This window comes from Danio aesculapii, chromosome 10 (genome assembly GCF_903798145.1).
Source record: "Danio aesculapii chromosome 10, fDanAes4.1, whole genome shotgun sequence".
Taxonomy (NCBI): domain Eukaryota; kingdom Metazoa; phylum Chordata; class Actinopteri; order Cypriniformes; family Danionidae; genus Danio; species Danio aesculapii.
Genome location: NC_079444.1, coordinates 11,600,433 through 11,672,521, shown reverse-complemented (window position 1 = coordinate 11,672,521; position 72,089 = coordinate 11,600,433). Strand labels below are relative to the sequence as shown.

At 37.4% G+C, this 72,089-nt stretch overlaps 2 protein-coding genes across 2 annotated transcripts; both read right to left on the bottom strand.

Moving 5' to 3' along the window:
* Positions 1 to 35,590: 35,590 nt before the first annotated feature.
* On the bottom strand, positions 35,591 to 49,199 carry ambp (alpha-1-microglobulin/bikunin precursor). The gene is made up of 10 exons (XM_056467585.1): positions 49,002 to 49,199; positions 47,436 to 47,578; positions 43,038 to 43,114; positions 42,839 to 42,955; positions 41,906 to 42,007; positions 41,391 to 41,437; positions 38,979 to 39,054; positions 36,070 to 36,237; positions 35,804 to 35,980; positions 35,591 to 35,716 (listed from the first exon to the last, which is right to left on the bottom strand). Exons 1-10 carry the CDS (start codon positions 49,104 to 49,106, stop codon positions 35,688 to 35,690), a joined length of 1,041 nt encoding a protein of 346 aa, XP_056323560.1. The 5' UTR covers positions 49,107 to 49,199; the 3' UTR covers positions 35,591 to 35,687.
* An 8,876-nt stretch (positions 49,200 to 58,075) lies between these two features.
* ptgdsa (prostaglandin D2 synthase a) lies at positions 58,076 to 67,333 on the bottom strand. Its single transcript, XM_056467104.1, has 6 exons — positions 67,220 to 67,333; positions 62,330 to 62,469; positions 60,234 to 60,310; positions 60,039 to 60,149; positions 59,705 to 59,806; positions 58,076 to 58,276 (listed from the first exon to the last, which is right to left on the bottom strand). The coding sequence occupies exons 1-6, from the start codon at positions 67,301 to 67,303 to the stop codon at positions 58,248 to 58,250; spliced, it is 543 nt and encodes a 180-aa protein (XP_056323079.1). The 5' UTR covers positions 67,304 to 67,333; the 3' UTR covers positions 58,076 to 58,247.
* Between the last annotated feature and the right edge of the window lie 4,756 nt (positions 67,334 to 72,089).

Sequence of the window (72,089 nt, the reverse complement as noted above, 5' to 3'; positions counted from 1 at the left end):
ATTAATGTCTTATGATGTGTGCCTGCTGGGCAATAATTAATGCACTACAGAATGTTACGTTTAGACACAAACAAATTACATGTAAACGCATCAGCTTTTAACAGCGTAATACTCACTACTCACTACTGTTAAGTACTTTTGAAAGGTCTACTTGAATGGTCTTACTCATACTTTGAGTAATATTTACAATATTTACTCTGCTTGAACTACATTTTTAGGCAAGTAATGGCACTTTTCATTACTCTTTCCACCCCTGATTGTCGATGACCTGAAATAAACTTTTTGAATACCGGGTCAAAAGTCCACTTTGCACTAAGCCATGTGGATAGCCAAAACGACACTTTTTGGCAACCATAAGAAGAAGGAAGAACTCCACATGTAACAACCGGTAACAACAACGATGACAGATTACCGTGTTCAGCTTGTGCTGCAGATGCTGCTAAGTTTATTAGAACTATTACAACAAAACTGTATCAACTAGACGGCCAGATGCATTAAAAGTTAGCTGCATCAGCTATTTTTCAACATCTTCTTGTGTTTAATGTCTGTACTCTGCCCGCTAAAGGTCTTCATGCTCACTGCTACAATTTAAACCAGTTTTTTTGTTTCTATCTGTACGCAGACTAGTCTTTAAATAATTTGTGTATGAATGCAGACTTACAGAATCTGCAATAAGAACTAAAGCATGATAATTGCCGCATGGACATAGCCTTATTAAAATGAACTGCACTAACAAAGCAATTGGGTTCATTTCGATCAATCCAAACCTGCCAATTGTGAACACACCCTAAGTCACGAATGCTGCATTTCATGCTCTCGTGAAACAAGAGTTGTACAACAAGTGAAATTCAAGCACTGAGAGATGAATGGTATGCTGATTTTGTTCCTTTTCTGATTTACAACTGCAAAGTGTTGAAGGAAGTTCACAAAAAACTATCCGACATTGTGTGGAGGCCAGTTTATTCCAGCGGTAATCCGAACCGTGAGCAAACTGCTCTAATGCATGGTGCTTTCTGCAGGTAGACAGAGTTTACTGCATGCTTTTCTGAAGAAAACCCTCACTAGATGACTGTGACCTCAATGGCATCCTTCTCTGTTTCCACCCCCCTCCATTCCCCAGGCAGGATGTTATTGTTGAGCTGGATTTCCATTGTCCGGCGGCTGAGTTGGCCACCTTCCCAGAGTGCAATAGAGAGGCCCCCTAATAGATTCTTCATGTGCCTCAGTCCCGACACACATCATTGCAGGAATTTGGAAATGATTTTAACAGAGTCCCATCGCTCTAGCCTTCCCCCCACTGCCAGCTCGAGAGGGAGGGACGTGCAAACCCAACAATGTGAAAAAGAATTTTGTGAATGTACTTGAGAACGAGAAGGAAACATCTAGTGTGGAGAATGTGAAGTGGAGGCTTTGAGTTGGACTTTTTTTTTCCTCTTTTGTTTTGTAGTTAAGTGCACAGGAATGCTTCGTTTCCTACCGTACACCTTCAGAGCTCTGGAAATCCACCGCAAGTGTTCCAGAGATCAAAACGAGCTCTTCGCACGGACAGATTGTTGTCAGCAGTTTCACATACTTTCACATGTGATTCCGCAAAAAGGCCCCACAACATCGCTTGCCCTGGTTGCAAGTACACACATGCAGAGCAAAACATGTTTGTGGCCACGAAAATTGTTGCGAATTCTCAGCGGGAGATGAACATTATAGCCAGAGGGGAATGAAGATGAATGATTGTTGCAATGGCTTAGTCATGACCACAACTATTACCAGGAAAAGTTCCTTTCAAACACTGCACAATCCAATAAATGCACTCATCTGCTGGTGGGAAATGAGCTATGGTGTTAAAGATGTGATGGTTTGACATGTTTTTTTGGAGTTACATCAGAATTTCATAAAAAATACATGCAATAGTAAGGCTAAAACAATAAATAATTATAATGAATTAACACGAAACATATAATATGTTGTAACTAGCTTTGTTTTTCTTTTTCTCCACTGTCCTATCAAATAAAGTGACCCCCCCTCTCAGTATATAATTTATAATATACATTGTTATTGAGAGTTATTAAATTATTATTTAAAGCTAGCAATAAAATATATGTAAAATGTACTTTGTAATTTTAGTGAAAACCTCAGAAACTGTTGGTTGTGCACCTTTTTTACCAACCAAGTTTGTTGACGTCATTATTATGACACAGATCACTCTGCCTATTCATGCCAGATTCTTGCGGAAAAAGTGATTGACAGGTGGTAATTTGTGTGTAACTTATCTTTATTTATTTATGATTTGGTTTTGGGTAAAACGAAGACCATGCGGGTCAGGTAGTTGAAACGGTAGGCTACAAATAATAAATTCGTTATGGATTAAATAATTATTCATAAATCGTCCATCACGATGTTTCACATTAGACATCGTATGATGCCTAATTGGTCGACATCACCCAACCCTAGCATGCATGCTGTTTTGTTCTGATCGGCCAACAAGCTGGGTTCACACCAAACATGGAAGATGCAAATTTCGAATGTTTGCAGCAAACACATCACATATTTTGTGTCGTTCGCCTGCAGGGCGCTAATCTGCCTCTGTTCTTACATTTGCTGTGATTTGTATGCAAGTTACTTGTGCTAATACTTAAGCTGTTTCTCAATATGCGTTCTTGTGTCCTTTTGTTCTCATGTAACGTCATCATCAATTACCAAAGTTCAGTTCCAAAACTCAAGACCGCAAGAACGGAGGACGGGTGAAAGTTCCCGAATGCGTTCTTGATATTGAGGATGCTTCGATGCAGACTTGAGTGCAAAACTCGCTCGAGTAGTCCCAGAAGTCATTGCGGCTGACTAAAGGAGGTAGGAAATGCAGCATTTCATTTAGATTTATTATTATAGTCATTATAGTCACATCATTCAGTATAAGCACATCAAATCAATTTGGCCTGATTTTGTTCAAATGACGCTGCACCAGTTCCTCTTTTGATTTCACTTGAAGTGTATTTATGATTGCCTTTGTCGTTTAAAAAAATACAGAAATGTTGGTTTAAAACATCAGCAAATTCCTTGAAGCGCATCAAAAAATCATATGACAGTCATAAGTCCAAACAGATGATGTGATTCGATAAGTAGGCTAACCAGTGAAATGTCATCTTTTACCTTCTCAAATGTTCTTTGAAATGGATAGTTCACCCAGAAATGAAAATGGACTCATCTTCCTCTAAACCTGTTTGACTTACTTTCTTCTGTTGAACAAAAAGGATGAAATACTGAAGAATGCTGGACTTCCATGGAATTATTTTTTTCCAACTATCAAAGTAGTATCAATGTTTTGTTACCATGTATTAGGGTTTCACAGTTTACCAGTACTATCGTGATACTATGGCTCCAAAATACTGGCGGTTCCACTGTAGTTTGTAAACGGTAGTATCGTTATCAGTGGTTTGTCTACAATAGATGATGTTGCATGTGGAAAAGTCCCTAAAATGCTCACACGTTTGTGCAACAATCTCTTTAAAAGAATGACTCACAAAGTGAAATTTTGAATTACTTCAGATTGTTACCTGAGAAGACTGAAAAAAAGTGATGAAAAACCTAAAATAGCAACAGGAAACTATTTTTGACCACTTCATATGGCATAATTTTGTGAAAAAAAAATGCTCTTTTGAAGCAAATTTCATTTGGTATAATTTGTATCTTTATTTTAATGTATTTTTTTGTTGGTCAGTTATCTACAAAACAAAAAGAATGAATAAATTTTAAGTGAAGTGAAGTGCAAATAATACTTTTTGGCCTTAAGGAAATTATAAATTACATTCAAGTAGGCCAATTATAACATAAAAAATTGTAATTCTGACAATTTTCTATATAATTTGAGTTATGAATTACAGTATCGCAATACTACTTGGTATCGTTAAATACACCGTTAATTAATGGTACTGCGACAGTCCTACTATGGATGTCAATAGCTATGTTTCCATCCACCTATTTTTATACTCATTTTGGATATGCACATAAAAAACTGGTTGATGGAAACACCAAAATGAGCATAAATTTTGAAAATGTGCATAAAAAACTAGCTCATAACTGAGTCGGATAAACTTTTTATTGGATAAGCAAAGATGCGTATAAACTACGATAGAAACACTTTTACCGAACAAATTCCAGTATGTGCATTAAGAAAGGTCATGTGATTTTGTTATAAGATACCATATGATGATAAAAATGTGTGGAAATGGACAAACCAGCAGGCTGAGCACATTGTAAAACATCTGATATGTTGTTTTGGTCATTCTAAAACGGCAGAACAATTTTAGTATTAGTGTTATTATATTATTAATGACCTCCAGAATCAAGAACGTCTGTGCTCCACATCTCACGCCTTCAAACGATACAACGTATTCATCACTTATTCAATGTCAAGTCATTTATTAAATAAAGAAAAGATACACGCAGCTTCTCCTACCGTAATAAATGCCATTTTTACTTTAGATTTTTGGTGCCAGTTAAGCAGGATGTGATGATTTTGTTCTCTTTGACTCGTTAGATGGAAAAACTGCTTTATTTGCACGTCTTTTATGCAATAATCCTGTTTTGTGTCTAAATTTAATTTGCATCTTTGGATGCAAACATAACTACTGGCTGTTTTCCCCCCCAACATTTAACAGAAGAAAGTTCTGTTACGTTAAATTATTAAGTTTAGAACCTGTAAAAAATGTTGGGTTCCCCACAAACCCTTCATGTTGTTCCAACCCAAATTTTTAAGTTAACTTAATGCTTTTTTCAATTTTAAGTTGATTGAACACAAAACAATTAAGTTGTCCCCCGAAAAACTCAAGAAGTGTGTTGTTTCAGCTCATTTTAAATAAGTAGTTTGAACACATAGCAAAAATTGAGTGCAAGTGGTGAGGAACTTTTAATTTTTGTGTGCGCTGTCCTTTTAATAATTTTTCAAGCACCTGAGTCAATCCTCAAAATGATTTTGTATATAGGCAATTAATACTGCCTCCAAACTCAAGAAACAACTGATTTACTAGCACATGTTTTACGCAGTATTTCAATTTCATTTATTAATTTTTCTTTGGCTTAGTCCCTTTATTCATCAGAGGGCGCCACAGCGGAATGACCCGCTTACTTATCCAGCATATGTTTTACCAAAGTCCCTTTATTCTACAGTCTTTGGTTTTCCACAGCGGATGCCCTTCCAGCTGCAACCCAGAACTGGAAAACATCCAGATACACTCATACACTAGAGCCAATTTAGTTTATTCAATTCATCTGTAGCGCATGTCTTTGGACTGTGAGAGAAACCGGAGCACCTGAAGGAAACCTACACGAACACGAGGAGAACATGCAAACTCCACACAGAAATGCCAACTGACCCAGCTGGGACTCGAACCAGTGACGTTCTAGCTGTAAGGCGACAGTGCTAACCACTGAGCCACCATTTTCCCCTTTTTCAAATTTGCACCTATAAACGAATTCACATCTTTGGATGGAAACAGCTACTGCAAACACAATCTGTTCACTCCTGTTCAGTCTGAGCAGTGCGTGTTGTTCAACATGTAAAGCGGAGATGTGTCATAGTGAAAAGCGAGAGGAGAGATGTGGAGAGAATGAGACAGGTGGCTCTGCCTGTCCTTCCTTACCCTCCTCTCCTGTTTGAACTCTCTTTCATTCTTTCGCTCCGCTCTGCGCTTTTTTTTCAAGCACACAGTGACAAGCGCATTCATTCTCTCACTCTATTCTTGCGCTCTCCTCTTTTTTTTGTTCGGCCTGCTGGATTCTGCTTCATCGCTATTCAGCTCCCAGACGGACCACCATTGATTAGAGCCCCCTTGCTCACCCCCTCCAAAACACACACATGCACACACACCAGCCGTCTCCACCTCACACACACCCTGCACTCAGCAGCTGCTATGCTAATGAAGCCCACGAATAGAGAGATGGGGAAATGACAGGGAATCATCGAGAGATGACGATGTATCTTCATAAAAAACTGATATGGTGGAGCTGAGAGCATCAAACTAACATACCATAACATAAACATAAATCTCATATACAGCGGGGAAAAAAATTATTGAAAATGTCATGTTTTTTCTTGGGAGTAATATTTCTAAAGGAGCTGTTGACATGGAATTGAACCAGATTTTGGTAAAAACCCAAACAATACAAACATAAAAATAAAACAAAACAAAAAAATCTGAAAAATTAGTTGTGTAATAACAATGAAATGACACAAGTTGAAAGTACTGAACCACTGAAATGTGTTTAATACTTTATAAAAAAGACTTTTTTTGGTGATGGTTTAAAGACACCTCTCATATGGAGAACAAAGTTCAATTGCTTCAACAGAGTGTAAAAATCTTGATGGTTCTGTGGATCTCGTCTATCAAATCTGATCTTTATTTTGTATTTTTATTGGATTCAAGTCAGGTGATTGGCTGGGCCATTCTACAGCTTGATTTTCTTTCTATGAAAGCATTTGAGAGTTTCCTTGGATGTGTTTTGGATCATTGTCTTGCTGAAATGTCCACTCTGGTTTCATCTTCATCATCCTGATAATGTAGATGTTGGACTGAAGAAGCTAATATTAATTTACAATGACGAAGGGCAGAGGGAACTACCGAGAGATTTCAGCTGCTGTCTGGGCTTTCACTGCCTTTCTACACCTCCCTTTTTTCATGTGTTCAATACTTTTTCCCTGTGTCATTTTATTTTATTACACATAATTTGTAATCTAATAAGTTTAGTTTTCTTTACATATATGTATTTCTTTGGTTGTTACCAACATCCGGTGAACATTTCAAGTCAACGTCACCTTTAGAAATGGGTTTTCTGAGAAAAATGGTGACGCGTTCAATACTTATTTTCCCCACTGTATGTAGAATACAAAATGTTAAGAAATGTAACCATTAAGTTATTTACTTAACCATTTATTATGTTTGAATTCTGGATTTTATTGTCGCAGATCAAACTGACCCAAGTTGGATTTAATAGAATCCAAAAATTGCACTTTAAGGAATGTAGTAAAAACTTTTACCATTAATGTTTCTCGCACACTCAAAAATAACAAAACCATCTTGAGTAAATAACTGACTCTGTTCTGTTGAATTATGATAAAATAAGACACACCGAGGAGGTGATTTAACCATGACTAAAAGCATTGTGGCTTATATACAGTACTAACATTATATTGTACTATACCTTAGAACATTCATTCATTAATTCATTTGCAATCGCTTTTCTTAGGCCAGGTCATGGGGGCAGCAGTCTTAGGAGAGAACCCCAGACTTCCCTCACCCCAGACACTTCCTCCAGCTCTTCCAGGGGGATCCCGAGGCGTTCCCAGGCCAGCCGAGAGACATAGTCCCTCCAACGTGTCCTGGGTCTTCCCAGAGGCCTCCTCCCGGTGGGACATGCCTGGAACATCTCCCTAGGTAGGTGTCCAGGAGGCATCCAAAACAGATGCCCAAGCCACCTCAGCTGACTTGTCTCGATGTGGAGAAGCAGCGGCTCTACTCTGAGCTCCCCCGGGTGACAGAGCTCCTCACCCTATCCATAAGGGTGCGCCCTGCCACCCTGCGAAGGAAACTCATTTTGGCCGCTTGTCTCCGAGATCCAGTCCTTTCAGTCATGACCCAAAGCTCATGACCATAGGTGAGAGTAGGAATGTAGATTGACCGGTAAATCGAGAGCTTTGCCTTTCGGCTCAGCTCCTTCTTTACCACAACAGACCGGTACATCAACCACATTACTGCTGCCACTGCACCAATCCGCCTGTCAATCTCACGTTCCATTCTTCCCTCACTTGTGAACAAAACCACAAATACTTGAACTCCTCCACCTAGGGTAAGGACTTTCCTCCAACCAGATGGCAAACCACCTTTTTCTGGTGGAGCACCATGTCCTCGGACTTCGAGGTGCTGATTTTCATTCCAGCTGCGTCACACTCAGCAACAAACCGCCCCAGTGCATACTGAAGGTCCATGTTCGATGAAGCCAACAGAACAACATCGTCTGCAAATAACAGAGATAAAATCCTGTGGTCCCTGAACCTGACCTTCTCCAGCCCCTGGCTGCGCTTAAAAATTATGAATAGAATTGGTGACAAAGGGCAGCCCTGCCAGAGTCCAACATGCACTGGAATCAAGTCTGACTTATTGCCGGCAATGCGAACCAGACTCCTACTCCATTCATACCACTGACCCCATACCCCCAGAGCACCCTCCACAGAATGCCACAAGGGACACGGTCGAATGCCTTCTCCAAGTCCACAAAACACATGTGGATTGGTTGGGCATACTCCCATGAACCCTCAAGCACCCTGGTTAGGGTATGGAGATGGTCCAGTGTACCGCGGATTGTTTATCCTGGATCCCAGGTTCAACCTTAGAACATTTATCAGCCAATTAAAATCAAGCATTCGACCACATTTATATTATATAAAATGCTTGACATTGTTTATAAATGTAGTTAACTTAATCAACTTGTGTTCATTCATTCAGTCATTCATTTTTCTTTGGCTTAGTCCCTTTATTCATCAGGGGCAAACCCCAACCTATACAGCATGTTTCACACAGCTTTTTTAGCCACAACCCAGTACTGGGAAACATCCATTCACACATACACTACGGCCAATTTACTTTATTCACTTCACCTAAAGGTATAGAGCATGTCTTTGGATTGTGGGGGAAACCAAAGCACCAGGAGAAAACCCACGCGAACTCGCAGATAACATGCAGACTCCACTCAGAAATGCCAACTGATCCAGTCAGGACTTGAACCTGCGGTCTTCTTGCTGTGAGGCGACAGTGCTAACCACTGAGCCACCATGTCACCCACTTGTGATCATAATAACATAATAAATCTTTATATTAGTTGCAATAGTTATTGCTTTAGTTGTGTATATGCATATTATATGCATAATATAAGCATTTGCAGAGTCTTAATATGTTGGCCTTGAATTTTAGCACAGCTATTCCCCAGAAAACGAGTCTCTCCTTTTACTGTAACTAAAACAGGATTTCCCAATCCAAGGGCTGACTATCATCCAAGCCACATATTGATTCTGGCTAGAAACCACAGTTAATTATCCACTACTGTTCCTTAACTGTTTGCAGGGCTCTTTGTTGCATTAAAAAACAAGTGTACGCCCAATTAAAGTTGCTTTCAACCATTAACAATTGCAAAAGATTGCAGATAGACTTAATGTTGTGAAAATGTATAGATTCATTTATCTATCAGTGATTCCAGATCCTTCTGTGAAAAAGGAACAAGTGTGAAAACAAATGACTTTCAGCAGTATAAAACAAAATGTATATACGCTAACAGCTAACGATTTAAAGCATATTATTTCCTGTCGAAATTCTAGATTCTTATTGGCTGGAAGGTGTGCAATAGAATTGTTTAAACAGTAACCGGAGCCTTTCTTCCTATGAGTGATCTCGAGGACAGTGACGTGGGGAGTCACTAGCTCACAAATATGCTCAAAAATATTTGCAAAGAGATAGCTAACATGGGGGCAGCACAGTGCCTCAGTGGTTAGTACTGTCGTCTCACAGCAAAAAGGTTGAGTCCCGGCTGGGCAAGTTGCCATTCCTGTGTGGAGTTTGCATGTTCTCCCTGGGTTCGCGTGGGTTTCCTTTAGGTGCTCCGGTTTCCCCCACAGTCAAAAGACATACGGTACAGGTGCATTGGATTTACTAAATTGGCCTTAGTGTACAAGTGTGTGTGAATGCGAGAGTGTATGGGAGTTTCCTAGTACTGGGTTGCGACTGGAAAGACATCCGCTGCGTAAAACATATGTCGGAATAGTTGGTGGTTCATTCTGTTGTGGTGACCCCTGATATTCAGTCAAGGGAAAATGAATGAATGATGAATAAAGGTAGCTAACGCATGTTACTATGACCTAATGCAAATGTCATTTACAAGCACACAGACACACAAAAAAAACCTATTACAATCTCTTTTTTTATGTGAGCTCCATCTCTGTCAGCCTGCGACTGATTAAAAGCGGGTCTAGAAGATTCGACGTCCAACTGAAGAAAATTCAATCAAATATTGCACTGGAAAGAGCCAAATATAATGTATAACAGTAGGCAAATAACCTTGGAATAAGTGGGATAATCAACTGCTTGCCTTGCAATGAAGATTTTTAAATGTGTCTTACCTCTGTGTTGCAGATACCTGCCAGGCCTCTCGTTTTTCCCAGGATTCTTCTTATTTTACAATTCTATGCTTTACCACCCTGTAAAGGTATTTTCCCGTATTTCTCCCATATTTTTAATCTGTCTGTGAAGGGTGGCAATAAACATCACAGTCGATCTACTCTATACGCAAACCGTACTGCCGAACCACCAGGGGACGCCCCTTGCTCTTAATTGTGAATCTGTTCTGTGCTTTCATTTTTTTGTTTAGGCATGAAAACACTTTGAAATAAATATAAAAACGGCGGGATTCCCTTCCTTTCTGTTAGAGCCGCCGTTGCCCCTTCTATGCAATCCTTAAAACAATCAGTTCATGTAGCGGTGCATGACTTTCAGACGCGATCCATATTGATAGACGCTGTTTCCCAAATAGATTCTGTACACGCGATTTAAAGCGGAGCGAGTTTTAGATGCGTGTTTGAGCAGACATATACACACACAATAATAATAATGATAATAACATATAAACATGTCGATCTTGGTGGGTTTTCTTTTAAACACAACAATTTTTTTTCTTAAATGAGCATAAAATTTAGCAACACTGTTGGTATATTTATCAGATGTGTATAGACGAATTACCATATTTGTAAACATTCAGGATGCGCGTGCAGCGAGATTGAAGAAAAAACGGGAGCGCTAGCATTTACAGCGAGGGAATGACATCTGATGCAGTACAAAGTTTGTTGTTGTATTAGAGATAAGTTATATTGATTACATATTATATATATTATTTACATAATGCTTTCAGCATTTTATAACAGCTTGTCACTCAGTGATAAGCACAGTTATTCGGCAAAATTAGCGTTCGTATGACAGGTCTATTTGCGATAGCACCCTCCCAATAGATATTTGATAAGATGAAATGGCCAAGCATCCAGCCGAAACATACAACTATCTCATTGAAACTCTAAGTGTTTTTACAGGAGAGAAGTTAAAGTCCTACACGTCTTTGGATGACAACTATTTTGTTCTGTGTGTTCATGTGCAGGAAATAATGTTCCATGGTTACCAGATTCAAAACTTTGTAGTGCTAAAAACCGAGATTCTGCCTAGCCAAAGACGAGGAAAAAAGACGGAGCTATACAAGGCCTGGGTAATCATCAAGGAGCAAAACAACTGCATTCTGAGAGGGAACTGCACCTGTATGGCAGGGTATGTGAACTTACACTTTTACATTTCATTCTTAGCATTCACCATATTTAACTGTTTTTGCTGAAATCATTGCTGCAATCAAAAATGAGTAATGAGTATGATCCCTTTTAGCCAAAGATGTCTGCGGTTGGCAGTAAAAGCAGTGTGGTGTACGGTAAAAGTTAAGTTTTCGATTTTTTTCTATCGAATTTGGCATCCTACCGCACAACACATCTCTTTTTGCAACCTTTAACCCGTGTGACGTCACGTGTGACGTAGGTTGGTAATTTCTCTGCTCTTTGTGGAAACTGTTACACTTATTTGTCTATTCTTAGTTAGACTTATTTGTCCCTTATTTTTACATCCCAATGTTGACAGGTATGCTGCTGCATGGCAAGCCTTTTATTATCCACTTATTCAACATTTACAAACATTTGATATTCTATAATTCAATGTATTTTATTTTAATTTAGTCATATACTGCAAGTACTTGACAACATTACTTTTTCTCCTACTAATGTTATTTTCACACCAATCGCACTGCAAACAATCAGGGTCCATCTGTGCTTATGAAAATACTATTGGTTGGGTTTAGGGAAGGAGGAGGGTGGATCAGTCGATCGGTTAGTCAGTCAAACAATCAGTCGACAGCAGCCTCTGGTGGATTTGCGTGAGAACAGCAGGCAAAAATAACACTCGCGAAAGAAATTTGAGATCTGAAAAAACATACACAGTGGCCTCTGGTGGATTCGCGAAAACAAAAACTGCAAAAAAAATGTAGCTCCATTTGGCACTCTCCAGAAATGTGTATATAGGGCTACGTTTTCAGAATGAGCCTGGGTTGATTGTTCTATATATTGAAATGCTTAGTAGTAAGCACACAATTTTGTACACTAAACATGGTTAAAATACATTTAAAAATGTAATTTGAATGTAAGTTCTTATATTACTTTTTAAACCAGTGTTTTAGTCAGCATGTTAACATAAGTGTACTTCTTACATAATGTAAAACATAATGTTTTAAAACGTACATTTAAGTAAAATTTAATACCATTTTATTACTAATAGCATCTTGTTTAAGCACTAATGTGTGTTAAAAATAATCAAGTGTACACTTTAATGGTTATTATTGTTTCAAAACTGTTAAGATAAAAAGCCCTGACACATTTAATGCAATTAAGCACACTTTTTCAAAAGGGCATTCATCTTACAAAGCATTAATTTCTCAATGTTTTTAAGTCTCTTTATAAACCTTTTAAGAAACAAAACAGTCAGTGAACGGTCTGTTAATATGTTCTCAGAAAAAATGGAACGATGTTGTACCAAAAAAAAAATACAAACACTTGTCACTGGGGCAGTACATTTTTAGGGAACAGAATTGTACCTTAAGACAAAGAAACAAGTTTGTACCATTGCAGTTCGTACCTTTAAGGACATAATTTGTACCATGGAAAACCAAAATGTACCTTTGGTTTTTAAAACCTGCAGATACAATATTGTACCTTCATCAAAGCTACAAATCTGATCCATAAGGTACCACTACAGTGACAAGACACTTTGTGCATTATAAGTGTCAAATGTGTTTCTTTCAAGAACTCTTTAAAGGCATTTTGCTCTATACAAAACACATCAATTAATTTTCAGTAAATATTTAACATCAAATACATTTTTAAACAAGGTTTTTTTTTTAAAAAGTTTCTTTTTGTGTCAATGCACCTTTTCCATTTACAATAAAGAATAAAAAATACTTTGACATCAATCAAAAGATCTATTTTTTGCTAAACATTTCACACTTTTCACAGAAATGTTACAGAAACACATTCTCCCTTGTACAATATAAAAAAATGTTTCCTCAATTTTCACACAAAACCTTTGTAGTCATTCAAAAGTTACTTTAATTTAATTAATTTTAAAATAGAAATAGAATTAAGCAAAAGTATTGTGATGAGATGCACAATGTTTGATTAGTTTTACAATACTAAAATGTGTGCATGAACACTTCACATATGCAGGACTTTTGCCAGCTCACGTGCGCAGTGGAAAGCAAACACCAAAAGGTGCGAATATCAATAATGAAAATGAATTTTTAAGAAAATTCTTACCAAATGTTTATTAAAAATGCCTTAAATGTTTAGTTTACAATACATATAGTTTTGTTTTACCAGTTGTTTTGTATTATAGAACTTAATAACTTATGTGTATAAGTTTCTCTAAACTTATGCTTTTAAATTATGATTTAATATGGAAATTATTCATAAAATCACTTTGCCTTTCCAGTAATATTTATTTTCATAGATATTGTAATAAAGAAGGAGTTGTCCACAATTCTGTTCCTGTCTATGAGAACAATTGTATACCTTCATTTCAATTGTACCATAAAAGGTACCGAACAGTATCATAAGAGGTCTTTTCTGTACCATATAAGGTACAGGTTTTACAAAGGTACAAAGCTGTTCCTTAAGGAATATTATTTGTACCACCGTGTACCTTTTTCTCTGAGAGTGTAGAGTAAATCTCTCAGATTTAATTCAAGTGACCTTCATTAGCATCCTGAAGATAAACAAAACTCTTCTGTTTGTAGAATGGTGAGTAAATGAGCAGAATATTAATTTAGGTTAAACCAACCCTTTAACAAGCACTCATTACAGTATACGTCCAACAAATGATGCTCATTCTACAAGAAATGGAGAAACGTGCGCACGGTAACCACTAAAGGCTGAGCACACTGGGGCAGAAATCAGCGTGGAGAAGTAAACAAACAGGCCAAAAAAAAAGGAGCACTAACAAAAGCAGGAGGGGGGAACGCGGGTGCTTTTGGTGCATGAATATGGTTATGTGTGTATATGGAGCAGGCAGCTGGGGTGAGGCCCCGTCCTCCTCGCTCCTGCTCTGCTATTTAGACGTGTCCCAGAGCGCCGTGACCCAATGGCCTGCAGGGCGGGGCCACCCATGTGACATCTGCCTTTTTGGGCGAGGGAAGGCCCATATGGAGCATACGCGCATTAACACTCACGCGCACATGCATACGTACACACAGCCCTCGCCCTGTCACATCGCTGTACCCTCCTGCTGCCTGCACCTTTTGTTCTGCTATTGTGCGTCTCGTTCGCTGCTGTTTGCCTCATTCCTGAACAGACCATAAAGAGGGAGGGTGTGGGTGTGTGAGTGTGTGTTTAGGAGGGCATGTCTGGTCAGCGACGCATTCGTGCAACAGGCTTCAAGGGCAGGGTGCTTCACTACACACACACATAGAGAGAGAGTTGAGGTTAAGGAGTAGGGTGCGAGCAGAGGGGTCAGACTTTCTCCTCTCTACACATGTTCGGGTCTCTGAAACCAGAGGCCACTGACCTCACCCAGCTGGACGCTCTGATGTGACTGTCTGTGTGTTTGTAATGGTGAGGGGAAGATATTTAGATTTTACAAAAGTATGTTTCTTAGTGAATGAATTTGTAAGAAAAAAACTGGGTGAATTAGAATTGGTGTGATAATCAGACTGTTTAAACTTCCTGCACATTTGTTTGTTTGTTAGCTTTTCTGAGCAGTACAAATTACAGTTTTCATATGGGGAATGACAAAATGAGGAAAAATCCATCAACTACGCTACCTGACAAAAGTCTTAGGAAAAAAACAATAACTTGACTTCTGGTTGATCACTTGGCATCAGAAGCGGCTTATATGAAAGGCAAAGACCTCTAGATTACGCTTATTTTACCAATATTAAATATGATCATGTCTTGATTTTTTTAATTATTTAATTAGGACAGTAAGGTCTTTGCTGAGACAAAAGTCTCATCACTTAACAGAAATAATGTACAGTACAGAATGTAAAGTCATCATGCAGTGGAAAAAGAATTAATACTGTGTATGACTCCCATGAGCTTGGAGGACTGCATCCATACTCCTCTACAATGACTCAAATAACTTATTAATAAAGTCATCTGAAATGGCAATGCCTCCTTCTTTATCTTACCCCAGCCATGCTCAATAATGTTCATGTCCGGTTACTGGGCTGGCCAATCCTGAAGCACCTTGACCTGCTTTGCTTTCAGGAACTTTGATGTGGAGGCTGAAGTATGAGAAGGAGCGCTATCCTGCTGAAGAATTTGCCCTCTCCTGTTGTTTGTAATGTAATGGGCAGCACAAATGTCTTGATTCCTCAGGCTGTTGATGTTGCCATTCACTCTGCAGATCTCGTGCACGGCCCCATACTGAATGTTACCCCAAAACCATGATTTTTTCTTCCCCAAACTTGACTGATTTCTGTGAGAATCTTGGGTCCATGCTGGTTCCAATAGGTCTTCTGCAGTATCTGTGATGATTGGGATGCAGTTCAACAGATCATTCATCTGAAAAATCTATCTTCTGACACTTTTCCAAATGATCAACTAGAAGTCAAGTTATTATTTGTTGCTCTTACAACTGAGATCGACGACAAGACTTTTGTCAGGTAGTGTATAATAGATATGGAATAATTGACTTCGGTTCATTGAATTATTACAAAAATAATGCATTTTCCCCCTAATAATTCAACATACTGTAGTCGTTTATGTCATTCACCAGACCTAAACACAATGTTCAAATGTTCAAGACATTTATCAGATTTATGTCTTTAGACAGCTCCTGTATTTAATACACATTTCTACTTATCTCCTCCAGAGCCTTCTGTTTAAGTTTGATTAGATATTTTACAGTTGTAATTGTGAAATAACTCAAATGATTCCGCTTAGTGATTTGGAACACTAATGCAAGACAATAATTGCATGCCTTAAGCCGCGACCACATTGCACATTTCGGCCCATAGACTTCCATTCATACGGATGCGAATGCGGCAGACCGGAAATTCAAAATCATGTGAGAAGTATTGCATGTTGCAAAGTTCAAGCTTGGTGAACTCTGACCTGCAAAATCGCATCACGTGATTGCGTGAGACCAATCGAAAATCAAAGCATGACCTCTCTGGATAGAAATTTGAAATATGGACCAATCGCTAGCTTTTTGTTAATTCTGCCCCTTTTCGCCAGTGCCTATGTAATTTCGCATGCTCAAACTCTAGTGTCACAGTAGCATTAGAATGTTCATCAGCCAATTAGAATCAAGCATTCAACAGCACTGCATAGTATAAATACATTTGATTAATGGATGGTGTACCCCAAGTATATGTTCTAGGTCCTTTTTTTTTTGTTTGATTATTAGAAACAAAAGGTGTAATAAACATTTTTTGTCTCACTGAAATTGATTACAGAATCAGAAAAATATATGTTGGATGGAAACTTTGTTCATGCTTCGTTTGTTGATTGTATGGAGGCAGATCTTGCATTTGATTGTAAGGCAAGTTTAAAGGCGGTACTGTCTTAGCAGAATCATGGAAAATATGTTCATACCATTCTATCCCGATATCATCCCGTTTAAGTATTTTCCCATATTTCTCTCCCATTTTTAATCTTTCTATGAAAAGTGAAAGTAGCATCAAAAAGCGGCGATCTCAAAAGTGAAATATCTGCAAGAGCTGTTCAAGAGAGAGTTTGGTCACACTTTATTTTAATGGTCCGTTTGTTGAATTTAAGTTACATTGCATCTACATGCCAACTAATTTCCATTAGATTAGAAGTAGACTCTTAAATTGGGGTTAGGGTTAATTTGTTGACATGTACTTGCAAAGTTTCTTATAGTCAGTTAAATGTCTGTTGAAGTAGCAGTAGCAACATATATTAAGCAGACAGTCTACTCAAATACTCAAATACTAATACTCAAATGGACCATCAAAATAAAGTGTTACTGAGAATTTTGCTTTCCTTTATTTCGGCTTGAAAGCACGTTGAAATTAAAAAGGCCACATTCACTTCATTTGTATTAAAGCTGTGCATCGACCATCGACTGTCGCCCTTCCTATGCAATCTCTGAATCAGTCCAGTCATGTATCAATGTTATCTCCGTAGTGATAAAACATCTGTGCACGCGATTTGAAGAGGAGTGAAAGTGGACACTTTTGGATTTAGGTGTTTGTAAACAGACAATAAACTTATTAATATGTAACCATGGTGTGTTTTTATTTTTTTTTTTTAATTTCTTAAATGAGCACAAACAGTTACAAAATCAAATCGAATCGAATGCTTTCATTACAGATCTGTGGATCCCTAAGGTAACACTTCTCCCAGCAGGAAAACAACATCATAAGACATTAATATTAGATTAGAGTTCAGTCATGAAGTCAGGTAACCAAAATTTAATGTCTAGCGTCTAAGGAGGTTTTTTTAAAGCCCAATAATGATGTTAAATTGCGTTGATATTTGGTTGATTTTAGGTTGTGCTGGAAGGTGACCTTAATCCAACGTCTAATAAACGTCATAGTGATAACGTCCACACAACGTCAATGTGTAACATGATTAGACATTGATATTTGGTTGATTTTAGGTTGGACTTTGGATATAGACGTCGGCCTGACGTTGGTTTCTGACGTCAACCTGATTTTCATTTCCAAACAAAATCCAACGTCCCCATGACGTTGGGGTATGTTGGGGTACAACGTCAAAATGAAATCATGTTGACGTCCTTTGCCTGCAGGGCTGTTATCAAAGAAAACAGTGGATCAAAATGAGAGATTCGCTGCTCTTCACTAAATAATTATAGTAACTTTAGTCAACATTAATTAATCATTAACTTTTTCTCCCGTATTTTACCATTCGATCCCTCTATCATCCCGTTTAAGTATTTTCCTGTATTTTTCCCATATTTTTAATCTTTCTATCAAAAGTGAAAGTAGCATCAAAAAGCGGCGATCTCAAAAGTGAAATAACTGCAAGAGCTGTTCAAGATTATTGTGCTTTCGCTTTGTATTGGCTCGAAAGCATGTTGAAATATTAAAACAGCCACATTAGTTTTATTTACATTAAAGCTGTGCGTCAACTGTCACTTTTCCTATGCAATCTCTGAATCAGCCCAGTCATGTATCGATGCTAACTGTTCCCAGATCAGCTTCTGTACACGTGATTTAAAATGGAGTGAAAGTGGAAACTTTTGGATTTAGGTGTTTGTAAACAGACAAATACACTTATTAATTTTATTTAAAAAAATTTGTTTTGAAAGTTATGAAAGTAATCAAATGTTTTCATTATAGATCTGTGGATCCTTAAAGTGACACCTCTGTTATCAAACAAAACAGTGGATCAAAATGAGAGATTCGATGCTCTTTGCTAAATAACTATAGTTATTCAATATTAAAATACAGTGAATAAAGGTGAACAAGATTTTTTGACTTGGGATCCCGTATGTTTACATCCCAATGTTGACAGGTATGGTCTAAACAGCATCTAAGTTCTGTTTAAAAAATGTGCTTAAAAATTACAATGCCAAAAGTTTTTAAAACTAAGCATATACATGGATGAATTGCTCATGCAAATACTACATAAGTCATAAGATAAATAAATGTTCAATTCAAGCTTACAGAACTTGGTAATTCTAACTGTGTAACCCATCAGTGAATTGTTTTTTTTAAAATAATCTTTTGTTGTTGACAACTCAGTGAGTTCTCAGGGTTTGAAAGCATCCAAAAACAACAGCTCACCACAAACCTCTTGACCACCCCATCGACACTCTCATGTCTTCTATTGATTCTGTGATCATTCTGTGTGACCATGTACATGTCGACACAGCACTAGAGCGCAGGAGAGCACTTTAGATCTTGCTCACCAACTCCTCTACTGCTCCATATTGTGGATGTGTATACTCTATGTATGTCACCCCAGTGCTCCTCCTATTGATTGCCAGTGAGTATGTGTACGGACGTATGTCTGGCCATGCCGTCACTCCTTTTGGGATACACAAGTGTGAGTGTGTGCGCTTGCGAGTGATTGTGGGGAATAAAGCCCTGGTTGTTTGCAGTGAAACTATGGGTTGTAAGTGAGTGGGGAGATGCGTTTCTGTTTGACTGGGCAGGCTGAATGGGACTATTCAGTAGACCCCCAAACTGCAACCCTCTTTTCTCTCCATTGTCATCTCCCCTTCTCTCTGCTGCCCCATACAGCCCAAGACAGAGAGAGAGAGAGAGAGAGAGATGTCTGGGTGGGAGAGAGGAGTGGGGGTTGGGATCAGTCAGAGGAGACTGAATGGGGACAGAGAGGGGTAGAAACAGTACAAACCTCTATGTCTTACTTATTTTGGGTTCATCTTTCTCTTTTGGTTTTTGTTGGTGGCTGAACTTATATTGAGCATTTTGAGGGATGTAAACAATAACAATGATCCCATACTTCCAGTTTTACATTTTTAATTTCTTTAGCTTCCGAGAATCCGAAAAGAGACACATATTGATAAATAATGTTAGGATAGCATTTTTAACATTAAGTTATGATTGAATTGCCTCTTGTTACTGTTATGAAATAGTTTGATAGCAAGCTAGAAATGTTCATGGGCCACTGACATGACCACATGGTCTATATATGCTAGGTTATAGGTGTACCCCAATTATTTGTCTTAGGACAGTTTTTGTTTCATTTTTAGCTGACCTAAAACATTATTTTCACCCTTCACGCAAAGTTTCAACTTCATCTCCTTTATTTTCTACTGTAAACTTGCTTGTGTTGGCAATCTGTAACCATGCAAATTGTTTCAGGGACAGTTCATCACAACTTTAAATTCTGTCATTTACATGTTCCAAACCAAAGACTTCCACTCATTTCAAACTACAAATATTGCTCCATTTAAAGTCTGTTCCACCCAAATATATTGTTCAGTGGTGGAAAGAGTACTGAAAAATCATACTCAAGTAAAAGTATCATTACTTGTCTAAAAATGTAGTGCAAGTAGAGTAAAAGTATCTGTTGCAAATATTACTCAAAGTATGAGTAAAAAGTAGACCTTTCAGAAGTACTCAAGAATAGTTTATTTCAGGTCATCGACAATCAGTGGTGGAAAGAGTAATGAAAAGTGCCATTATTTGCCTAAAAATGTAGTTCAAGCAGAGTAAATATTGTAAATATTACTCAAAGTATGAGTAAAAAGTAGACCTTTCAAAAGTACTTAACAGTAGTGGGTAGTGAGTATTACGCTGTAAAAAGCAGATGCGTTTACATGTAATTTGTGGATGTGTGTAAACGTAACATTCTGTAGTGCATCTAGTTATTGCCCAGCAGGCACACAACGTCATAAGATGTTAATATTAGGTTAGATTTAGGTTGTGTCGTCAGGTGACCAAATTTAACATCTAGCCAGCGTCTAAGGACAATGTTGTTTTGATGTCCAATAATGACGTATTTGGTCGATTTTAGGTTGTTAGAAAGTAACCAAAATCCAACGTCGACCCAACATCTAAAACCAACATCATATTGACGTCAAATACTGACATTTATTCATCAGGTATGGCAACCAAAATCCAACGTCTGATAAATGTCAATAGTGGTAATATCCACACAACGTCAAGCTGTTACATCATTTGGTTGGTTTTAGGTTGGACGTTGGCCTGACGTTGAGTTCTGACGTCAACTCGATTTTCATTTCCAACAAAATGCAACGTCCCTATGATGTTGGGGTACAATGTCAAACTGACGTTATGTTGATGTCTTCTGCTTGCTGGGTGTTTAAGGCCATTTCAGTCATCATACAGTAAACATCCATCATCTTGTCATCAGTGACATGCATCTAAACAGTCTCTGGGTCAATGCGTGTAAAGACTTTGGACATCTTCTTGGACACTTTTAATGCTTCCAAACAGTTTGCTGCAGTTATAAATCGCCAATATCTTGAGGTGGTTCATTATGATGCGATTTACCTTCTATGTGTGATTTGATTGGCCAGTTTGCATGTTCTTCCCATGTTGGCGTGGGTTTGCTCTGGGTGCTCCGGTTTCCCCCACAAGTCCAAAAACATGCGCTATAAGTGAATTGGGTAAGCTAAATTGTCTGTAGTGTATGTGTGTGAATGAGAGTGTATGGGTGTTTCCCATACTGGAAGGGCATCTGCTGCATAAAACATACAGTATGCTGGATAAGTTGGTGGTTCATTCCGCTGTGACGACCCCTGATTAATAAAGTGACAAAGCCAAAAAGAAAATGAATGAATGAATAAATTGGCCGTAAATGAGTTTGTGTGAATGTAAGTGTGTATGGGTGTTTCCCATTACTAGGTTGCGGCTGGAAGGACATCCGCTTGTACAACATATGTTGGAATAGTTGGTGGTTCATTTCACTGTGGTGACCTTTTAAATTGGAAAATAAATGAATAAACGGATGCCATATGGCTTAAATCAACTTGAGTGTGACTAAATGATTATCATTATGAATTTTCAGCTTTGTGCAAACTATTTCTTCATTCATTCATTCATTTTCTTTTCAGCTTAGTCCCTTTATTAATCTGGGGTCGCTACAGCAGAATGAACCGCCAACTTATCCAGCGTATGTTTTTACGCAGCGGATGCCCTTCCAGCTGCAACCCATCTCTGGGACACATCTATACACACTCACTCACACTCATACACTACGGACAATTTATCCTTCCCAATTCACCTGTACCGCATGTCTTTGGACTGTGGGGGAAACCGGAGAACCCGGAGGAAACCCACGCGAACGCAGGGAGAACATGCAAACTCCACACAGAAACACCAACTGACCCAGCTGAGGCTCGAACCAGCGACCTTCTTGCTGTGAGGCGACAGCACTACCTACTACGCCACTGCGTCACGCCAACTATTTCTTTAAGTATTAAATTATACTCTACACAAGTATGGGAAAAGTAGATGATTTCAGAGTTTTTATTAGAGTTTAAAACATCATAATCAGAATTCAGTTAAAAATGCAATGTGTGTATGAGTAAAGTGTCTGCATCTATGACCGTGTTTAATCGTTATTAATATACCATAAATGAAAATACTTTAACACACAATTCTGGTTTCCCAAAATCCCTTTCAGTGGACAATTATTAAAAGAACACCTTTTTACAATATTTTACAATATATATTTTTCAACAGATATTTGAATGTGTTTTGGTCTTTAATTACATAATAAAAACCTGAAAATTCAAGCTTTTGAAAATTAATTTCAAAGTGCAAGCTTCGCATAAAATACAAAGTGTAATTTTATGAAAATTGAGACAAACTGAATGTACTGTATGCGCAAGTATTTGACGACCAAAATCACAGCGGTGGACTGCAGCCATAGTCCCTAACCTTTTTATGACCACTGACAGGTCAATGCTTGAAATTTTTTTCATAGACTGGGGGGTGGGGGCCGTAGTTCTTAGGTTGTTAGCCAACAATCAACTGTTTTCTCAGAGGATGACAAGCTGACAAAACATTGCTGCAGCTCTGATACAAGTTTTATTTATGGAGAAAATTACAAAGCACTGCAGTGTTTGGGTGTTCTGTGTTTGTCCGAGATAATTAATCTACCGAAATGTGAATATTCCATACAAGCTGAAGCTGATTGGTCACTTTTTGTCACGTAACTCGTGATGTGCACACGGCATTCATTCAACCGCATTTGGAAGGTGCGAGCTGCGCACCTCCATTGGAAATAACGAACTTGCGCGAACTCTTGAAAAGACATGATATGCGAATGAAAATTAAGTCATTTGTGATCTCCAGCAGTTGATCTTCTGTGGATTCACCTGATGTGTTTACAGTTGGGTTGCAGATCTATTCCTTAGTTCGCAGGTCCTTCCCTTGGCCTTTTCCCCTGGCCATTTTCCTTCACAAAGAAACTTTCCAAAGACATCTGTTTCTTACTCATTTTGCTGCTTGTGTGTTAAATTTGGGTGCTCACGTGACCAAGATGTAAGCTAGAGAATACAGTCATTTTTCAGAATAAAAGATTTTTCAAAATAAAAGATCGTTCAGACTCAGATAATAAATAAAACAGATTTAATTAATGATTTCTTGTGCGGCACGGCACCATTTTGATCCAGGGACCGGTACCGGTTCGGACCACTGGACTACAGGACTGTATGTGTGCAGGTGTTTCTTTACGAAGTAACACTGCCATCTACTGGCCTGGCATGCAAAAGACAGTTACAATATTGTCATATGCAAAACTTAACATAACAAAAGTTGTAATATGTTGTTATGCAAAGATATCTTCAAGAACCTTCCATTACAAACAAACTAATGTTCAATTAAAGTGGAGTTAATGAATCCTCATGAAAACTTAAATGCCAATAAAATTACTTTTATTTTGTACTTTAAACTGTATTTTTGACTCTAGTGTGGTTGTTTGACTGCAGTGATTCTTTAAACACTTTAAAGCTAAGAAATAAAACGCCATGTCTGTCAACATCTATACATTGCTGCATTGTTATATTTAATGAAAGAGGCAGTCCCAAATAAAAGGAAAGTCAAATCTATACAGGAAGGCAGTAAGAAGGGCATAGCTTTGATCATATGTGAGGGAAGTGTTTGACAATGTTAATTCTAACCTGCTGAGGGCTTTATTATGTACACAAGCGATCTGACAAATGTGCTCCAGTGGAGACTCAATAATGACCAATCAGTGCCTTTGCTCTTCCTGTGGTCACGGTCGAGTTCAGAGCCTGTAAGGAGACACGAAGAAAGGAATCCAAGCTCCCGGGATCTGTGTTTTTAGTTGAATTTGTGTTTAATTGCCACGGAAAAAAAGAGCGCAGCAATTCATCTCAAGTCAATCATGGCCTGTGTGGTTTATGAGTGTTTGTGGTGATGCGTGTATTGACATAGTGAAACTGGCTTAAAGAATTAGTTCAAACAAAATTAAAGGCTTTCATCATTTAATCACCCTCATGTTGTTCCAAACCCACATGACTTTTTTCATCTGTTGAGCACAAGAAATTATAAATAGTTTTTCCATGAAGTTTCAATGGATGGGGACAAAGGGGTAGATCCCAAGCTTTTTGACTTTTTCCATAGAACAAATAAAAGAAGAAGATATTTAAACCAAATAACAATAAAGAAACAACTCTTGAACAGTGTTTGAAATTAACTTCGTTTTGAGACAAAGATTCCACTAAAGGACTGAAAAGGGGGCAACAAATAAACAATTAAACTGTTTTATTACAACTATTAATCAATGGTAACCACACATTAACAATGGTTTTGCTTCACTGAGAATATTTAACCATGGTATTTGAAATAAAACCAACCCATGCTCATTCTAAAAATGTACTCCTATATACATTTCTGGAGAGTGCCAAATACGTCCCAGGAGATACTTTTTTGCAGTTTTTGCTGTTGCAAGTTCACCAGAGGCCGATGTGTATGCTTTTTGAGATCTCAAATTACTCTCGCAAATGCCATTTGTGCCTGGTGATCTTGTGTAAATCCACCAGAGGCCGCTGTCGACTGACTGATCAATTGACCCACCCTCCTCCTTTCCTAAACCCAATCAATAGTGTTTTTAAAAGCATCGATTGACCCACTCACCCCCTTTCCTAAACCCAACTGACAGTGTTTTCAAAAGCAATCCAGAAAAAGAAAAGCCCTTGCCTATTTTTGTCACGTTTTCAGATTTTACCACATTTTCACCATGTTGTTTACTTGTTTATTTTATTTTTTGGCTTCTGTTTTTGTCTTACCTGCTTTCTGGAATCGTTCTTCGCTGGACTCGAACCCCATCATCACGGTCAACTACACTCCACATCATAAGTCCACCAACACATGCAGTGAGCCACTGGACAAACTGGCAACAGTGGAAAAGCCGTCCACATGGAGGTAAGCAATCAGCTGGTTAGTGCGAAACGGAATGTCATCATACCACCCTATATCGTTTTAAAGAATACATACCTCTGGCTACATAATTCGTGATCTCCAGAAATGTATATAGGGCTACGTTTTCAAAATGAACCTATGTTGCGTAAAACAAATAATCAATCTGCAAAAAGAATTACTACACATTTACTATAATTAAACAATAGTTTTTTAAAGGTTTAATTTGAGTTTAACTAAATCCTTGTCATCCCATTGTCAGACATTTATCAATTTAACACGTCACATCTGATTTATGATGTGTTGAACTTTTCAGCATTATAACCAATCATACACGATTCTGTAATGCTGCGTTCACACCTGACTTGGTTGAAGCGTCAAGCGCGAGTGATTTACATGTTAAGTCAATGCAAAGACGTGAATAGACTTCCTGCTGCACGATATGCGCAAATGAGGCAGCGCGAGTTGAGTGTTTTGCTTGTTTGACACGCTTATTGCGCTAATTGCTCGAGTTGGAAAATCTGAACTTCAGCGGACATTTCATGCCACTTTAACCAATCAGGAGCTTTCTCTTGTAAGGGGCGTGATTGTTAGTGTCTCGAAGGGGAATCCTCTTGCCAACATGGACAACAGTTCATCAAACTGGGCTTGGCTCAGTCTGAAGCACCGCTGAAAGCTTCCATCATCCAGGTATATTTTCTGAAGGAGTTGATGAACTCACAGAGCTGGGTGCACCTCTGAAAGAATCTAGTGGACTCAAACATGGCTCAGAGCGAATCTACTCTGTTTTTCAGCCTTCCCAAAGCACATAAAGCACAGCTACTATCTCAATAAAATCCACGTTAGCCATTTAGCCACAAAGCTAGAGTTACGACAGGCTAGCGTTACAGAAGCCCTGCCCATGACGCAAATCCACATCTACTGTCAAGTGAATTTGACACGCGAATAGCATGATTTATTTCCGCGTGCTGCATCTGGTGTGAACACAGCATAAAGCTTAGAAACTCAATGGCCAATCAGAGGCCGGTAAATAGATGAGTGCGCTCGCAACTGACAGGAGGCAGCATGTGTGCGAATTCATTCATAACAACAAACTGTGAATACGACTTAAGAGAATTGTTCAACAGATTTACTGGTGTTTTGGTGAAATAATTTAAGAAGAGTGTAATTTTGCAGATTTTGTATTTGTGACTGGACCTTTTTGCAGTTATTCGTCTCATTTTCTATTAAATTATGAGGTTTAAATACTGCATTTTTAGGGACATATTAAGCACTAATCTTTTCTGGATTAGCTGGATCAGATGGTGATCATAACCACACTTTTTGATGCAACAAAAAGATTTCAACTACAATTTTGTAGTGCCTACCATACTATTTTACCACAAAGTGTCCGTTTGCAAATGTGCATTTTATACTGTAGGTTATTACAGATTTAGAAATAATGTTATGAGAATTTTAGATAAAAAATTTGAATAAAAAAATCTGAAAAAAAGCACATATTTTTAAGTATATTATCCTTCATCATTAAAAAACCTAAACAATTAAATATCTGTCAACTTTGTTTTAAATTAAGATACTGTTATACTGTCAAAAATGGCACAAATGCGCTCATATAATTGCCAAATTCTGGACTTTGTCAGTAGGGGGTGGGTCTTTTGAACCACCTGAACCCCCCCTGGCTACAGGCCTGTAAAAGTAAGATATATTTTGTCAGAGTATCCAAAACATAACATACTGTTTAACCGTGCACTCAATGCAATGCATCTGTATTAATGAACATCACATATAAACAATGACCAGAGCAAAAATCAGAGTAATAATCATCTTTACAGGCCTAACCTATTTCTGTTTTTAACTCTGTAATTTCTATACAGTTTTAAACAATTGTTAATTGGTAATCAAAGTAAATGTTTACTGTTTTATTACAGTAGAAGTGTAGCAACCGTGGGTTTTTTGGCATATTGACTGCAATTTGTAATCACAGTTTGACTGCAAACACCATGGTTAAACTGTGGTTAATACAGCAAAACCGCAGTAAATTTGTGGTTACCATGGTTAAACTACTACCACAATAGGTCATTTAAGTAATTGGTTAAAATATGTGTTTGATATGACAACACAAATACTTTTAATTATGAAGGTGATTATAAAAAAGGCTTTTCTCAAGGTAAAACATGCCCCTGCATATTAATCCAGCGAGACAAAATATCATCTTTCGTGTCACACAGGTTTGGAATGACATGAGGTTAAATAATGACAATTTTCTGTGTGTGAATTATACCTTGAAGGGTGTGTGCGTGTGTTTTAAATTCTGCATAGCTGTGTGTTCATGGCCTCTGTGGGAAAGTCTGGGTGTGATTGAATGCGCGTGTGAAAATGTATATGTGTGTGACCATGTGTGTATCTGTAAGAAGAAGTGAACCCTTGTATCTGTGCGGACTCGCTTTGATCCTGTTCAGCGGTCTGAAACTGTTTTCCTGAGTTGCCAACAGACATGACACATGTACACACGGAGACGCTCACACAGTCTTTTCATATTTGCACACCAGAAGTCTTCCCACAGCAAAGACACACCACTAACTGGCCCCAGTCTCTCTCTCTCTCTCTCTCTCTCTCTCTCTCTCTCTCTCTCTCTCTCTCTCTCACACACACACACACATAAGAAGATGTCTTATGTATCCTTCCTTTGCCCAGACCACTGTGGGAAACATGCACTTCAAAGCGTTGCAGGAACTCTACAGCTGGTAGACTCATCTGAGTTCATGACTCAACATGTATAAAATAAGAAGGCTCAATTATGTGTAACACCTTTCAGCTGTGCTAAAGCATTTTACCAAAGAGACGTACCATATAATATTGATTTATACATTTTTTGAGGAACATGTGAGTGGCACTTGCCGGTGTAAAACTTATACAGGGGCTGTTTGTAGGTTTTTGATTCTCCTAAAGCTAAAGTCTGTTATTCTTCTTTGAAAATGCGTTTTCCTTGAAGGAATTTTTGTCTTTGTTTTTGTCTCAATAACCCGCCCACTGCCAGTTTACCCAATTATATTTCAGCACTCAGGGTTGACTTGGTGGAAAACTTGGTGGAAAACACTCCGAAATCGCTTACTTCCATACTATATATTACGCTAAAAACAATATGCAAGCCGAGTAGTATGTCCGAATTCATTGGCTGCATCTGAAATCGGTAATCAGTATGCGAGCCAAGTTGTGTCCGAATTTATAGAATTCGAAAATCCGTATGTAAGAAGTACCCGGATGACCCACTACTTCCGGCGAGATTCTGAAGTGCACATCCCATGAAGTGACGCAACTGAGGCAGGTGGGTCATGCGACCAAGACAAAATGGCGGATGTAGTACGTCCAAATTCCATTGATACTTTTCACATTCATATTGTATAGAATGTACTTTTCTAACGGCAGAGTGGTACGTTTCAAATCAAAATGCAGTACCTACTGAGTAGTAGGCAATTTCGAACGCATCCATAGAATTCGAAAATCAGTATGCAAGAAGTACCCGGATGACCTACTACTTCCGGTGAGATTCTGAAGTGTGCATCCCATGAATTCCTGAATGAGAATGAAGCGACACAACTCAAGCGGGTAGGTTACATGATCATGACAAAATGAGTTCCATTCATACTGCTCACATTCATACTGTATAGAACGTACTTTTCTAACGGCTAAGTAGTACGTTTAAATTCAAATGCAGTATCTACTGAGTAGTAGGTGATTTCGAACGGAGCCTCATTGTTTTTCAGTTCAGTAATGAAGACTGCCTCAATGTATGTGACTCAGCCAAAAATGCGACCTCCGGTGGACAGTGGCAGCCTCCAAAATAAGACACAAATTCAGTTACTAAATCCAGATTAGGTGTATTTAAATTAGCAAATAATGTAAATATTGCAAACGTAAACATTAGCCGATGTGGGAATACAAATTTATATTATCTATATATATATATATAACTGGTGCAACAGACCCTAAAATGTCTTGGTTTCCTGAGCCCTGACTGTCTCCAATATAATGCAAATTGTCAGTTTCACAGCATGGCTGTGTCTATTGTTTTCTCTCTTTGGTCAACTAGTCAGATGGGACTAGTCTACAGAACATCATTTTGCACACTGTTTTCTGCCTTTGTCTTCAGGTGAAACTTTCAGGTCGAAGAAACCCCTTTTATGTGGTCAGTAGCTGGGCAGGTTTTTAATATGTTGTCATCCACTCTGCAGACTTACATGCTGAAGAGATCAGGCCTGAAAAGGCAGTTTACCCTGCCGACAACAACACTTTATTTGCATGCTTTGTTTTAGAATGTATAAAAAACTAGTGCTTGCTGTACAGTTGAGAGTTTTTCTTTCGATGACGCCACAGCCACGCTGAGTTCTTCTTATTAAAGGAGTCTGCTTTGAAGACAACCGAAAGTTCTTTCTGGTTTTTTGGGCTCTTAAAATTTCCAACAGTTTGGTGCCGTGAGCCAAACTAGAGAAATTCACAATAGTTTGGTGCCGTCAGCCAAACTAGAGAAATTCACAATAGTTTGGTGCCGTGAGCCAAACTAGAGAAATTCACAACAGTTTGGTGCCGTGAGCCAAACTAGAGAAATTCACAACAGTGTGGTGCTGTGAGCCAGACTAGAGAAATACACCGAGCAGCGTAGATTATAACACCATGTCCTAACAATATGCAACGTGACAAGTAATTTGACTGTCAGCACCAGACGCAACACGACAGAAACATAAAATACTGCCATACCGAAGCACAGAATAGTGCACTCACTGCACTTTAACTACATGGTAAGGTTTAGAATGTAATTCATACATATCAAACATCTTTAACATTATAAAAAAGTAGCCTATATGCTGAGAGACTGATAGTTGTTGGCTTGCACTGTCAGATAATTTTCAAATGTTTATTTAATTTTCAAGATTTGAGGTAAACTATATTTGCTGCTGTATTCAGAATGACAATAAATGTAAAATGTTATTCAAGCTCACGCTGGAAGCATTTAACACTAAAAAAGGCACAATCAGTACTACCTGAGATGATTGTTGTCATAGTAGTTCTGCTGTTCAGCCATGGGAAAAAGAAACTCTTTCTAAAATAGAAATTTCAGGTGATGTTTTTGCCAAGAACTCCTTTAACATTAAACAGATTCCTTTTGTCGTGTGTAGTAATGGTATACTCTCGGTAGTCAGGCCCACTTGCTTGTGTTGGTGTTTTCTATCTGGCAACTTGCACTTGCATGGAGTCGTCAGAGGAGGGGTGAAAAAGTGCTTTGATTTTTAATTGCAATACTTAGTTCAACCACTGGGTGTCCCTCTTGTATTTTTTTTATTTTTTATTTCATATCCTCTATTTTATACAGGTTTTTTAATTGTATAATTTTATATATGTTGTAAAGTGACCTTGAGTTTCTTGAAAGGCACTTTAAATAAAATGTATTATTATTATTAATCCATCAATTATTATTGTTGCACCTTTAAGTGGCCTGAATAGGATCTAGGATATTGCTGTTTTTTTTCCCCTGAGTTGTTTCTAGAGGTCGCTGTGGCGCTGTTGGTAGCAGGATCGCCTCACAGCAAGAAGGTCGCTGGTTCGAGTCCCAGCTGGGTCAGTTTGCATTTCTGTGTGGAGTTTGCATGTTCTCCCCATGTTCGTGTGGGTTTCCTCCAGGTGCTCCGGTTTTCTCCACAGAGCATATGTCCTCAAAGACATGCAGAGTAGGTGAATTGAATGAAGGGGTGTGTATTGGTGTTTCCCAGTTTTGGGTTGCAACTGGAAGGGCATCCGCTGTGTAAAACATATGCTAGATAAGTTGGCAGTTCATTCTGCTGTGGCGACCCCTGATTAATAAAGGGACTAAGCTGAAAAGAAAATGAATGAATGTTTCCAGGGGGATGTTATGCAGTTGTGTTCATGGTGGTTTGCAGGGTGTTGTTTTGCTGTTGCTAAGTTGTACTGGATGGTTTCCTGGGCTAAACGTTTTGAACATTTGTATTGTATCATGATTCTGGATCGTAATATCATAAAGGTTATTGTTTATAGTATGCATTTATGGGTGGTTTTCAGAATGTTGCAGTTGCTAAGATGTTCTGGATAGTACCTAGGGCAATGCTATCTGATGGCTAAGGCTAAAATGTTCAAAAACCACCCAGATGTTTTTAAGGCATTTCTATGCACTGGCTCTGATGTGTTGGGTGGTATTCAGGGTGTTGTTAAACTGTTGCTGTGCTGTTCTGGGCAGTCTCCTTTGCATCAAGTCTTGTGCAGTTGATTTGTATTAATATTGTGGAGTTGCTAGACCAGGCATGGGCAAACTCGATCCTCGAGGGCCGGTGTCCCTGCAGAGTTTTGCTCCAACACTAATCAAACACACCTGAACACCCTAATTAGTGTCTTCAAGATCACTAGAAAGCTACAAGCAGGTGTGTTTGATTAGGGTTGGTGCAAAACTATGCAGGGACACCGGCCCTCCAGGATCGAGTTTGCCCATCCTTGTGCTAGACTGACAGACAGTTAGGTAGAAAGGTATTTTGAGAGAAAATATACAATAAAATGAAACTGCTGATTGTAAAATGTATTTAAAGTAGATTTAAAATAAAAAAGCACCCATACTCAACACCCCACCCCTTTCCCCTCATTCAAAATGTAGAAAATACCAATACAACATCCTCAAAACAGACCACATGCCCTCAGTGGTTCAGTATTATCAAGCAGGAGAATATTTGTGCGCACATAAAACAAAAATAATGACTTTATTCAACAGTTTCTTCTTCTTTATTTCACAGTGTCAGTACAGGGCACGTGTTTATGAGCACTGTGCTTTGACGTATTATACCTCCATATACTAACCCTGAGGAGAAGAAACTTTTTGATCATCTCTGGTCCGTTGCTGCCTATGAAGGATGAGAGTGCTCTCAGATTACACCTAAAATATCTTAATTTGCGTTCAGAAGATGAACGAAAGTCTGAGAGGATTAGAATGACATGCGGCACAGTAATTAATTAGAGACTTTTCATTTTTGGGCTGAACTAACACTTTAAGTTGTGACATGAAATACTGTTTCCTCTACTCATTTGAACTGAGAAAACTCAATAGCAGTTTATGAACAAGGTTACTCATATCACACATTAAAGCCAGTCTTTTCTAAAAGCGTGGTGTTCACTACAGTCTCTGGATTTGCTGCATCCCAGACTCCAGTGTTTAATGATTTATAAAAGATGAATCACCGTCTGATCATCTGAGATTGTGCATGGATGAGGATATAAACGTTATGATCATGATTTTCAGCAGAATTACAGCACACCATGAGTCTAAATTAGTTACATTTGTTGTTGCTTCTCTTTTGGATGTTTGGACCTAGATACTGTGATGTGTGAAGCAAATCTGAGAACAAACTCTCAACATTTGAGCACAGTTTGATATTCAGGCATGCGTTAAGTGTCCATTGTTATGCTTGTCTTTGGCTGAAGTGTGTTAAGATATTCCCCCTTGGAAATGCAATGACATTCAGATGTTTTAGCATGGATTTGCTGTGTGTTTTGTGTCTGTTGTGTGTGTGAGCAGGTGATGTGGCCCTGGCCGGAAGGTCACTGAAAGCCGTCAGTTCCTTTTTCCTCTCCGGATATTCCCAGCATTCTCCACTCCATCAGCAGGCTGAATGCTGAGAAACAGCGGCAGGAAGCCTGGCTCGGTTGCTCTGAGTCCACTCTTTTAGCCCGCACACGGGATCAGCTTTATAAGGCTAAATGCAATGCTTTAGTGTTATCACAAGAGCCCTAAAACTGGCCTTGGATCAGCAGTGGAATCAGACCAACATGCTGTTTCACACAATATCAGAAACTAGAGTAGATGTTCTTCAGCAGACAACACTGACCTCTCGTGGCCACTGTCAGTATGGAGACCAGGGGATTATAAAATAATATAACAAAATAATAATAATTCAAATGGAATCATAAAATATAGTGTAAGGAGGAATTACTGAACAATCAATCAATCAATCAATCAATCAATCAATCAATCAATCAATCAATCAATCAAACGTTTCAAATAAATAATGTTAAATATTTACATCAATATATATTATTTAATTGATACTGATTAAAATATCCCTCTATGGCATACATTTTTGTTTTAAGAGAAAAAAAAATTTCACCCCAATTTGGGGATCCCTTATAATAAATCAATCATATAATGTGCTCCCCCCTAGCCCCCCCACCAGATTTTGGTTAGTTGCCTCAGGGCAACAACGTACTATTAGGGCACTAAAACATCAAGGTTTTCTGTATACTATTATATGTGAAATGAGGTACAAAAAGCCATAAATACATTAGAAAAAGTTTTTATTTAACATTAACAATATCAACAAGTAATATTTCATCAAAACTAGTCTTGAATGGTGTATTGTGTGTTCCTGTTACGGTTCCTGTTCCTGTTGTATGTTCCTGTCCACTGTTTATTATTCACTGTGGAACCTCAGAAAACAGTTGTTGGTGGATGTGAAGCAAAGCTGGGTGTCACATTTTTGCCACTTTAGCTTTAGGGTCAAGGGTGCCCAAACTCAGTCCTGGTGGGCCGGTGTCCTGCAAAGTGTAGTGCTAACCCCAATTAGACACACCTGAACTAGCTGGCAACTAAACTCTGCAGGACACCGGCCCTCCAGGGTAAGATAAATGATGAAATCTATCTTACATTCTGCTTGCAGTGTGCTCAAGCAGGCTATGGTCCCAAAAACGACTTTTTTGCCCCCAGAAGACAATCAAATATTTCTGTCATTAAAATATTTTTTATTTGTTCAAATTGCTTTATTAAAATGAGCTGAAACAACACAATTCTTGAGATTTCATCGAGACAGCTTAATTTTTTGTGTTAAATCCACAAAAATTTGTTGAAAGTGTAAAGTTAACTTAATCAATTTGTGTTGGGACAACATGAATGGATTGTGTGGAACCCTGCATTTTTTTCAGTGCACAGCCACCTCAAAATTCATTGGTCAAAACTTATTATTAGACCTATTATTTTTTGTGATATTTTATTTTTTTAAAAATAATGGAGTACACCATGCCATAGAGGGATATGTTGAAGTAAATAACTAGAATGAAAAATATATAAGAAAGTTCTGAACATCCCAAATAAATAAAATAAATGCATAAAAATTTAAGTAATGCATATGCTTAAATGACATAACATATGAAGGAAACACTGGGCATCTATTAATAAATAAGACAATTTAACAAATATATAATAAAACATTAATGAAAAAACTAAAGAAATTAATTAAAAAAATTTACAAAAGCTCATCAACAAATAATAATAAAAAAATTAATAATATAAAAGGGAGAAACAAATAAAATAATTTGTACGGAAGAACTATTGGGATTTCAAAAATTAAATAAGTAATAGAAAATCATAACTAAATAAATAAATTACCAAAATAAAATCTAACTAACTAATTAGTTTATTAAATAATTAAATACAAAATTAAATAAAATTACCAAAATAAATACTAAAAATACTAAAAAGTCCAAATATTAAAATTAGCTAAATACTAAGCATGCTTAAAATGTTTCTAATTATATTAATTTAGTCATTTATATATATATATATATATATATATATATATATATATATATATATATATATATATATATATATATATATATATATATATAAGCAATTTGACACGAGTAGCAGTGCGATGTGGCTGTATATTGACACTGGCGGGAGCCGTGCATTGCCTTAGTGTCCCACCAGTGACGATATTCAGCCACATCGCACTTCTATAAGTGTGATATTGCGTTTATGCCACTGTTCGATGGCATAATCATGTATATAAAAAAGAAAACCAAACACAGAGAGTCTCAAAATCCTTTTATATGAGGAACAAATTTCTTCCGCCATTCATTTACATCTGCAGCTGAGCATCAGAATAGCAGAAACCGTTGCCAATTTCACCAACGTCACTTTAGAGCTTTTTGAATGATTCTCTAGCGTATTGTCTAAAAAGGAGACTCGTTAGAAACAGATGGCCATCTCCAGTTTTAAGATTTAAAAGCACTACAACAAACAAAAGAAAGAGATCGACTTAGAAAGTCACTTACTAAATTTAGATTGATTTTAATCAACTGTAGTTTAAAGTTACGCTGGGTTTTCCATCTCCAGTAGGCGCTTATTATGCGCTCTCTGTCACATTCTTGTGGATGGACAACATCAACCGTCTTTGGTCTGCTCAATGACAGGTTAATGGCGGCAGAAGCGGTGTCTCTTAGAATTATAAATATTTAAAAATAGGCACAATCCTTATAAATAAACAGCATAGTTGCAATCTAAACAACTACATTCTTGACTAAAAAAAGCCTCAAAAGTACATTATGTTGTCCAACAGCAGCAATATTTGTTAAGCTGTAGAGTGTCCTCTGCTTGTTGCTGAATGTGAGCAGAGTAATACAAAAGGGTGAAGGGTGAAGAGGCTGGACGAGTGCTGTTACTGGCAGAATATTGCATGGCTATAAACCAATCAGATTCAAGAACCAGACTGAACTGTTGTATAAATATATAGCACAGTATCTTAATAATGTGTCAAAAAAGTAACAAACAGACAGTGAATCAGGTCTCTATTTATTGTGGACTGAATTAAATGACTTATGCAAATGGATCCACGTTACACTTTTGTTTAAACTGAAGTAAATGCTCCACAAGCTTCTCAGTTCACAGAAAGAAACTCGTCGTCTCCTGCAAACCCATAACAAATGTTAGTTTCTGATAAGAAACAAGGCATTAAGGAAAAATCTGAACATTAAAAAACAAACTCAGTCATACCGGTCCTCATCATGGCCCCGCAGTACTCATCACACTCCTTCTTGCTGTAAAACCTGTTACCATTGCCCTTACAGCCTCCATACTTGAGGGACACGCACTTTTCAGCGGACGGATCAAAGGCCCACAGGTCTACGAACTCTTTACAGGGGCCGGCGTCCATAGGCAGCCTACAGGCAGCTGGATAGACAAAATACAGACAGATAAACAGTTCACTATCGGCCTCTCAGCTGGACCACACACACAGATAAACACACACTCAGACTCACCCTCAGTGCGGCAGCTCTGCAGACAGTCTTTCTCAGTGGGGAAGTTGTTCTGGTTGCCCATGCAGCCTCCAAAGGTGAACGTCTGACAGCTCATGATGGACGAGTTATAATGAAAGCGTGCTAACATCCCAAAACATGGACCCGAATCTGGCTCCGACTTACACGCATCTACACACACACACACACACGCATACAGAGAAAGAGATGCATGTCACTGTACTATAATCACAGCATCATCATTTTTGCAGTATTATTTATACTGTAATCTATAATCTTCTATAATATCAAAGCAGTTATTATTTTCTCCAAAGATTTTCGAGGCTCTAAACTCAGCCCTCTCTTTCTTCATTTAAAATAAAATTAGGTTAAAAATAACACACAACGCACTCTAATGTGAATTAAATGAAAAGTACTCAGGTAGCAAAGAATTCTAGCCCAGATTTGGCATAAAGCTGGCACAACAGGCATTTAGCATGGGGGCCAAACATGGCCCGTGTTTGACAGTGGCACCGTCTTGTGTAAGGTGGCACACAAGACATGGGCCAGATGTCAAAAGTAGTATTCGACCCAGATGTTAAAAATTTATATGTGGGCCACGTAAGATTAACCCACATTAAAAATACATTAAAATGATTTATTTACATATTTTAATACACAAAGTCATTTCTGTCTTCCTGTTTGCATCTGCTAATGCCTTCATTTTAATCCAGGAAACAATCAAGATTTAATTACTTCAATCACTGAACTATTTCTCGTATGTTGCAAAATAACTGAATGTAACCTACTTTACTCATATTTTACACTGTAAACCATAATAAGTTAAAACTACTCAAATGATTTGAGGAACGTTAGTTTGAGTAATGGGAAATTGACAACTCAATTATTTAAGTTGACTAAACATGGTCTCTTCATTGAATTAACTTAAATGTTTAAGTACAGATAACTTAAAATGGCTAATAGACTAAACTTTCAAATTTTTTAGCTTTTATATTCTTTACTTTCTCCCGGGGCCGTTTATTGTTTTGTAACATCTCATTTTTAGTAGGTGGCTCATTAGCCCAATGCTCAACCCACAACCTGGAGGACCAGGACATACACACATACACTACAGACAATTTAGCTTACACAATTAAAGCGCATTTCTTTGGACTTTGGGAGAAACTGGAGCACCCTAATGAAATCCATGCAAACACGGGGAGAACATGCAAACTCCACACAGAAATGCCAATTGACCCATCCAAGGTGCGAACCAGCAACCATCTTGCTGTGAGGTGACTGTGCTACCCACTGCACCACCATGTCACCCTTGCGTGTTTAAATATCTATACTAATTTAACTTTTTTCTTTTGTCAGATGGGTTCAGATAGCGCCTCTGTCCTGCTGCGTTTCAGCAAAATTCAGCATCACAAGCAAAATGACCACCTTGTGTCATATAATATCAACAAATCAGCGTGGTTGTCAAGGCAGAATTTCAAGCGCAACCATTAATTTTAAACATACAAGGTGAATCAAGTAAAGAAAGTCAAGTTTAAAATAATTAAAATATTAATTAAAAGTTTTTTTTTGCTGCCCAATGATTTTGATGCCAAAACTTGGTATTTTAAGTAATGTCAAGTTATATTAACTTAATATCTTTAGTAATAACAACAGTGGGGTTTACAGTGTATTAACCAAATTAATATTTTACAGATTATATTATTATTAACCAAATGTTAAAGTAAATTTTTTAATAATAATATATATATATATATATATATATATATATATATATATATATATATATATATATATATATATATATATATATATATATATATATAATTCTGATTGTCTCATTTCATATATAAGCACACATTTAAAATAATAAAAATAAAAATCGCATCTCTTGATGGATTTATCAAGTTCATTGCAGTCATGACACAGCACGTCCGGCGTCCAGACAATGGGCAAATGCGCCATATCTGGCCCAGTTCAGGCCCAGTTATGAGTTATTAACTTGGCTGAGACTTGGCCCAGATGTGGTCATGTTTGACTTGGTCCAATCATGTACCCTAATTCACTGTGGCATGTGGGCCAAGCAAAAGCTTTGCCAGGGCTGGGCCAGAGAAATTTTGTTATGTGGGTAATTATAAGTTTAGGGTCAGTAAGATTTAAATGATTAAAAATAACTACTTTTATTTAGAATGGATGCAATAAACTGACCAAAAAGTGACAGTAAGACATATACATCTTACAAAAAGCCAATGTTTATGTTTATTTCAAATAATATGAGTGAAATATAATATATAAAGAAAAATCAAACCAGTCTAACTGCAGTTAACCAGCCAGTCAGGGAAAACTGGTTGTATATTGTGAAACATATTTTTAAACTGCATTTTTCACATTTTTGGGTAATTATCATAAATGCCTTTTATGACCTCCTAAATTTGCACATTTAGAGTATCTGTCACACCACAGGACAAATAATAATACTATATTTAAAAAATCAACAAAAATACATGAGACTTCAGAAATATACTATATATATATATATATATATATATATATATATATATATATATATATATATATATATATATATATATATATATATATATCCTTTATAGAATCAAAATGTGAAATATATTTTGACATGAAAAATTGTTATTTTGTCAACTACGCTGAAAAATATATGATCAATAAATCCTGACAGCATATGTTTTTAGTTCATTGTAACTTATTAAACTAAATTAATCATGTTCTAACTTAATTTTATAAGTTACTCAAGCTGTTTTAAGTCAGTTTAACATAATATAAGTTCAATGGACTCATAAGGTTAATTTGATTCAGCTGAAAAATGTAAGGCAACCAGGATTTTTTTCACACCCTTCAAAACAGTATGGAAGCACATTAGTGGGCCTGTTTCTCACCAGGTCCTCTGAACATAGGCATGTCGTCACCCGATCCTTCCTCAGCAGGCGGCACAACCACATTCCTCCTCGCCCGCTATTGAGATTGGAACACATGACAGGATAATTAATGAATAATTCAGTAAGGGTTACACTTCTGTCATTAGTTACTCACCCTCATCTGTTTGTCACACATGGCTTCAGACTCAAGAGCTTTTGTACCAAATTAAGATTTTGTCCTCAAATGCAGATTTGGAGTGACATGAGGGTGAGCAAGGGCCTGTTTACACCTGGTCACTTCATGAGTTTTTTATGATCGGATAGCTATCCGATTATGAAAAGTGGCATAGTCAGATATAACAATCTGCTAATGTGCAACACACAAAACCACAGATGGCTGTTTGAGATGTGTGTTTTGTTTAATCTTTTCATTTAATTTTATATTTGACCGGCCATTAACCATTAAATAATAAAATCAGATTGTTAAATTAAAATCAAATGGCAGTTTTAGCAGCAGATACATATCATGGTAATATGAAATATAGAAAAATATAGTTTATTTTATTTTTCAAAGGCACAGTGTTTAGTTTTGGAAGGTTAGGTTAGTTACAGTTTTAAATGATGTCTTGTATGTATCTGTATGACAAAAATATATAATTCATTAATTAATCATGGAGCCTGCCTTGTGTACTATATAAAATCATTATATGCCAGGATTTTTTTTGCATGTTTATGTAAAAGGTAATAATAATAATAATAATAATAAATACAGTGTATCTGAAGCTTTAGTCAAAGTCACATAGTTAAATTTGCATATAGCGCAGTTTGAAGATCAGATTTATATGTTTAGCAGAGGTGCATTTATCTGGCCAAATGGAACCATTTTCACAAATTAGATCTCTATCCAATCAGAAAAGACTTAAAAGTGCTACTTCAACCTAAAAATTCAGTCAATCATCAATTTCAAAGCCTTGATTGTGTTTATGGGGTGCATAGAAAAACATTTTCATGCTTGTTTTTTTCTAAATCACTTATATTTACCACAATTATACTTTATTACACAATGCTGGTTCCAACATAGGCTCATTCTATACGTTTATATACGTTTCTGGAGATCGCAAATTATGTAGCCAGAAGTACGTATGGCTGCATTTTGTTTTTAAACAAATGCTACTGGGCAGTACTGGGCAGACTTTCCCGCTGTTACTAGTTTGTCCCGTTAGCTCGCCATATACGTCAGTGGACTTAAGACGCAGAGTTGACCACGATGACAGAGTTAGTGTCTGGTGAAGAACGGTTGCAAAAAGCGAGTAAGACAAAAACAGAAGCCAAAAAATAAAATAAATAAGTAAATAACAGGGTGAGAATGTGAAAACGTCGGCTTTTCTTTTTCTGGATTGCTTTTGAAAATTGTTGGTTGGGTTTAGGAAAGTGGGTGAATGGGTCATCCAATACAATTGGTTGGGTTTAGGGGAGGAGGAGGGTGGGTCAGTCAATCGGTCGGTCAGTCAGTCAGTCGACAGCGACCTCTGGTGGATTCATGAAAACAAAAACTGCAAAAAAACGTAGCTCCTGGGACATATTTGGTGCTTTCCAGAAATATATATAGGGGTATGTTTTCAGAATGTACCTGGGCTGGCTGTTCATATTCTTCTAAAAATATGCTTGACTATGTGGTTCTATGAAACCCTTTCAGAAATACAGAATGTGCTCTGATTGATCCGCTGGCCCAATGTGTTCTGATTTGCTAACTGCCTAGTGCATGATGCAGGAGATCGGGGGTCGGTTTATGTAAATTGTCACCAATCTTTTCTGTATAATTAATTTTCTAAAAGAAAGGATCTCTTCTTGGCAGCGTAGTGGCGCAGTGGGTAGCAGTGTCACCTCACAGCAAGAGGGTCGCTGATTCAAGCCTTGGCTGGGCCAGTTGGCATTTCTTTGTGGAGTTTGCGTGTTCTCCCCATGTTGGCGTGAGTTATCTCTAGGTACTCCGGTTTCCCCCACAAGTCCAAAGACATGTGGTACAGGTGAATTGGGTAAGCTAAATTGTCTGTAGTGTATGTGTGTGAATGGGAGTGCATGGGTGTTTCCTAGTGATGGCTTGCAGCTGGAAAGGCATCCGCTGCATAAAACAAATGCTGGATAAGATGTCGGTTCATTCCGCTGTGGCTACCCCTGATTAATAAAGGGACTAAGCTGAAAAGAAAATGAATGAATGAATGAGGATCTCCTCTTGCACTGAACTTTGCGTGTTGTAACTTTGCAGATGTTGCAGATGTTGTTTGTGCTCAAACTGCATCACTACACAGTAAAAAAAAAAAAAAAAAAATGAAATCATAATCAAATACCCCTTTAAAATACTCGTTGTTTTTTATAAAGTATTGTTATGTGTTGTCTATCAGGTGTATTTGTTAGGGATTATAAAGCCCTGACCTGGATCTGTGGCTCTTGTGTGGTCTCTTCACCTGGAACACATTCACCTGATGACATGAAGAAGGAGAGAGAGGCATGAATGATGAAATAATGGCACATAGTGGGAATTACATCAGTTTGTTTTTGTGAGGGTGGCGTGATGGCACAGTGGGAAGCGCTGTCACCTCCCAGAAAGAAGGTTGGTGATTCGAGCCTCTGCTGGGTGAGTTGGCACTTCTGTGTCTAGTTTGCATGTTCTCCTATTGTTTGTGTGGGTTTTCTCCGGGTGCTCCGGTTTCCCCCACAGTCCAAAGACATGCGATATAGGTGAATTGGGTGAGCTAAATTGTCCATAGTATATGTGTGTGAATAAAAGTGTATGGGTGTTTACCAGTGATGGATTGCAGCTAGAAGGGCATTCGCTGTGTAAAACATATGCTGAATAAGTTGGCGGTTCATTCTACTGTGGCGAACCCTGATAAATAAAGGGACTAATCTAAAAAGAGAATGAATGAATGAATGTTTTGTGAGGATACCTTTGTTCTTTTTGATTATAATAGTGTCTTCACTCATTCCTTGTTCTGCCACCAGAGTCTTGAAGTCTTCAATGAGCGTGGGCCGCAGTTCCATAGTACGACCTGCAGGGGGAGCATAACCAGTTACTTATTGGTGACAAGCACAAAAACAATGCACTAAATTTTCGGCTGCTGAAAATGTGCGTCTGAAAATGGTATTTTTCGGATTTGGGCTGAAAGAGAAAAAACGATCAAAAATATGAGGCGAAAAATGTTGCTAACACTCCCGTTTTTCTTGGGAATCTTCAGTATTACAGACCCTTCTACCGCCACCCTCCCATTTTGTTATTTCTCCTGGAAAACTCTCATTTTTGGTACAGTCTGTAACACCCCCGGGTTGCCAACTTTTGTATAATATCCGATTGCAGTGGTCTCCCGAAACTCGCTCCATAGTACAGTTACAATAAGTTACTAACCCAGTTCTCAACAGTGTTATTCAGACACCTCAGACAGCTAGACAGACAGACAGACAGACATAGATAGATAGACAGATGACAGACAGACAGACAGACAGACAGACAGACAGACAGATAGATAGACAGATGACAGACAGACAGACAGACAGACAGACAGACAGACAGACATACAGATAGATAGACAGATGACAGACAGACAGACAGACAGACAGACAGACAGACAGACAGACAGATAGATAGATAGATAGATAGATAGATAGATAGATAGATAGATAGATAGATAGATAGATAGATAGATAGATAGATAGATAGATAGATAGATAGATAGATAGATAGATAGATAGACAGACAGATCAATAGATAGACAGACAGACAGACGGACAGACAGACAGACAGATCAATAGATAGCTAGACAGACAGACAGACAGATGTCAAAGCTGATATAATTGATAATTAATAAAGAAAACAAATATTTTACCGTAGAGTTTGACAGATGTTGATTTTTCACCACCTGGTTTTTGCTTTAACATCACCACCAGAGCGTACTCATTATAGTTAGTGTGCACCACGTAGGCGTCCACATCAGAGTTCCACTCTACAGGTCGAACGACACACAAACAGTGAAACAGCAGTGAAATGAATGGAACTCAATCTAACAGCTGTGGTGTTGTACACACTGGCACTGTGGTAGTAGAATCTTCCAGGCGTTTTGGTCAGTTGATATTCTCCACTGATGGACTTACAGGTCCCACGTCTGCAAAATCAATCAATGATGCTGTTCATATGGAGTCTCACAAAACACAGAAGGGCTTTTGTAATAGATCTAGTTAAACTTGTCATTCGAAATATTGTTAACTGGATTTTCCATTGGCCTGTTGCAATAATCAATAATTTGTCTTATCCATGGATATAACCTCAATCATTTTTGGTGATGCAATATATATGACCCATTATGTTTACATAAAAATTGATGTCTGCAATATTTTAACTGATTGCACACAGTCTCTGTCATTTCCTCTAATCTTTTTTGAAGGTCTCAGCGAGCTCAGGGAATTCCTTTAGAAATGATTACTGACAGGTGAAGAAAAGCTGAATTTTCACAGTTTTCTGAAAACTACTGAAGGTTTAATAAGTTTTCCAAATGAGCTCTGCTTCAAAGCTGCAGTCCACTTCCCTAAAAGGGTCACAAAATGCCACTCACAAATAAAATTAAAGCCATTATACAAGGACATTTACATAGTAGGTCACCGATGTAAAAGCTTATTTTCAGGATTTTTACATTTTTAAACATTAAATTACAGAATTTAAAATAACCTTAAAGCAACACATTTTTGCGACTAAAATAATGACTAAAATTCTAAAACAACCCTGAACAAGATGAATTCTTCTGCCATTGCTACCAAAGTAGTCTATGAGTGGAACAGTGCAATCTGCATTATGGCATAAATCACATATTTTACTTGTAGCATTGGTGGAGTTAGCAAGAGCTAACCATGAGATGAAATTTATTATTTTTAGTTGTAAATTCATTTTAAGAAAAATAATTATTTAAAATGTAGAAACTGCATTCATTTAAAATGTAGAAAACAAGATTGAGTGATAGAAGAAAAAACAGCAATATAAATAAAAATTAAATGAAAGTAGAAAGGGTGATCCAGGATTGTTTCGTTCCTCAAAACTTATCTGAGAGTTGTTGTCCTAGCAACAGTTCTGGTAGCTCAAACCTGCTCTGGTGCAGGCTCATTTCATTTAAACAGGATTAGATTGGGTCTTTTCAAGCAAAGGTAATACTGAAAGTATGTACCGAATGCTGATATTTTCTTACAGTAGTAACCTATAGGTTATTTACACTTGGGAAAATAATAAAATAGTTTTAAAAAATGTGTATAGACATTTATAATTTAAAATAATTAGTAATATGTAATAATAAATAATTAATATTTATGTTTATATACATATAAGTTATGATTTTTTTGTTTTCTTTTTTAAATATTTCCCAAATGATGTTTAACAGAGCAAGGACATTTTCACAGTATGTCTGATAATATTTTTTCTTCTGGAGAAAGTCTTATTTGTTTTATTTCGGCCAGAATAAAAGCAGTTTTTAATTTTTTAAAATCCATTTTAAGGTCAATATTATAAGCCCCTTTAAGCTACTTTTTTCCATAGTAGATAGTTTTACTTTACATAAATGTTCAACACAATAATCAATATCAGACAAGTTTACATTGTTGCATACACTCTTACAAGCTTACTGAAGACTAATAAACTTGTGACAATGACATTATGTGTACCATGAACTGCTTCATCTGGTCAGTGGACATGGTTTCCAAAGAAGGTTTCTGCATTTGCTGGTTCCCTCAACTTATAGTCAACACACTAGCCCAGGGATGGGCAAACTCGATCCTGGATGGCCGGTGTCCGTGCATAGTTTTGCACCAACCCTAATCAAACACACCTGCTTGTAGCTTTCTAGTGATCTTGAAGACACTAGTTAGGGTGTTCAGGTGTGTTTGATTAGTGTTGGAGCAAAACTCTGCAGGGACACCGGCCATCCAGGATCGAGTTTGCCCATGCCTGCACTAGCCTGTATTGTGCTGACAAAAACCATGGGTCATATGGACTTAAAATAAAATCACAATATTTTCTGGTATTTATTGCGTTAACTATATTATTATTGACAATAATTCATATCCACTGAGAGAATAAGTAATGTCCTGTTCCTTTAGAGAAAAGTATTAACTTGTGTGTATTTTTAGGTTTATTTTTTTAAGTCTTTAACCGTTAATGCCTGCCATACTGCAAAGCTCAACTATAAACACACTAAAGCAGCTAAAAAAGGATCATATAAAAATTCACAAGCTGATGTGCTGAAGCAGGTTAGAAATAAACTTTGCAGGACAGTGTGCAGAGTTCTAGACCTGAATACAAAACGATTTCTTGATTGCTTGATTTCTTCTTCATTATGTTATATTAAACCATGTCTGATCACACAAATGAGTTATTTTAAAGACTTGACTGGGGTTGTTGCTAAAAGGGATACAGCTGGTGCTGGAAGTTAACCAGAATTATTTATATTATTTATTAAATTACCAATTAATTGTATTCTAAAAACGTTACCCTCACCCCAACTCTAAACCCAACCATAACAGTAATGTAAAAAAGTAAATACAATGAGAATCATTTATATTATTTATTAAATTACCCCTTAAGTAGTTTTTTTTGTTAACATCTACCCTACCCCAACCATAAACCCAACCCTCACAGTTAAAATATGTAAAAATATGAATTACTATTGATATGCAGTTGTATCCCCTCTAAACTTTAACCTCGACTGGTGTTAGGAATTAAATTCAGAGTGAAAGTATGTCAGTTAATCTGCATTTGTAAACAGGCTCAAACACACACACAAAAAAAAACGATCACACGTACACTTCTATAATAATACCTTACTGCACAGACCAGTTATAGGTTTTATCGTTATTACAATAAGTAGATTTTAATCATCATGGGAAACATGTCGTATTGTGTGGTTAGACGCCAAATTAAAAAAAACAGAAAACTTTTTGCTTTTAATGCCAACCGCAGACGTTTTTAGCTAACAGCCATCATAAGAGCTGAATGGAGTGAGGACCTAATTAAAAATGCTCGACTCTGCAGTTCTCATTTCATATCAAGTTCACATTATGCTGAATCATACACATTACTCGTTTTTGATTGCAGCAATGATTTCAGCAAAAACAGTTAAATATGGTGAATTAAACTGCGCACACTAGAACATTATTTCTTGCACATGACCACAAATTGTAGGCATCCAAAGACTTGTGGGCCTTTAACTTCTCTCTTGTAAAATCACTTGGAGTTTCAATGAAATAGTTGTATATTTGGGGCTGGATGCTTAGCCATTACGTCTTATCCAATATCCATTGGGAGGGTGCTATCGCAAATGGACCTGTCAGACGAACGGCGCTCACTTTAACGTTAATTTTGCCGAATAACTGTGTGACAAGCTGTTATAATACGCTGAAAGCATTATGTAAATAATATATATAATATGTAATCAATATAACGTATCTCTAATACAACAACAAACTCTGTACCGCATCGGATGTCATTTCCTCACTGCAAATGCTAGCGCTCCTGTTTTTTTTCTGCAACCTCACTGCGTGTGCATCCTTAATGTTTACAAAATGGTAATTCATCTATAAGACATCCCCCATCCCTAGCAGGCAAATGTGCTTATCAACCACAGGGATTGAACAAAAAGTTACATAGTGTTGCTTTAAGAAAGAACCTTGAAATTGTTTATGCCTATTGCATTATACTTTTATATGATGATTATAATAATCAATGTCTACTACTGGCAGTATGATATATTGCTATTAGAGTCAGCATACTTTGAGGAACAAAATTGTTTTTACAGTTTTTTGGTGCAAAAAGTTGTTCTTGAAGCTTTTAATAATTGAATCAGTGAAGTCAGATGGGATGTTTTACAATGTTTTTGGTTTCCTTTTAGGACTTTGAATGTCTCAAGACCATTGCTGTCTATGGAGGAAGAGAGCTCCTGGATTTCATCTAAAATAACTTCATTTGTGTTGCAAAGATGGACGAAGGTCTCTGGGGATTGGAACGAAATAAACTAACGATTAGGGTGAACTAAACCTTTAATAACAGGTGCCAACAGGACCTAGATTACAAGACTGAAAAATTCCTTTACTCAAAGTTAAAAGTGGGTTTTAGGCTACCTAGGGAATAAAGAGAAAGTTCACCCAAAACATGATAATCACATATTCACCCTTCACTTTTTGTCAACCATAATGAGTTTCTTTCTTCTGTTGAACACAGAATATAATTTGAAGATTGATGGAAATCAGTAGCCATCAAGTTAATGTGGATGTTTATGGCTACCGGTTTCTAACATTTGTCAAAATATCTTCTTTTGTGTTCAGCAGAAGAATGAAGAGGTTAGGGAAATTGGTATTAAATTGACATTTTAGCTCTAATTGCTTTGAGAGCCTGTATTTGAGTGTGTTTGTGATTGATTATTAATTTGCTGTTGATGTTTGTGTTTGTACCTGAGGCCGATGCGGGTCATGCTGAGGGTTTGTGGTGATCCGCTGGACTGCAGCTCCAGAGAACCAATGGCCGCGTCTCCTTTATGACGCTTCATCCAAGGACATGTGGACGCCACCGCAATATCATACCATTTCCCCATGAACTGCAAGAGGTCAGTGGTGGATGAGGTCAGATCATGACAAATAAAGACAATTAAGGTCTTAAATCATGTTGGAAAAATCACATCACTGGCCTGATACTAATCATTATGATAATAGCAATGCAATTGTCTTTATTTCTCATAATAAGAATGAAAAGTCAACAAAACACGGTGAAACACTAATTGCGCAATTATAATTTTTTTAATAATAGCCGTTGTAATTTTAAGTCTAAATAATAGTTATAAAGTGCATACGATTCACAATAATCATAGCCTTTTCAGTAAAGTTAGTCTTTTACCTATTTCATTTTTTTAAATTTCATATTTATTATTATGCTATCATTCATTATTTTCCTTCGGCTTAGTTCCTGATTTATAAGGGGTCGCCACAGCAGAATGAACCACCAACTACTGTGGCATATGTTTTAAGCAGCGAATGCCCTTCCAACCGTATGTGCCTTTTGTTTTGTTTATTATAAAAATAATTTGTTGCATGTTTGTTTTAAATGCTTTTTTATTTCATGAAGTATTATTTAGTTAAACATTACTATATTATAGATGTTATACGATTATATCAGTTGAAAATTACTACTATTATTGTGCTTTTCCATGAACTGTTTTGTTTAGTATTTGATTAATGTTAAATATAGTGATTATGCTATGCAGTTTTCATTTTCTTAAAATGTTTATATTAATTATGACAATATGAAATTCTTCACAGATTCCAATAAATAGGCTACACTATAAAGCTACCAATTTCAGTAATTGTTTTTTAAAAGACTTTATTGTTTGTAATTTTTGTTTTGTATTTCACATAAAATACTTAATATAAATTATTACAATGTAAACCATAAATAAGTTGTCTAAATAAATATATTCAAATATATATATATATATATATATATATATATATATATATATATATATATATATATATATATATATATATATATATATATATATATATATATATATATATATATATATATATATATATATATATATATATGTGTGTGTGTGTGTGTGTGTGTGTTCAATAAACAAGTGAGGAGAATGACCTCTGCTGCATGTTTAATCAGTGAAAAGAAATCAATAAATGTTCAAAGAACTCCCTTTTCCTTGACAATAACAGTGGGAATGTGCAACTGTTTCTGGTAATATCTGGTAGCATTATTCCTGGTCTCTTCAGCAAACAAGCAGTGTCTTAAAAAGGAGAAAACACACAAATGAAGATATTTTGGAAACCTGTAGCCTTTGACATCCATAGTAGGAAAAACATACTATCAAAGTCAGAGGCTGTCTTCAGTATATCCTTTTTCTGTTCTGTTCAAACTTGGTTTGTAGGAAGTGAAGGTTGATTAAATGATGACAAAAGATTCATTTTTGGCTGAACTTTTACTTTAATCCCTCAAAATCCCAAACTCACCCGATTGACGTTGAAGTTCTCCTGTGTCTGCAGGACGGGCTCATCCGGCAGAGGTCCAGCATCCAGGAGCCCCAGCAGAGGCAGAAACAGCAGAAACACACGCATCCTTCTGTTCGTCTGAGATCCCAATCAAGCTCTGGAGACGCCGGACTGTCCTCTCCGTCCACAAGACACTGACCTACTGAACAACACCCCCAAAACCAGGCCAGACAACAAACAGAGCAAAGGTCCTTTTATCTGCCTGTTGACTCAAACCAATCTGTGCCGAATGCTGCTCGCAATTTGCCTGAAACTCTGACAAATCGCATGATTTCATTATATAATTGGATAATACTCAGTAGCTAAGAGTTTTAAAGCTTTAGCTTAATGAGCAGGCTTTTTTTGTTTTGTTTTTGAGTGACTATATGAAATCAAATGAATTGAAAAATGAGTATTGCAACAAAACAAATAGCACAATTGTAATTGCAATTACTAAATGTGAACTGATTAGTTATGACTGGTACTGTAAGTATTCCAGATTAGAGCATGTCTATACTCAGGGGCGGATTTAACCAATAAGCAAGGTAAGCAGTCACTTAGGGCCCCAGAAAATCTGAAGGCCCCCAAATAAATACCTAGAATTATACCTATAAATTAAATATAAAATTGATTGCTATTGTATTTTGTATGATGAGGGTCATTTTCAGCAGTCAAATCAGTAAAGATTTAGTTTTAAAAACAAATTAGTTCATTTACTATTTTCTAGTTGTGCATTAATTTTAATAAAACAAATCATTTGAAAAGTTTTACAAGATGTTACAAGATGCTTTACGTGTTATTTTTATTTTGTATTAAGATAAAATGTAGAAAAGGAGAATGAGAGAAAAAACTGCTAAAAAAAGTTAAAATAAATTAAAGTACGGGCGACGAAGTGGCACAGTAGGTAGTGCTGTCGCCTCACAGCAAGAAGGTCGCTGGTTCGAGCCTTGGCTGGGTCAGTTGGCCTTTCTGTGTGGAGTATGCATGTTCTCCCTGCGTTCGTGTGGGTTTCGTCCGGGTGCTGCGGTTTCCCCCACAGTCCAAAGACATGCGGTACAGGTTAATTGGGAAGGCTAAATTGTTTGTAGTGTATGAGTGTGAGTGAGTGTGTGTAGATGTTTTCCAGAGACGAGTTGCGGCTGGAAGGGCATCCGCTGCGTAAAAACGTGCTAAATAAGTTAGCGGGTCATCCCGCTGTGGCGACCCCAGATTAATAAAGGGACTAAGCCGACAAGAATGAATTAAAGTACAAAAGGTGCGTTTTAGAACTTTTGGGCCCCAAGGCTGAAATTGCTTAAGGCCCCCAAATCACTTAATCCACCCCTGCCTATACTGGTACTATTACATAGTAGTGTTTATTTATTACACTCATACCTTTTAAATAGATACTTAATCAGATTCTAGTGCTTAATGATTAGCTACTAGCACCCATTCAATAATTAGTGCACATATTTATATTAAGTGAGCTTAACTAGGTACTTACATGAAAAAATTAAGTACACTGAAAAAAATTATTCAAACCTGATTATTACATTTTCTTTAAGGTAAGAGTTTGTAAACAATTTATTTGTGCTGAATTTAAACAAACAAATTAAGTTGAATATTACTGATTTTAATTTGTTTGTTTAAACTCAACCCATATCAATTGTTTGAAACAATTTTTGGTGTTCTTATTATGTTTCTTAACACTCATGGTGCTATTGAGGTGGGTTACGGGTGAGGTTAGGGACAGGTTTAGTGATATGTGTAGGTTTAAGTGAGTAATTTTAAATGTACTTACAGAAATTAATTTCAGATGTGATTACATGCAGATATTTATCAATTTAAATACAATGTAAATACATGTATGAGCATGAGTGCATTGTACCTATCAATTCATTTAGTGCACAGTCATTAAGACCACTTAATATAAAGTGGGACTCTTTTCTGATATATCACTAGTATGATTTTTTTTATTTTAGAAGATGATTTAGTACAATGATTTTTTTTGTTTTACTTAAATCAGTATCATAAGTCTGAACACACACACGCACACGCACACGCACACACACACACACACACACTCACACACATGAATAAAGTTACTATTTTTGTACATATGTCACCCATCATAATTACAGTTCTTTTAATGCACGCGCACACACACACATACACCGTATTGTTTTGGGTGAAACTCTGAATAATCACAGAATTCAGAATTCTAGGAAATGTTCAACAGGCTGTTAAATACTTCAGCAATTTTGCCTGATTAGGGGATTTAAGTCATATTTTCTGGTATTTGTGCTTTTTTTAAAGTGCAATTACAAAACTTTTACAATACTTTTTACTCACTCATCTTGAAGTGAACTTATTACTTGTTTTGCATTTAAATTTGTTCTATCTTATTAGAAGTGAAACAAAATTTGTACTTTAGTAAAGGTATTGCTATAATATAATTTTCTTAAGTTCATATAGTGTAATGTGTCTCATGCAATTTGTTTCATTCACACCCAGATGAAAAAAATGTTACAGTAATTTGCAGTAAATACAATAAAGTTTATGAACCATAGTAAAGTCAGTGTAGTCAACTTTTGTGGTAATGTAAGTTTGTGTAATACAAGCTTCAGTGAATCAAATGTATGTATTTATTTGAAGTACATCTAATTAATACAACATATTACATTTTTCAGTGTTTTGAGAGATATTTAGTGTATTCTGACATACAGTATCCTCTGATTTGCTATTTCAGAGGTGCTGTCCAGCAATTTAACTTTACTTTTAGGCTGTATGTAGAAACAAACATCTATTTTACAAGTAAAGTGTTTTTTGAATACTGATGTTGTCTATTGGTGATCTAGATCTGCTGGTTTCTGACTTTTCAATGATTTTTTTCTTTCGCATAGACTGATTGGCATGATTTTGCGTTCACAATTGTATGAGCTGTTATAGGGGCGGTCAAATGTGTATTTATATTATCTATTATTTTATTTAGAAATATTATTTAAGATCCAGATCAGAGCAAACTATTTCTCACTATTTAAAGGACTGATCCCCCCATACATGTTGTTTTGACACCCTTCAGCGGAGATCAAGCATTAATTAGGGGTGTCAATCCCCCCAAACCCCCCTGTAATTCACACCCTGTTATAGTATATACAACACTTTGTTGTTAAATACGGGGGTAATAACTAGTGAACTGATAAAGTGTAATAAATACTTGTATTGCTTGCTTTAGCTTTTATACAGTAAACTCTGATGTATTGTAGTGTAATATATATTAATATATAATAATATAATAGTGTAATATATAACAGAAAACTTAAAACAGTATTGGTTTATATTACTGTAGTTGTATTACCATAGCAAATATAGAAGTACCTAACAAATCATTTCTATAAGTACTTTACTATGGTTCAAAAAGTAAAATACTATAAATTAGTACTATAGTATTTTCTCATATAGGTACAATTAGCCGGATGGTGCTTATTTAAAAAATGAGAGTAAAAAAATAAATGAAATGCACAATATTCCTGGAAATAACTAATATGGAGAAAGGCATTTAGATATTAGCTGAATATGTTGAGACAATTACTTAGTATATCATTTATTTTCTCTGTCCTTCGAGCTCTCTTACTAATTTTCATACTATATGAGTATTGTAAAAGTATTGTAATTGCACTTTAGAAAAGCACAAATACCAGAAAATATGACTTAAATCCACTAATCAGGCAAAATTGCTGAAGTATTTAACAGCCTGTTGAACATTTCCTAGAATTCTGAATTCTGTGATTTGTCAGAGTTTCACCCAAAACAATAAAGTGTATGTGTGTGTGTGCGCGTGCATTAAAAGAACTGTAATTATGATGGGTGACATATGTACAAAAATAGTAACTTTATTCATGTGTGTGTGAGTGTGTGTGTGTGTACTTGCATTCACCAAAACATTAAAACTTTAGCACATTTTTACGTTCTTTAGTGAATGTACATTTTTAACGAGCCTGAGTATCATTTTCTCTATTTTTTTTGAGTGAGTGAATATAAAATAAACATTTTGACAAAGCTAAGCAATATCATAAAACCGCACCCTCATAAAGACAGAGTTTTAGTTACTAAGAACTAAAGCATTTAATATACATTTTTAATACACACAAATCAATGCAGTTCTGTAACAAATGCCATACATTACTTTTATTTACAGTTTTCAAACACATGACACAAAAAAGCACACAGAATGAGGGTTATTTTTCAGGTACAATCACTCAATAAGCAGTTGCCATTTTTCCTGAAAAAGTCTGCTTTCAAAAATGATCAATGTACTGTAAGCACATTAACCTTTCCACATATTTACAAATGAACTTTCATTTCTTATGAAACCATAGCAGATGTGTGGATAACATACAGAGAAAGAACAAACCATTTCATTTTTGAGAGTCAAGATCTTCAAAGAAATCTCTTTTTCCTGTATTTCCACTTTTCGCTCTGTTCATGTTTAATGTTTTGTCAACTTTATAGTTGTTATGAAGCGGACAGGAGACAGAGGTAAGGAAACGTTAGGGTGTTTATTGAATGACAACAAGGAGCACATGAAGGATAGCCAGGAGGATCAGGAATGATGTTGGGGTCTTCTCCTCCGTGGCTGGGTAACAGGAATACACGAGGATGGACAGCACACACCAGATACAGCTGACAGAGGATGACACAGACTTGGAAGGACTGGAAGACAGGACGATACGGGAGGACCAGGAAGACTAGGGAGGAATACAAAGAGAACAGGTAAGTAAATCGTTTGTTTAGCTGAGGATGACTACGCTGAGTGGTCGCTCAGTTGTCCGCTTTCGTCGAGACGAGCCCGGACAATGAGCGACTGGAGTGCTGTGCTTTTATCTGGTGCTCGTGAATGTGATGCAGCTGTGTGCTCATTAGAAGTCAGGTGATGGTGATCTTCGTGAGTGGGGATCGTGAGAGCCTGACCAATCCGTGACAGTACCCCCCTCCCCAGGGCCCGCTCCTGAGGGCCGACACCTCCGACGCCGTGGTGGTCTCCCTCTGCCTCTAGGCGCTGGGAACTCAGGGTGGCTCTCATGAAACTCCACCATGAGACTAGGATCGAGAATATCAGCTCTGGGAACCCATGTCCTTTCTTCGGGGCCGTACCCTTCCCAGTCCACCAGGTACTCCAACTGGCCACCACGACGTCGGGAACGCAAGATCTCCTTCACTGCGTAGACGGCTCCTTCTTCTAGGAGCAGTGGAGGAGGGGGTTCCTCTTCGTGGTCAGGCTCTGTGGAGGGAAGAACAGGATCGTGATAGGGTTTCAGGAGTGATACGTGGAATGTAGGGTGAATACGGTAGTGAGAGGGTAATTGTAGTTTGTAGGTGACGGGGTTAACCTGTTCCACGATGGTGAAGGGACCAACAAATCGGGGACTTAACTTGCGAGAGGGCAGTCGCATGCGTATGTCCCGGGTGGATAGCCACACCTTTGTCCGGGTGTGTATCTGGGTTCTTCAGACCTTCTCCTATCGGCGGTTACCTTGCTTCGACGGACTGCCCTCTGCAGATGTTGATGAGCCTCGTCCCAGACTCTCTCGCTCTCCCGGAACCAGTGATCCACTGCGGGGACATCAGATGGTTCGCCATCCCAGGGAAAGAGCGGTGGTTGGAAGCCCAGGACGCACTGGAATGGCGTGAGTCCGGTGGAGGGTTGCCGCAGTGAATTTTGGGCATATTCTGCCCAGCCCAAATACTGGCTCCAGGAGTTCTGGTGACCACTGCAGAAGGTCCTCAGGAACCGTCCCACCTCCTGAATCTTCCTCTCTGTCTGCCCGTTGGTTTGGGGATGATATCCAGAAGAGAGGCTGACGGCCACACCTAGGAGCTTGAAGAAGGCTTTCCATAGACGTGAGATGAACTGTGGACCTCTGTCCGACACAATATCTTCTGGAATACCAAATGACCTGAAGACTTGATTAAAGATATTGTCGGCAGTTTCAAAGGCTGTGGGAAGACCTTTCAGAGGGATTAGTTTGACAAACTTTGAGAATCTATCTACTATGACTAGAATACAGGTATTACCTTCTGACGAAGGGAGGTCAGTGATAAAGTCCACTCCTAGGTGTGACCAGGGACGGTTCGGAATCGGCAAGGGATGGAGCTTTCCAGCGGGTAGATGACGTGGGCTCTTGGATTGGGCACAGTCCTTACAGCCCTGAACATATTGCCTCACATCCCTTGCCATGTTTGGCCACCAGAATCGTTGGGATACTAGCGAGAGAGTATTGTTGATCCCTGGATGTCCAGTGCCTAGCGAGGTATGTAAGGAGTGGATCAGATCTACCCGGTGTTCAGGTGGTATGAACTGCCGATGAGGAGGGCATCCCGGCGGAGCAGGAGCTTCCGGAGTGGCAACGACTGGAGGAGCGTTCCAGGTGATCGGACAAATGGAGATGTGTTCGGGAAGAATCTTCGTTGGGAGTTCTTCCCATCCATACGTATACCGGTTTGGTCAATGATGTATCCCAGGAAATGAATCGACTTCTGGTGGAATGAGCATTTCTCCGCTTTGAGGTAGAGGTGATGTTCTCTCAATGTGTGTAGGACCTCCGCAACGTGTTGGCGATGTTCGGCCTCACTCCGGGAGTAAATGAGGATGTCATCTATGTACACTATTACACAGTGGTGAAGAAACTCCCGGAGGACTTCATGAATGAAGTTTTGGAATACGGAGGGGGCGTTGACCAGACCGTAAGGCATGACCTCATATTCATAGTGGCCAGTAGGGGTCACGAATGCTGTCTTCCATTGGTCCCCCTCACGTATTCTTATCAGATTATACGCGCTGCGGAGGTCCAATTTAGTGAAGACTTTAGCTTCTCTGAGCTGTTCCAAAGCGGCTGGTACCAGAGGAAGGGGATATCGGTATTTTACTGTACCGTTATTTAGGACCCTGTAGTCGATGCATGGACGCAGCCCTCCGTCCTTCTTGGCCACAAAGAAGAAGCTTGAGGCGGCTGGTGATTTTGAGTGACGTATGTACCCCTGACTCAGAGCCTCCCTTATGTAATCTTCCATTGCCTGATTCTCTGGAAGCGAGAGCGGGTAGATCCTACCTCTTGGCAACTGGGCATCTGGAACTAGGTCGATCGCGCAGTCCCATGGCCGATGCGGCGGTAGCTGGGAAGCTCTCTTGGGGCAGAAGACATCATGAAAGGAGCTGTACTCCTTAGGAATGTGGATAGACTGCTTCTCAGGAGGGCTCTCGACCGATGTTGCAAACAAAGAAATGGGGTTCCGACCTTGAAGAGGGAGATTTGGAAAACAGGCAGGTGTACATCCAGATCCCCATTTCTTTATCTCTCCTGTGCCCCAAGAGATGATGGGATCGTGCTTCACCAGCCACGGGCGCCCTAGAATGATGTCCATATTTGCACCCTCCAGAACCAGAAATTGAATCCTCTCTTGATGTAACACCCCCACTTGAAGAAGGATGTCTTCGCATTGTCGATGGATACGGGTCGAAGATCGAGTGCACTGGGTTATCGGTTGTATCTGGTATATATGCGAGGACGCCTCAGTACGGAGGTGGAGTTGACGACAGAGGGATTGGGAGATGAAGTTCCCTGCTGACCCGGAGTCGATGAGGGCTGTGACAAGGAGAGAAATAGAGGCAGTAGTTATTTGTACGGTGGTAGTAAGTGGTTTACATTGTTCAATATTCGTACTGAATACACTCACTGAAGTCCGAATGGGACGAAGGGGACACTCCATACGGGTGTGTCCACTGACACCGCAGTATAGACACAGACCCCGGGTCAGCCTCCTCTGTCGTTCCGCTGATGTCAGTCTTCCAGACTCTATTATCATGGGTTCTGGTTCTGGAGAGGCTGTTGACTCAGGCGATTGGAGGAGTGCAGACGAGGGGGTGATGGTGTCCTGTTGATAGGAACGAAGACGATCGGAACATCGGAGAGAATGTTGGATGAATCTCTCCAGACCCATTGTATCATCTAATGTGGCCAGTTGGATTCGGAGAGTGGGTTCCAAGCCGAGCCGGTACGTGGTCAACAACGATCTCTCATTCCATCCACTTGCAGCTGCTAGAGTGCGAAACCGGAGAGCATATTCCTGTGTAGATAGAGTACCTTGCTTTAGATGATACAGCTGCTCTCCAGCGGCTACTTCCCCATCAGAACGTCCAAACACCTCTTTGAAATACTCCGTGAAGGTAGTGATGGAATTCATGACCGGCCCGGCTTGGTTCCAGATCGTCTCAGCCCATTTAAGTGCAGGTCCAGAGAGTAGAGATACGATGTAGGCGATCTTTGACTTATCTGTGGGATATAGAGAAGGTTGCATTTCGAATATGAGGGAACATTGTAACAGAAAACCATTGCACTCCCCCGCTCCGCCTGAGTAGGGCGCTGGTCGGGCCATGGGACTGGAAGGAAGGGCCGAAGAAGAAACTGTGGAGGCGGAAGTGCTCGGTGCTGGTGGTGCGTTGGAAAGTGGAGCTGGTGGCTGTAGAATCCGCTTCAACTGGTCCACCAGCTCTTGAAAGTGATCGGGGGTGCTCATGTTGTCGTCGTTATTGGTCCGGGCTTCTGTTATGAAGCGGACAGGAGACAGAGGTAAGGAAACGTTAGGGTGTTTATTGAATGACAACAAGGAGCACATGAAGGATAGCCAGGAGGATCAGGAATGATGTTGGGGTCTTCTCCTCCGTGGCTGGGTAACAGGAATACACGAGGATGGACAGCACACACCAGATACAGCTGACAGAGGATGACACAGACTTGGAAGGACTGGAAGACAGGACGATACGGGAGGACCAGGAAGACTAGGGAGGAATACAAAGAGAACAGGTAAGTAAATCGTTTGTTTAGCTGAGGATGACTACGCTGAGTGGTCGCTCAGTTGTCCGCTTTCGTCGAGACGAGCCCGGACAATGAGCGACTGGAGTGCTGTGCTTTTATCTGGTGCTCGTGAATGTGATGCAGCTGTGTGCTCATTAGAAGTCAGGTGATGGTGATCTTCGTGAGTGGGGATCGTGAGAGCCTGACCAATCCGTGACAATAGTTAAATATACATAACTAAGTCACAAACAAGCTTAAAAAAATTGAGATAAAATGATAGCAAAAAAGATAGTCAATACAAACTATTAATAACTGCTAAACTGAACCAATAGCTACTAGAAATGTCACGACTTATTTTTTAAATGTAAAAGGTTTGTGGGGTCTATGAAGCTCTTGCTTACTTGACTTCTTTAGGAGGACAGTTTCCTAAAAAGAAAAGAAACAAAAATGAGAAATTCAGTGAGAAGTTTGTTGAAAATGAAACAACTCTTACCATTAAACAAGCATTGAGATGTTTGTGAACACAATATAAAGGGATAGTTCACCCCTAAATCTCTATTTACTCAAGTGGTTCTAAGTCAGTTCTAAGTTCCAAATCCCCTGACACTTTAATAGTAAGGAGTAATTCATGAAAGAATTTTCATTTTTTGGTGAACACCTTTAAGTACTAGTCCTAATTCATTAGCTATTTTTTATTCTTTGTGAATGGCAGTACATTTTATAGGATAGTTCTTATTTATTGAATAATAGTTCTTATTATTAGAGACTCTTATTGGATAATAGTTCTTCTTATTTATTTTCTTTTCAGCTTAGTCCCTTTATTAATCTGGGGTCACCACAGTGGAATGAACCGCCAACTTATCCAGCATATGTTTTAGGCAGCGGAAGCCCTTCCTGCTGCAACTCATCACTGGGAAACATCCATACACACTCATTCACACACAAACACTACGGACAAATTAGCTTACCCAATTCACCTGTACCACATGTTTTTTTGGACTTGTGGGGGAAACCGGAGCACCCGGAGGAAACCCACGCGAACACGGAGAGAACATGCAGACTCTACACAGAAATGCCAACTGACCCAGCCGAGGCTTGAACCAGCGATCTTCTTGCTGTGAGGTGATCGTGCAACTCACTGCACCACTGTGCTGCCCCCTTGCTAAATAGTATTCGAAAATACCCTATTACCTTACTATTTCTGCTAGAAATTCAAAGTGCATATCCGCGCACACGCTATTGGCTAATATTACAATAGATTGTGCGTTAAACATAAAGGAACATGAGGTATAGCATGTCTCAAAGCTTGCATATATACACTTTTTCTTCACATAGTAGTAAAAGTAGGTGAATTGGTGAATCAATGTTAGTTTTTATTAGATACTTATTAAATTGATAGCTTAAATTGATGTGCTGGATAAGTTGGCGGTTCATTCTGCTGTGGCAACCCCAGATTAATAAAGGGACTAATCCGAAAAGAGAATGAATGAATAAATTGATAGCTATTTAATAGAAACTAGCTATTTATTAGCTAATAGTTCTTATTTATTAGACAATAGGATTTTTTAGCATCTAAAACTAGTCAAAATTCTTCTAATATATACTTATTGATATTTGATATCTCAATTACAGATCCCCAAGAAGTACAAGACCTTTTTAAGTATGAATAAGTCACTTATTTATACTATCTGCTGGTATTTTGAATAGAATTATTTAAACTAAACTAAAAATATTCTGCATAAGAAATTGTTTGCTTGAAATATGTGTCTTTCTTTGGTTTTATGCAGAGAGATTCAGACAGATGTAGCTAAGTGGTTCAGATAAAAGTAAAACAAATAGTTTTGACTGATTTACTGGCAGCTGGTGGAGTCAGTATGGACTCTTTGCAGAATCCTAGAGCTGTTGCATATGCTCTGAACTTCTCCATCAAATCAGCCCTCAACTTCTTAGCACGACCTAAAATCACATCATAGACAGAGCAAGCTCAGAAATAAAAAGAGTTTACTATAAAACACAGTTCAGAAATGCACTTGAGTACAATTTAATGAATCATTTGTTCAAGTGATTTGTTCAAAAGTGCTGATTCATCCAGTAATGAAAGTGGAGGCTTATGGATTGAGTTACTAAATCACTGATGTGAAGTGTGATACTCCATAATGGTGCACCCTTGTATTGTTTAGAATCTCACCATAAAGAGACACTTGTGTGTATTCCTTGTTCATCTTCTTGTGTTTGACGACCATGGCGTATTCGCTGTAGTTTGTGTCCACCACGGTAACATCTTTCATCCTTCTGTGACCTTCAAATTACAACAGAAACTGAACCGTATTATGTTTTCAGTGCGTTATTGTGGTATAATGTCTGCTATGTTCAGTGGACTCACGAGTGCTGTAGTAGTTAAATACGCCGGACACAGACGTCTTCTCATAAATGTAGATCTTTTGCTTACAACCAGATGAACTGCATATAAAAACACAAATGAAACAGCAATCACCATCATATATATGTCAGAATATAATATTTTAAAACGTATACTACGGGACTGACAAATGCATGATTCTGATTGGCTGATTAACATTCTAACGTGCATTTCAGATAAAACGCACAGCCAGGCAGTTCAATTTCATATCATCAATACGCTGAATGACAAAACATGTCAAAAACAAAAGGCTCTGTCTGAAATGTCTGAGAATCTAGTATAGTATGGTCTGAGGACACAATCCTGACCAATGTTTTGAAATGAAACATCTGAACAATCTGTGTTTACGTCATGCGTACTTGTGTACAAAACTAGAATATCACAAAAAACATTTCCAAATAAAGGACCGTTTCCATCCAATGAGGCAACGAGAACAAAATCGTCACATCCTGATAAACTGGCACCAAATATCAAAAAGAAAAACACTTTAGCACTTTAGCTAGTCACAATTATTTACACAATTAATACACAAGTATTAACAAACCATTTACAAACACTACTAGCTTAATAAACTACTTATTAGCTATTTATTAGTTAGTAAGGTAGAAGTTGGGTGTAGATTATTGGATTAGGAATGCAGATCATACTTTATAACTACTAATGAACTGTTAAAATCTTAATAATCTTCAGTATTAATAGTTAATAGCATGAATTGTGACCTAAACTAAAGTGTTACTGAAAATAAAATCAGCTATGGTAGGAGAAGCCACTGTTTACCTTTTTTTCATGTATTAAAAATGACTTGTGCCCTAAACATACCTGTCAACCCTCCCAAATTCTCCAGTATTTTACAGTTCTATCCCGTTGTCTTCCCGTAAAGGTATTTTCCCATATTTTTCCCGTATTTTTTATCTTTCTGTGAAGAGCCAATCCTCCTTTTATGCAACCCATATCGCCGAACCACCAGGGGCCGCCCCTTGCTCTTAAATGTGAATCTGTTCTGTGCTTTCATTTCATTTAGGCATGAAAACACTTTAAAATAAACATAAAAACGGCGCGATTCATTTCCTTTTCATTACAGGCGCCATTACCCCTATGCAGTCCTCAAAACAGTCAGTTCATGTACCGATGCATGACTGTTAGCTGATGTGCTCCATAGTGATAAATAAATCGCTATCACTGTTTCCCAAACTGATTCTGTACCTACGCGATTTGATAAGGAGCTCAAGCCAAGTGGACACTGGGTTTTGGGTGCGTGTTTGAACAGACATATACATGTCATAATAATAATAATAATTATAATTATAACAATAATAATGATAATAATAATAATAATAATAATAATAATAATAATAATAATAATAATGGCGGTTCATTGCTCTGTGGCGACCACAGATTAATAAAGGGACTAAGCTGAAAAGAAAATGAATAAATGAATAATAATAATAACAACATCTAGACATGCCGATCTTGTTGGGTTTTCTTTAAACACAACAAATTAGATGTCTGAAATGAGCATAAACAGTTAGGAAAGCAATCAAATGCTTTCATTATAGATCTGTGCATTTTTAAAGTCACACCTCTGTTATTTAATGTATACAGAATGTTTAAATTATACAGTGAAGACAAGATGAATGAGATTTGATAACTTGATTCAATTTCTTTATAATAGCTAATCATTTTAATGAGCTGAACTGTTCTGGTTCTGCTCTGCTAATTTATTTATATCCTTTGTAAGTAATAATAAAAACGTATAACTGACCGTTTAAGCAGTTTATTTACAATGAAACGGCTCCAGGTGAACATATTTAGGTTTTTTTTTGGGGGGGGGGGGGGGGGTTATTTTCACATCCCAATGTTGACAGGTATGGCCCTAAATGACCCTATCACCACCTCGGGTATGGATTATTTCAGAATAATTCAACAGCCCTGTCAATTATTCTCTATATAACGTATAAAAATACAATACGATGGCTAATAATACTTCTAAAAGACAAACTATGAGATACGAGGGTAGAATTGACACAAAATAGTTCAAGATGTGAATGAGACTCACTCACGTTAAACTCCACATGGTCATGTTGACGTTTCCATTGTCCTGTGGCTCCACTGTGCCCATAGAGATGGTGACTTTGCTTCTGTGTGGCACAAAACCTGGAGAATCGTAGGCCAGACCGACCCGATACCACCTCCCTGCAAACTGAACAAACACATCACAGCTTACAGCACACCGATGTCACATCTCAAGTCTTTACACGCGATTTGAGTCATTAGTCATTAGTCATTATGTATTGGCAAATTATTTTCTGTCCTTCTCCTTCACGGGTCCTTTTATGCGTTTTTATACATTCAGCTTCATTTAAAGCATAATTTTGCTGAGAATTAAAAATATCCCCAAAGTTAGACAACACAGTCATTTCAAGTCTTCATGTCACTGTAAAAAAATAAATCGAGACAGTTTATACTTATAATTTGGTAACAAGACTACATCAGTTTTGTTTTTGTATAGTTTTATTTTATTATTGTTACTTATTATTATTTTTGTTAGCCCAGATAGGACTAGATTATAATATTGTCTGAAAATAACTCTTTATTTAAAGTTTTGTACTTCCCTTTTAAAAGGCACCTATCATTCAGAATCAATCTTCGGAAGCTGTAATGTGCACACAAGCATATTAGAGTGGTAAAAACACGTTGAAGTCTTTTTAAATATATATACAATTTCCAAATCTCAGTGATTTTGTGCCAACAGCACCATGCATAGCAGTGTGGATTTCTCCACCCACTGACATTGATTAACAAGCACTTATGTCTCAGTACTTACACAATTTATCGTTTCCACAAGACAGGATTTGCAAAGAAACTGAGATTAAGGGCGTACTCACACTATGTACAGTTGCCTTGAACCATGCCAAAGCACGCTTGTCCCCCCTCCCCTCTGCCCCAACGGCCAGCACTCACATTGCATCCGACCCCGAGCACGCTTAAGTCATCGATGATGTGCTGGACAGTTTAACAGAAGAGAAGCTCTCTCGCTGAGCACAGTGGAGATGTCTTTAGTTATCTCTCTGTTATCCAGATGACCCTCAAGAAGACGTTTTAAAACGAATCGAAACAGTGCATGTTTATAATCAGGCAAAGACTGTAAAACCACTTTAAAAATCAATCTAAAATCATTCAGAATCACCAAAGCTGAAGTGTCAATACACAACTATAAACAAGGATGCTTCAATCACACAGCAAGAATTCCCTTTTTTTGGACGTTAAATTATGTTTATTTGTACAGAAAGATGATAAATCTCCATACAGTAGCTTATATACCTGTTTGGTGGGCATCCTGTCTCATTTGCCACACATAGATGATCAAAAACAGTGCGACATGTTAGATGCATTTGTGTGTGCTCACAGCAAATGTTGTAACAGCATTTGTGTGTGGCTCATTCATTGCTGCAGAAAGGCTGAATAAACTCCACAACAACTACATCAAATAACCATTGGGAAACGTCCTGGTTCAGTCTTACTTTGGTGTTTGTGACTGGACTCTAATTCACTTCTTAGGCCATGTCCACACGTACTTGGGTATATTTTACAAACAGGGTTTTCCTCACTTTTGGTTTAAAAAAAAAAAAAAAAATCTCTGTCCACATGTTGAACCAACAGGTGGCGATAATGGCACATTTATGCTGGGTTCACACCAAACGGCTAATTAAGTATTTGCAGGAGTAAATAGCATACAGGTCAATGCAAAAGTGAGAACAGAGGTGGATTACCGTTCCATGTGCAAACGACATGAAATATGTGATGAATTTGTGGAATTTTGCTTCATTTGCATCTTCCACATTTGGTGAAATGCTATTCGTGTGTGCTGTGTTTACCTGACATGCTTGATGAGTGGGCGGGTAGATCAGGCTCATTTGCATTTAAAGGCATGGGCACTTAGCAACTAAAATTCCATCTGATCTGATGAATATTTTGAGCTGAAACTTCACTCACACATTCTGCAGGCACTAAAGACGTATTGTACATCGTGTAAAAAAGGGCAAAATAGGGGCCCTTTAACTAAGCCCAAAGTATACTAGTTTATGTAAAAAAAGGCATAAGGTCCATGAACAGACCTTCTCAATGTGTCATTTTCATTTGGTGGTTCCATGTTATTATAGGCCTAAAAAAGGAATATCTCATCTCATCTCATTTTCATCCGCTTTTCTGGGGCTGGGTCACGGGAGCAGCAGTCTTAGAAGAGAACCCCTGACTTCCCTCTCCCCAGACACTTCCTCCAGCTCCTCCGGGGGGATCCCGAGGTGTTCCAAGGCCAGCCGAGAGACATAGTCCCTCCAGCGTGTCCTGGGTCTTCCCCGAGGCCTCCTCCTGGTGGGACATGCCTGGAAAACCTCTCTAGGTAAGCGTCCAGGAGGCATCTGAAACAGATGCCCGAGTCACCTCAGTTGACTTCTCTCAATGTGGAGGAGCAGCAGCTCTACTCCGAGCTCCTCCCGGGTGATCTATAAGGGTGAGCCCTGCCATCCTGACAAGAAAACTCATCTTCGGTCATGACCATAGGTGAGAGTAGGAACGTAGATTGACCGGTAAATCCAGAGCTTTGCCTTTCGGCTCAGCTAATTCTTTACCACAACGGACAGATACATCAACAGGCTCACCACCCGCAGGGGGAGCCATAAGGGGCCAGTGCTTTATGGAACGGGTGGTGGTCGAAGGTTAGGACCACGACAACACGATCGTCAGGCACAGAAACAAAATATATATATTTAAAAAGCTAAAATACCAAGATATCTACAAATTCTAAACTCTACTATAATATACAATTAAGCAACGCATACCCTCTAGTCAAAATAGAAGTTATCCAACTTAGATATTTTTGTTCTTCCAACATTAAACTGAATTTAATTTTGGATAAAATAAATAGTAAATTCATTGTGTTCTCATGCAGGACTTTTGATTAAACATGTAATACACATACGTGATGTCGCTGTTTTCACAAATGTCCTGTTTTGTGATAATAATCAATAATCAATAATGATATAATAAAAAATTGCACTTTAAACACTTTTTCAAAAGTTTTTTTTTTAAGATCAATATTCAATTGTTTAATTGATCAATATTTAATGAGTTTACACTAAGCTGATGATTGATTATAAAGCTTGTTTGGCATGCTGCCCCTTGAGAGATCCCTGAGCTCATAATATCCTCGAGCCCAGGGCTCCCTCCTATTGCGGGGAGGGGAGTTTGAGCTCAGGTAGATTTCGAAACTCCCCTGCTGTAGCTAATGAACAGATAGTGATTGCTCTTAAGAGAGAACTATTTACTAGGAGCATGTCTATGGTAACTTAAATTGCAAACATCGGCTGGCTTGGTAAGGACTAGAACCAGGTGCCACCCATCTAGATAAAGAGGAGGAGTAGAGGTGGAAGGGGGGATTCCTCAAAATGAAGATGGCTGTTATATGGAACTTAGGGTATTTATAGTAACTAAGGACTCATCTGATTGGTGAATCATGAGTTGGCTAATGAGTGACCAGCTGTGTTCAATCATAAGCACGTGCTCCTCTCAAAATTAGTTTATAAATAAACTTCACTTAATTATTCCCTTAGTTTAATATTATTGTTTAAATCCAACATGTGCTTATTAAACAGCATATCAGGAATTTACATTCACAAAGGCTTTAAAACACATCTAAAATTCTGTTTACATGGAAAAAAAAATCCATGAAAGTTCCTGAACTAACCCAGGTACAAACTGTAAATGCTCTGCTACCTCCTTTAAAAAGTTTGGGGAGAAGTAACCCGTTAGCCCAACTTCAGACACATACTAAGACTTTTATTACAGTACATCATAAAAGGGAATAACAGGACCCCTTTATAAAATGTCCCAACACCCAGAAATCAGGCATTTCTTGTTGCAACACTGAATGAGTGACCCTTGGCCTGAGCTCTGTTTGTCGGCTCTGTCTCTACTGTTAATGTAATCTCTGTCTGATGTCGTTCCCCCAAACGGTTATCTAGTCCATTACTACACTGTAAAAAATACTTGTTAGTTAACGGTTTTCATATTTTGTGATTCACAAGTGTTTTCCGTTTATTTACTATTGTGAATTGCATTATGGGACCTTAATCTCTGCTATGTTGACTTTTGAAGCTGATAATTCAACTGCAGTTTAACAAAGTGTCTTTTATTGACATTTTAGTAGTTTAAAATAAGTGCAGTCTAAAATTTCCATCAAAAAGTAGTTTTTTTTTCAGTCTCCTATGTTTATCTTGAGTTGTTTGACTATAATGACAGTTAAAAATATATTATTTGTCATAAAAGTGAAATTACTGTACAGGAGATTATATAGAAGTTTTCAGACGACATTTAGAAGCTTTGCATCATTGAAGAGGCTTTGAATAAGTCTGTAAAATAACAGAATATGTAACTGTACACTATTAAAATGTTAATAAAAGTCACTATTTTCCAACTTTTCAAGATTAAAAGTTGTAAGAATAAAGATCAAGGTCTCATAATGCTATTCTAAAATACGAATAATCAAGGAAAAACAAAAATAAAAACGTTGTATCTCATACTTTATGGGTATTTTTACAGTGTGTCATCTCAACACAAACTAACAGCGTGTCCATGTTAGTGTTTAAGCCACAAACATCTTTAAACTAATGTCATATGAAACACCATTCAGGAGTTTAAAGGGACAGTTCACCCAAAAATGTAAAATTTACTGATTTACTATCAGTTTCCAACATTCTTCAAAATATCTTCTTTTAGATTCAACAGATGACAGAAATAGTTTTAGTAAACACTGACAGATCTTTCACTTTTGGTAGAACTACCTCTTTAAATCAGACAAAATATATACTACCAGCACAACTACAGTCCGTTAAATAAAGACACCTGAAGGTCTTTTTATAAGAGCTATATTCTCCAAAAAATCATGTTCTTACCCTCTGAAGGTCAAAGTTTTTCTGCGGTTGGACATTGGCATGGACTTCTTTCAGGAGCATCAGCAAAAAGATGGTGATCTTCATGGCTATGTTGTATAGACCAACACAGCCAGGGATTGTGGACTACTCAGGGTCTGCCAGCCATGTCGGCTCCGCCTCCTCAGCAATCCAGCCAATCGCATGCAGGAACACATCTAACAGAGAGACCATTGAAGGTACTAAAACTATCCCAATTTCCAGCTCACAGTTTCTTGCTTGTACACAGTACACAAACAGTATTTGTTTAATTTAAGATGCAGTAAAGTGGAATGAAGAACACAGAATTAATAGATTTTTTATTTTATTTTTTATTAATATTGATTCATGGATACCATTGTTTTGAAAGAGCATGATTTACAGCTAGTCTTTAAGACAAGAGGACTTCAGTGTGACGCGGCACACCTCACACACCTCCTCTACATAAACACACACGCTCACACACACACACTCACACACACAGATTCCGTTCTCTCATCTACCCCTACATGTTGTTCCTGAGTACCGAACAGAAATAGACAAAACAAGAACTGCATTGATGATCAATCTTTTATGGAAGCTTGTTTATGCCATGGAGTAATAATAATAATAATAATAATAATAATAATAATAATAATAATAATAGAATACAGCTGACTGTGACATTTTAAATCTTACAGCTTTGATTATTTTCTTGTAATTAGACATTTTATCTTGCAACTTTGAGCAAAATGTGAGACATAAGCTCAGAATACACAGATTGCAAGATATAAACTGAATTTTGTCAGTTTATATTTCTGAATTATGACTCTCTCAGAATTGCGATTATCCCATCCTTAATATTTTCCCCCAGAAATGGCAAAATGTATATCTCACAGTTCAAATTTATATCCTCATCATTTCAAGAGATAATTAGCAAGCTTATATCTCACAATTGTGTGTAAAAAGTCAAAACAGAGATGTTTTTGCCTCAGAAATGCACATGTAAATGTAAAAAAATGTGAGATATAAACTCAGTCCGAAATAGAAACAAAAAAATTCTACATTTATATCTCAAAACTGATTTTTCCAGCAATTTTGAGTTAAAAACAATCCATTTAAGTTCAAAAACTAATCCTAATGAGTACTGTCAACTTAATCCATTTGAGTAAATGAAGCAATTTGAGCACAGTAAAACCCAATAAATGAAAAGAACTCAAACCAACAGAGTACTGTAAAACTCAATAATTTAAGGTAACTCAAACCATTTGAGTTAAAAAACTAATCTATATGAGTTCTGTGAACTTACTTTATTTAAGTTGAAGTAATGAGGTGTTTAATTAACTCAATATGTTCAACACAGAGTTCAAAACTCTTTTCAAATGAGTAGAATTAACTTTCAGTTAATTTTCAGTCAACTACACTGATTTCATTTGATAAAAATGACTGTTGGGTTTTACAGTGCTGTATATAAGTCTAAATTCACACTTGGGAAAAATATATCTGCAATTTTGAGAAGAAAAGTCAGAATCGCAAGATATAAACTCAATTCCAAATATATATTTTGCAACTGCAACTTTTGGTTGTTTATACAGTAGATCACAATTAGCATTTTGATTTAATTTTTTTTACTTTATAACCTGCGGCAAAAACTGGCTTCCATAGTCGTTTGTGAAAAATGACACATTGGTACAATTTAGAAACAAAATTATGTAGAAAAAAAATAAATAAAAAGAAAGCAGTTTCCTTTTCAACAAAACCCGACTTCATTGGCTTTGGTGCTCAGTAAAACAAGATAACTTGTGTTGGTTGAACATGGTCCTTTAAAGCTATTGAAAAAACAAATAACAAGAAGTAAAGTAAATAATTATGTTAAATATAAACATTTGAAATCCCTCATAAAATAACGATCAACAATAAACACGTTTCTGGAGGCAAATCAGCCGTTGTGAGCATGATCTGTGGAATGAGCACCACAACCTAGTGGACAGACATGAGAACAACATCGCGTTTACTGCACAAGATCACCTCAAGAAGAATCACACTTGCACACACACAAACAGATCTGTGGAAAGTTCACGTTCAGATTGAGAAACCGAAAAATGGAGTGTAATTGTTTTTTCATTGTGAAAAAAAAATACACAAAAATTAAAAACAAAATAAATAAACAAAATTATTCACAGCACTGGCTTTTGCTTTCAAACAGCTAATGCCTTTAAATGGAAAACCATATTAATAATGTCATTATAAATAAAATCCAGCAATCCATCTTAAAACAATGTGAAAAGTGTGTGTCTGCAAATGTGTGTCTTTGTTTAACACTTTAAATGGACGGTTTTTACTGAGTAAATGTGACATTGTTCATTACGGAGTGTACTGTTCCTTTAACTAAACAGATCATCAAGAGAGGCCTCTGCAAATGCTGTCATAGGACACAAACTCAAAAACGCACAATATCATCGCGAACAACAAAAAATGTCTGTAGAGCAGATTTCAGACATCACCTCATGTCTACAATAAATAACTCAGTGCATAAGATGTGTTTCCCTCTCTTTCAGATGGCCAGAATGAAAACAAGAAACGCCAACAAGCTTAACGGACAATCAAAGTTCAATCCACGACAAATTATTACACTTCATTTGTTTACAAAATAGCTTTACTTAAAAATCCAAGTGAGAAAGAAAAGGACGAACGATGAAATTAAAACCGGAAAAGGTGCTGATGGAAACAACTGCGTCTGATTGGCTGACTAACTAATGACATCACGGCTGTGCCCTTGGCTAGAAGTATCAGTTGACATCTAAATCACCTGTACAGGTGAATCTCACGTCATCCCAAAAGAAAAAAACGAAAATATTTTGAGTAAATAAGAAAAAACAAGTGCTTTTATTACATTGTTGTGCTGATAATGATGATGATAATTGTCTTTTTAACATGTATTCTGTAAAAACACATGTTATGTCATTATGCTAATGAGAAGAATTTAATGTTACGGTAATGAGAATGACGTTTCATTGTCATTACAGCAATGTGAATTAGATTTTCTGTCATTATGATAATTATGATAATGAGAATGTTCTTGTGATTACTGTATATTAGCCATTGTCATTTGGCTAATGAGATTTTTTGTTATGGTTGTGACTGATTTAATGTTGTTACGGTAATGAGAATGACGTTTTATTGTCATTACAGTAATGTGAATTAGATTTTCTGTCATTATGATGAGAATGTAATGTGATTATTGTATATTAGCTTTTGTCATTTGACTAATAAGATTTGTTTGTCATGGTAATGACCATGATTTAATATTGTTAAGGTAATGAAGATGAAATGTTATTGTCATTACAGTAATGTGAATTTGATTTTCTGTCATTATGATAATGAGAATGTTAATGTGATTATTGTATATTAGCTTTTGTCATTTGGCTAATAAGATTTTTTGTTGTGGTAATGACCATGATTTAATATTGTTAAGGTAATGAAGATGAAATGTTATTGTCATTACAGTAATGTGAATTAGATTTTCTGTCATTATGATAATTATGATAATGAGAATGTTCTTGTGATTACTGTATATTAGACATTGTCATTTGGCTAATGAGATTTTTTTTTTGTCGTGGTAATGACCATGATTTAATATTGTTAAGGTAATGAGGACGAAATGTTATTGTCAATACAGCAATGTGATTTAGATTTTATGTAATTATGATAATGAGAATGTTATTGTGATTATTGTATATTAGCCATGATATTTTTTTGTCATGGTAATGACAATGATTTAAATGTTGTTATGGTAATGAGAATGACATTTTATTGTCATTCCAGCAATGTGAATTAGATTTTCTGTCATTATGATAATGAGAACGTTATTAAGATTATTGTGTAAATAGAAGACTTCATTGTCATGTGGCTAACAAGATTTCTTTTGCCATAGTAATGACAATGATTTAACGCTGTTAATGAAATGTTATTGTCATTACAGCAATATGAATTAGATTTTCTTTCATTATGATGAGAATGTGATTGTGATTATTGTATATTAGCTATTGTCATTTGTCTAATGAGGATTTTTGGTCATGTAATGACAATGAGTTAATATTGTTAAGGTAATGAAAATGACATTTTATTGGCATTACAGCAATGTCAATTAGATTTTCTGTCATTATGATAATGAGAATATTATTGTGAATGTGTAAATAGAAGACTTTATTGTCAATTGGCTAAGAAGATTTTTGTCATGGTAATGACAATGATTTAATGTTAATGAGAATGGGTAATGAGAATTAGATTTTTGTCATTTATGAAAATCTGAATATTATTGTTATTATTATGTAAATACAGAACTTCACTTCAATTCGCTAATGAGACTATTTGTTACAGTAATGATAATAAAATTGTTATTTTATTGCGGTCACAAAGTAGATTTTTGCCATTATGGTAATGAAAATTATATATTATTGTCAGTACGCTGACATGAATTTGATTTTCTTCAGTTATTATGGTAATAAGTATAAGTTTTAGCCCTGCTAGATTGTCTAGCCTGAATTGGGCATAATGTGAATTAGTTTTTTCTCATTACCGCAATTTGAATGAGATATTTTTTGCATCACAGTAATGAGAATTTTGCACAGAAAAGTTCTCATTTTACTGAAAATAATGACAAAACAAAAACGCAAAATATACTTTTTTTTTTCTTTTGATGACATGCTCTTTGTAAGCCGTTAACACAGCTCTGTGTCTTCCTGCGTTTGAACCGTACGTTACTGTATAGCGGCCAAAACAGTGACTGAAGAAATTCAAGTGCTGTCACACAAAATCATCTCGCCACACGTGCACACACACACACACTTAAATACTTGCTACGATATAAATAAAT

Excerpts from the sequence above, each read along its gene's own strand:
- ambp (XM_056467585.1), bottom strand. The coding sequence starts at position 49,106 with ATGCGTGTGTTTCTGCTGTTTCTGCCTCTGCTGGGGCTCCTGGATGCT. Across the intron at positions 43,115-47,435 it reads ATGACCCGCATCGGCCTCAG|ACGTGGGACCTGTAAGTCCA; the intron begins GTACAAACACAA and ends TTGATTTTGCAG. Across the intron at positions 42,956-43,037 it reads ATTCTACTACCACAGTGCCA|AGTGGAACTCTGATGTGGAC; the intron begins GTGTGTACAACA and ends TTCGACCTGTAG.
- ptgdsa (XM_056467104.1), bottom strand. The coding sequence starts at position 67,303 with ATGAAGATCACCATCTTTTTGCTGATGCTCCTGAAAGAAGTCCATGCC. Across the intron at positions 60,311-62,329 it reads ATGACCATGTGGAGTTTAAC|TTCATCTGGTTGTAAGCAAA; the intron begins GTGAGTGAGTCT and ends TTTTATATGCAG. Across the intron at positions 59,807-60,038 it reads CACACAAGTGTCTCTTTATG|GTCGTGCTAAGAAGTTGAGG; the intron begins GTGAGATTCTAA and ends ATGTGATTTTAG.